Source organism: Silurus meridionalis, chromosome 4, assembly GCF_014805685.1.
Source record: "Silurus meridionalis isolate SWU-2019-XX chromosome 4, ASM1480568v1, whole genome shotgun sequence".
NCBI classification, from domain to species: domain Eukaryota; kingdom Metazoa; phylum Chordata; class Actinopteri; order Siluriformes; family Siluridae; genus Silurus; species Silurus meridionalis.
Genome location: NC_060887.1, coordinates 9,976,329 through 10,037,812, shown reverse-complemented (window position 1 = coordinate 10,037,812; position 61,484 = coordinate 9,976,329). Strand labels below are relative to the sequence as shown.

Below are 61,484 nucleotides of genomic sequence, written 5' to 3'. Positions count from 1 at the left end.
GTGCTAATTTAGGTATTTCAGGAAGAGGTAGGTCTTCAGTCGTCGCTTAAAAATAATCAGGGACTCTGCTGTACGGACATCTAGGGGAAGTTCATTCCACCACCTCGGTGCCAGGACAGAGAAGAGCCTTGAAGTGTACTTACCTCTCATTCTGAGAGAAGGTGGTACCAGTTGAGCAGTACTGGAGGATCTCAGACAGCGTGGTGCAGTGTGAGATGTGATGAGGTCACTGAAGTAAGATGGTGCTGGTCCATTTTTGGCCTTGTAGGCAAGCATCAGTGTTTTGAATCTGATACGTGCAGCTACTGGAAGCCAGTGAAGGGAGCACAGCAGTGGGGTGGGGTGGGAAAACTTGGGCTGATTGAACACAAGTCGTGCCGCTGCGTTTTGGATCATTTGCAGTGGACGAATAGCGTTCAGGGGAAGACCTGCCAGCAGAAAGTTGCAGTAGTCAAGTCTTGAAATGACAAGAGACTGAACAAGCACCTGGGCAGCCTGTATGGACAGAAATGGTTGAATCCTTCGGATGTTATAGAGAAGAAATCGACAAGAACGAGCAACATTAGCGACATGTGGGAAGAAAGACAGTTCATTGTCCATAGTTACCCCAAGGTTACGAGTAGTGGCTGAGGGAGAGCAGAGAGTCATGAAGTGATATTTGGAGATCTTGACCTGTAGATGAACCTAGGATGACCAGCAGTTCTGTTTTGCTGGGGTTGAGTTTTAGTTGGTGAGCACTCATGCATGAAGATATGTCTGACAAGCATGCCGAGATCCGAGCAGAAGCTGTGGTATCTGATAGAGGGAAGAAAAGATGAGTTGAGTGTCATCTGCATAGCAGTGATAAGAAAACCCATGTGAGGATATGACTTCACCAATGGAGTGGGTATAGAGGGAGAAAAGGAGGGGACCAAGTACAGAGCCTTGTGGGACACCAGTGGTAAATCTGCATGGGGCAGATGTGGATCCCCTCCATGTTACCTGGTATGAGTGACCTTCCAGGTAGGAAGCAAACCATTCCTATGCTGTTCTGCAGATGCCAATGCTCTTGAGGGTTGACAAAAGTGTCTTGTGGTTGACTGTGTCAAATGCTGCTGAAAGGTCCAGGAAAATAAGTACAGATGAGCGCTTGGCTGACCGAGCAGCATGCAGTTTCTCAGAAACAGCCAAAATGGCCGTCTCTGTGGAATGTGCCGCTTTGAACCCAGACTGGTTCGGATCATGGAGGTTGTTCTGTGAGAGATAGACAGACGTTTGGTTAAAAACCAAAAAAGTGCGTTCCAGAGATTTAGAAAGAAAGGAGAGAAGTGATACCGGTCTGTAGCTGTTGATGTCTGATGGATCCAGAGCAGGTTTTTGCAGGTGTTGTGTGGTCATTGTTGGAGAGGAAGTGAAGGTCTGGCAGATATGTCTGTCCAAACCATCTCAATCTCGCCTCCCTCACCTTGTCTCCAAAATGTCCTACATGTGCTGTCCCTCTAATAAACTAATTTCTAATCTTGTCCATCCTCGTCCCTCCCAATGAAAACCTTAACATCTTCAGCTCTACTACCTCCAGCTCCACCTCCTGCCTCCTACTCAATGCCACTGTCTCTAATCCATACAACATTGCAGGTCTCACCACAGTCCTATACATTTTCCTTTTCATTCTTGCAGATACCCTACTATCACAAATCACTCCTGTCACTCTTCTTCACCCACTCCACCCTGCCTGCACTCTTTTCTTCACTTCTCTAACACACTCTCAATTACTTTGCACTGTTGACCCCAGGTACCTGAACTCCTCCACCTTCTCCACCTCTTCTCCCTGCCACCGCACCCCTCCACTGCCCTCCCTCTCATTCACACACATGTACTCTGTCTTACTCCTACTGACTTTCATTCCCCTTCTCTCCAACATGTACCTCCACCTCTCCAGGCTCTTTTCAACCTGCTCACTACTCTCACCACAAATCACAATATCATCCACAAACATCATAGTCCATGGAGACTCCTGTCTGAACTTGTCTGTCAACCTGTCCATCACCACTGCAAACAGGAAAGGGCTCAGGGCCGATCCTTGATGCAATCCAACCTTCACCTTAAACCAGTCTGTCGTTCCTACTGCACACTTCACTGCTGTCACACTGTCCTCATACATGTCCTGCACCACCCTCACATACTTCTCTGACACACCTGACTTCCTTATACAATACCACAACTCCTCTCTTGGCACTCTGTCGTACGCTTTCTCTAAATCCAGAAATGCACAATGCAATTCCTTCTGTCCTTCTCTACTTCTCTAGCATACTTCTCTATAAACATTCTCTAAGCAAATAAGGCATCTGTGGTGCTCTTCCTCGGCATGAAACCATACTGTTGCTCACAGATGGTCACCTCTTCTCTTAGCCTGGCTTCCACTACTATTTCTCATAACTTCATGGTGTGACTGATCAACTTAATTCCCCTGTAGTTACTACTCTGAACATCTCCCTTATGCTTAAAGATCGGTACCAGCACACTCCTTCTCCATTCCTCAGGCATCTTCTCACCTTCCAGAATCTTGTTAAACAATCTGGTTAAAAACTCCACTGCCATCTCTCCCAAACATCTCCATGCTTCTACCGGTATGTCATCTGGTCCAACCGACTTTCCACTCTTCATCCTCTTAATCGCTGTTCTCACTTCCTCATTACTAATCCTATCCACTTCCTGCTTTACTAACTCCACATCATACAACTTTCTCTCTCTCTCATTTTCCTCGTTCATCAGCTGCTCAAAATATTACATCCACCTTCTCAACACACTTTCCTCATTTCACCACCATGTCTCTTTGTCTTCCTTTCTATTTCCAGATGTCACACCAAGTACTTTTCTAGCTGCCTCCCTCATCACTCCTGCAGTAGTTTCCCAATCATCCAGCACCTCTTTACCACCACCGAGCCCCTGTCTGTCCTCTTCCTCCTTCAGCTTCCACCATCTTATTCTTCTGTCAGTCCTACTCTTTTTCTTCACTTCCAAAACCATCCTACAGACCACCATCCGATGCTGTCTAGCTCCACTCTCCCCTGCCAACACTTTACAATCTCCAATCTCCTTCAGGTTGCATCTCCTACATAGAACATTGTCCACCTGTGTGCACCTTCCTCCACTCTTATAGGTCATCCTATGATCCTCCTTCTTCTTAAAATAAGTATTCACCACTGCCATTTCCATCCTTTTAGCAAAATCTACCACCATCTGCCCTTCCACATTCCTCTGCTTGAGGCCATACCTACCCATAACCTCTTCATCACCTCTGTTCCATTCACCTGCTTGGCATTTAAAGTCTGCCCCAATCACCAATCGTTCATTTCTAGGTACACCATCTACCACTTCATCTAATTCACTCCAGAATTTTTCCTTTTCCTCCATCTTACAGCCGACTTGTGGAGCATAGGCACTGGTGACATTTATCATCATCCCTTCAACTTCCAGCTTCACATTCATCACCCTATCAGAAACTTTCTTCACCTCCACTACGCTCTTACTGTACTCTTCCTTCAGAATCACCCTACACCATTTCTCCTTCCATCCACACCATAATATAACAGTTTAAACCCACATCCAATGTTCCTGGCCTTACTCCCTTTTCACTTGGTCTCCTGAACACACAACATATCTACCTTTCTCCTCTCCATCATATCAGCTATCTCTCTCCCTTTACCAGTCATAGTACCAACATTTAAAGTACCAACCCTAACCTCCACTCTCCTCCACTTCTCCTTTCCCTGTCGTCTCTGTAGACGTCTTCCTCCTCTCCTTCTCCTCCTTCGGCCAACAGTAGCCCAATTTCCACCGGTACCCTGTTGGCTAACGATACCTGTGGCGGTCGTTGGTAACCCGGGCCTCGACCGATCCGGTATGAATTTCTTAATCGTGACCCGCATATTTGATTTGCCACATGTTTTACACTGGATGCCCTTCCTAACGCAACCCTCCCCATTTATCCGGGCTTGGGACCGGCACTAAGAGTGCACTGGCTTGTGCCTCCATAATGGCTGGGTTAGTAAGAGCGCTGGAACAATAGGTTTTAAGGAGTGGGCAAGCTCCAGAGATAAAGAAGGTGAAATGGAACCAAGTAAAGAACGGGGACCACTGAGCTTGTTGTTTGTTTAATCTCTTAATAGTTAACTTTGAGGACAGTAAAAATCACAAAAGAAATGTATGCCACTTTATTTATTTAATTTTACTCATTTAAACTCTTTAACTAGGTACTATGTATCCTAGGTACTATTTAGTACCCAGTATATGAAACTAGGTACTATTTATCCACAAGTCCTAAATGATAGGTGAATACAGCCTTATTAGGGGCATTAATGGCCTGTGCAAACAGGTTAGCACCTACCCCTAAAACCTAACCCTAACCCTAGAACCTAACCCTAATCCCTGACCCTAACCCCAACCCTAAAACCTAACCCTAATCCCTATCCCTAACCCTAACCCTAATCCTAAATCCTAACCCTACCACCTAACCCTAAATCCTAACCCTGACCCCCTAACCCTAAATCCTAACACTAACCGCTAACCATAACCCAAATCCCTAAACTCAACCTTAAAACCTAACCCCAACCCTAAAACCTAACCCTAATCCCTAAACCCTATCCCTAACCCCAACCCTACCGTAAATCCTATCCCGGCCCGTGCCTCATGCCTGTTAAACGGTAACGGTGTTAATTTATTTAAAAAGTAATGTGTTACAGTATCAGTTACTGTCAAAACTAACTGCGTTACAGTAATGCGTTACTAGTAACTAGTAACGCGTTATTGCCCAACACTGGTGCCTACCTTGGTGCCTACTCAGCCAATGTGCCTACATTGGTGCCTACTCAGTAGGTTGCCCAGAACAGAAAATGTATCCATATGGAAGAAGGTGGTGAAGGTAAGAAACGTGCAGCCTGCCAGCTATCAAATAGGTGTCTAGTGATTGATAAATATTTGACGAATATTGTACCCTGATTGAAGTAGCTGTTTAGTAGGTTTGATTTTGCATACCATTTCATCAATGACTGCCTGACACATAATATAATATTATATTTCGGATTAAAATCATTATTATTAATTGATTAATTAGTTAGAACCTAGTTGTTGAATAAAGGTAAATAATTAAAGGTGCCATTAGTTGTCTTCTTATGAATGATTTGTTTGTCATTGATACAGTGTTGCTGATGCAAGGTAGCCCTTTGTTACCAAACAGAAAGTAACTAAATTAAGAAACAATTATGAGCCGTTCACAAACTGTTATTAACCTAACATAATTAACATTAAACTCTGGGAGGTGCTGTTCGAGGTGCTCCTGGAGGTAGTGACACTGGCTGTCACTAAGCTAGAGATAGCTTGGCCCGATAAGAAGGGGAAGCAATGCGTTTCCTGTGTCCCGCAGCACAGCCTCCGCCCCAGTGCCTACCGTTTTTTCCTGACCTACACACCTTGGTGTACCCCACATTCGCATATGGGAGGATTGTATGTGCATGTGGGCACCGAGACACCTCAGTGTGTAGGTCGGGAAAAAACGGTAGGCCCCGGGATGGAGGCTTTGCCGCGGGACGCAGGAAACGCTCATCCAGCTTTTTAGGAACGCGTTGCTTCTGCTTCTTATAGGGCCAAGCAATTTCTAGGCTGTGAGGAGTCCGTGGGCTCGCTAGCATCCGAAAAATCTCCCTCCTCGGAAGTAAAAATCCGAAGCACTGCATTACACATGCCAGAAGAAAGAACCATACCTCCCGTACCTTCCCCTGCAGGCGGTCCAGCATCAAGAGATCGTTGGGGTTAACCGCAGAGAAGCGTGTGCTTTCTCTGTTGCAAAGCCCCCCTTCTTGGGCGAGATATTTTAAAAGTTGATCTGTTGTAGCGTAATGATTAAATTTTACCCATGCCTGTATGTTATCTGTGCTTTTATTACATGACATACAGATGTTTATTGGCACACTACTTGAACCTCAGACTCTGTAGCAACCGATGATTCACTTAGGAAGTTATGATGTGGAGGGTTGTCAGCACTGCACTACCTCCTGGACTTTGAGTTTTCAATTCAACTCACACCTCTCTACAGTATATATACTGGCGACTAAGGCAGTCTTGCATACATACAGCTGGTGTTTTATAGAGCAGATAAGAAAAAAGCTTGTACTGACTGTAATTGTTGTTATACATTGATGTTAATGTCTACATATTTATTCAGTTTATTAACTGCAATATTTAATTAGCTTATTTGTTTTTTTCAGAATCAAAGCAAGAAACATGAAGGTCTTTTTGGTACTGGCTCTGGCTGTATTCACAGGTACGGTCATTTCAGTCCTTGTAAACTAATGTAGCCTGCAATGTTAATATCTCTACTGAAATTACACAATCCTACAGTCTTAAGAACTCATTGTAAAAACGTTGTACCTGTAAGTGTTTGGTTCTTTCAACAGGCTGCCAAGCCAACTTGTTCTATGCTGATGAGCCCAAACCACAGCTGGAACAATTGACTGATGCTTTCTGGGATTATGTTGCCAAGGCAACACACACTGCTGAGGACACACTGAAAACAATTAGAGAGTCTCAACTTGGCCAGGAAGTCAAGTAAGTTAAAAACTGTGTTTACTGTTTAGATTGTATCCAAAGTTATCTTATCTTATATAATCATGATTCTTGTTTGTACTTCATAGTGCTAGATTTACAGATGGCACTAATATGGCCAGTGAGTATGCTGTCACTCTTCAGAAACAAGTGAGCCCTATGGCCCAGGACATCATGACCAAGATCTTTCAGGAGGCTGAGGTTCTGAAGGAACGTCTTGAGCAGGACTTGACCACTGTGAAGGGCAAACTGGAGCCCTATTCTGATGATATGAAGACCCAAATTCAGCAGAAAATGGAGGAGCTGAGAGTAGCTGTAGCTCCCTATGCTGAGTCCATTGACACTGAAGCTCTGAAAACAACTGTGCTGCAGAAGACAGTCGAGCTCAGAGGAAGTTTGGAGGAGAAAGTGAAGGAGCTGCAGTCCCAGATGGAGCCCTTTGCCGAACAACTCAGACAGAAAGTAGATCAGCACATGCAAGAATTCCAAAACGCTATTGCCCCTCTTACTGACGATCTTCAGACCAAGGTTGCTGAGCGAGCTGCTTTGGTTCAGCAGGGTCTGGCTCCTTATTCTGAAGATCTGAGTGAGAAACTGGACCCTTACACGCAAAATCTGAAGGACCAACTCACCTCTCTGTATGAGTCCTTCAGCAAGACCAACTAAATACCCCATACACCATTGTGCTTACTGAACTGTTTTCTATACATGGAAACTCATACTAAAATATAAGACATAAAATATTTAATCATATATTACATGCATTATTATTCACCCAAACTGTAAGCTTTTTCAATATTGTACCATGAACCTGAGAATTTTCCTGTGTTAAAAACATTGCTATGTAAATGCATCTGGTATGCATTCATGTAAAGCTGCTAAGTTGTTTGTTGTAAATATTCATAATCTTAACAATTATAAAAGCTGAAAAACCAAAACCTATTTAATTTCTTGTTTTTTTCTATTGGAAAAATGTGGCATGCACATACTAATTTAAAATGAAACGGCCTTTAGACATTACATGGTTCTCAAAAATGACACCAAAAAGAGAGAGATTTAGATAGACCACTAGACAGATCTTTCATTTTAACAATGTTTAAACAAAAAAAGCCAATTATGAGGTTGATAAGAATCAGAATCAGAATCAGGTTTATTGACTAAGTGTGTTGACACACACAAGGAATTTGGTTCCAGCTGTCAGTGACTCTCAAAGTACAGACATAAATAAAAACTATACATTCAGCTTGGACTATACAAGACAAAACAGACAAGACAATACAGACAATGTGAGGCAATATAGACAGTATGAATAATAAATACAGATACAGATTATTTAACAGATCAGTAATGTACATAAAGTGTGAGTGCATGGTAGTGCAAATGACAGTATTGTGCATCAGGTATGATAGAGTTCTATTGTAAACTCTTTATCATACCTGATGCACAATACTGTCATTATATTAAAGACAGATTGCTTTCCGTGAGCAATCAACCTCATTAACAACTGACCATAATTGTTTTCCCTGCTTCATATCTATAATTATGGTTAGTTGTTAATGAGGCTGATTGCTTGAGAAAGGAAACTGTTCCTGTGTCTGGCAGTTTTGGTGAACAAAGTTCTGTAGCATCTGCCAAAGGGAGGAGCTGAAAGATGTTGTGTCTAGGGTGCGAAGGGTCAGTAGTGATTTTATCTGCCCGGTTACTGGTTCTTGTATGGTACAAGTCCTGGAGAGTGAGCAGGGGTGCACCAAGATCTTTTCTGCTGTTTTAACTGTTTTCTGCAGTCTGTTCCTGTCCTGTTTTGTTGCTGCACCAAACCAGATGGTTATTGATGTGCACAGGACAGATTTAATTACTGCAATGTAGAAATGTATCAACAGCTCCTGTGGCATATTTACACTGGCGATCAAAATTAGAGAACAATTTATAAACAATTGAACAATTCTGAAATAATGTCATCTTCACTGCTTAACAGTTGAGCGAGTTTTTGTCCTGTCTATACTATGCTACCAGAACACCTTTTCCACAAATTAACTAAGGCATTTCCAAAAAAAACATTATTTTCCAGAAAACACACTGATCAAAATTAGAGAACACTTTCAGATACCTCCCAGTTATTGGTGTTAATTTGGTACCTAGTGCTAATTTCCTTGATTATCTGTCAACCCCTATTTAACTGGCAGCCTAACTTCCAGTTTCACTGACTCTGCAAGATTGTGGGCCATTCTAAAGTGACTGAAAGCCTCCGGCCGCAGGTTGTCCAGATAAAGGCCAAAGGGATGACCCTATCAGCCATAGCAAGACAAGTTGGTCATTCCAAATCTGTGATTTCAAGAATATTGAATCTTTACAACATCACAAACTCATTCAAGTCCGCCAAGAAGGCTGGTCGTTCACGGAAGACAAATACAAGAGAGGACAGGATAATGGGCAATCGTTACCACACTGCAGCTGGAATTGCTCACCAGTTCAGCGCTGAACAGGGTAAGGATCTGTCTCGTCATACAGTGTCTCAACGTTTAAGAGCATTTGGACTCAAAGTCCACTCTGCAAAAGGAATCAAAAGGCTAGACTAAGCTTTGCTGAGGAACATGTTGTGTGGACAGAGGAGAACTGGTCCAAAGTTCACTTCAGTGATAAAAGCAAGTTTAATTTATTTGGGTCCAATGGGAAATATTATGTTCCCCTTCAGGAACTCGAGCTGCGTCAAAGCGCTATGGGAACGCCCCTGCGTGACCACGCTCTGAACCATGTGTTATCTGACCAATAGGCGTTTGGAACGTGACGTCATCAGCGGGCGACATTGCATAAACAGGAAACTACAAATGGCTGCGAGATGGATCAGATGCTAGCTTCAGCTCGTTCAGGTAAGTGCTGTTTCGCTATGTTTTTCTGATCGAGTGATGGCTGGCAGACAGATTTACCGCAAGTGTGTTCATCCATGTCCGTGTTTCATTACCGGTAAGGATTCACATGATCGGTGTGTTGTTTGCCTGCAGTGGAGCTTGCACAATCGGCTTTTGAGGGTGTCGATTGCTCGCATTGTAGCCGCATGGCTATGCTCACGCTTCGCTCCCGGAGAGCGCTTTCTCTGAGGCAAAGCGTGCCGGTGCTCGTGGGGCTCGCAGGCTGATTTAGCAGTGGGGTTGGAGTCGGATAGCATCGTCACTGAAGGCTCCGGTGTTCCCTACTAAGCCGCTACGTGCTATGTCGGCTTTAGTAGGGAAGGCTTACACGGCAGCAGGTCAGGGTGCGGGTTGTCTCCACAACATGGGTGTGTTACAGGCATACCAGGCTAACCTGCTATGTGAGTTGGATGAGGGACTTAGCTCCAGGGCCGATGATATTAAGGAGTTGCGTCGCGCTGCCGACTTAACCCTTCAGGCAACGAAGCACATGGCGTGGGTGGTTGAATGGTCCATGGTGGCCCTGGTGGCCACCGAGAGGCATCTGTTTGGTGAAGCTGTGAAGGCGGGTGTGAACAGGTTTTAGGAAGCAGTCGGCTGCATTTCAGCAGTACCTCTCTCGCTGATCTCGTGGGGCTGGTCAGCGGCAGCCCCAGCCTGGTCCTTCCGGGCACCGCGAAGCCCAGAAACAGAGCGTCGCCACCCAATCTCCACGGGCGGGGCCTAAGGGTCCGAGGCGTCGTTCTAGGCCCAAAAATGAGCAGAATGACCTGAGGGTCACCCCTCCTGACGATCTACGGTCGAGGAGCGGTGTACACCTCACGCTACGGTGTCCGTCCCTCCCCTGCACCACCAGGAGGCCGGGCCGTTCGCTCTGCCACAGGATGTGCTTCAGAGCACGGCCTCCCTCAAGCGGGCGTCTCCCTCCACTTCCGCCCAAAGTCTTGGTACGGATGGGGGAGAACCGCCGCCTCTCACGAGGTGTCATCAGCTGCAGGGCCCCGCCCCAGCTGCTCTGAGTGGGTCAGAGGCCAGCCCCGAGGGGCTGGTTCCTCTGAGGAACTTCCTGGCGGCTTGGGATGGGCTGCTAGAAGTCTCCCGGTGGGTCCTGCGGACTATAGAGGGCGGTTAGCGATTCAGTTCGCGTCCTCTCCTCCCCGTTTCAACGGGATGTGTCCCACCCTGGTGGGAACCAAGCAGGCTCTGTTCCTGGAACTCCTGTGGGGCCATCGAGGTGGTTCTCTTCTCGGTTTAAGAGTCAGGCTTCTACAGCCCGTCCTTCAACGTTCCGAAGAAGGATGGTGGGTTGCTTCCCATTCTAGATCTTCGTTACTTGAACCGCTCTCTCAGGAGGCTCAGGTTCAGGATGCTCACCCTCAAGGGGCCGTGACTCAGATCAGGTCCGGGGACTGGTTCGTCACTATAGATTTGTGTAAAGCTGCTTTGAGACAATGTCTGTTGTGAAAAGCGCTATACAAATAAACTTTACTTGACTTGACTTGATAGATCTGAAGGATGCATACTTTCACATCTCCATCCTTCCTGCACACAGGAGGTTCCTGAGGTTTGCTTTCGGGGGGGGTAGCCTACCAATATCAGGTCCTCCCGTTCGGCCTGGCACTCTTACCCCGCACCTTCACGAAATGCGTAGATGCCGCACTTACCCCGTTGCGGCTCCAGGGCATCCAAAATTTAGAATTACATTGACGATTGTTTGATCCTGGCTCATTAGGAGCACCAGGCGATTCGGCATCGAGATGTTGTCCTTGCCTGCATGAAGGTGCTTGGGTTTCGGCTAAACACCAGCAAAAGTGTGCTTTCTCCAGCACAGAGAACCACCTTTTTAGGCGTAGTGTGGGACTCGGCCAGGATGCAGGCACGGTTGTTGCCTGCTCGGGTCGAGGTCACCCTCACTACCGTCGGGAGAGTGCGGGAAGGCCAGCTGCTCACTGTGACTCAGTTCCAGAGGCTGCTGGGTCTCATGGGGGCAGCGTCCAGCATAGTTCCGCTCGGACTCCTGCACATGAGGCACCTCCAGTGGTGGCTCCGGAGCAAGGGGTTCTCCCTCAGGGGAAACCCGCATAGTACTATCAAGGTCTCACGGCATGCCCTTCGAGCCTTGGATGTCTGGAGAGAACGGACATTCTGTCCCGTGGCCCAGTGTTGGGGACTCCGTGTTGTTGCGTGATGCTAAGGACGGATGCTTCCCTCACAGGGTGGGGAGCGGTCATGAGTGGCCACTCCAACCAGGGTCTGTGGAGTGGCCCACGTCTCTCGTGGCACATACATTGCCTGGAGATGATGGCGGTGTTTTTGGGGTTAAAGCACTTCCTTCTGGACCTGAGAGATCGCCATGTTTTGGTCCGCATGGACAATACGGTGGTGGTCTCTTACATCAACCACCAGGTGGGTCTCCATTCTCGCCCCTTGTACAAGCTAGCGCGAGCGGTCCTCTTGTGGTCTTGGGACAGGCTCCTGTCCTTGAGGGCCATTTACATTCTGGGTCGGTTGAATGTCAGAGCAGACGCCCTGTCGAGGCAGGGGCTGAGGCCAGGGGAATGGCGTCTCCCCCCTGAGGTGGTGGAGCTCATATGGCGGAGGTTCTACAGAGCCCAGGTGGATCTTTTTGTGACCCAGGAGACCTCACACTGTCCCCCCTGGTTCTCTATCTCACCCGTTGGGGCTGGATGCCATGGTACAGTCGTGGCCGAGGCTACGTCTGTACGCCTTTCCCCCCGATCGCACTGCTCCCTGGAGTTCTGGAGAGAGTTTACCGGATGGAGTCTGTCTCCTCCTGGTCGCACCCGGAGGCTATGGCCCAGAATATGACCCAGAGTGCCTGTATGGGATCTTGCAGTTGTGTTGGCGGCTCTATCTGAGCCCCCCTTCGAGCCATTAGCCGATGTGGCCCTTAGGTTTCTGTCGATTAGGATTATCTTCCTCTTGGTGATTTTCTCCCTGAAGAGGATTGGGGATCTGCAGGCTCTGTCCGTGGCCCCATCTCACCTGGAGCCAGAGCGTTTCTCTATCCGAAACCTGGGTATGTACCTAAGGTGCTTTCGGCTCCCTCACGTCCTGTCGTGTTACAGGCATTCTGCCCTCCTCCATTTACAGCCCCCAATCAGGAGCGACAGCACAGACTGTGTCCACTGTGTCCACAGACTGTGGACACTTACCTCTGCAGGACGAGTCCATGGAGGAAGTGGGAGCAGCTGCTTGTCTGCTATGGCCCTAACAGGCATGGTTTCCCAGCCACTTTGAGCAGATGGGAAGGGGATGCGATTGTGTCAGCTAACTGGTCCTCTGGCCTCCCTGCACCACTCGGGGTTCGAGCTCACTCCACCCGGACGCTGCGGGTTGGTCTACCCCGCTGACCTTTGTCAGGTTCTATGGCCCCTGTGTCCTACGTGCTGGTGCTGAGGTCCTCACTCTCTAGGCAGGGTCTGGTTAGTGTGGCGTGATTGGACACTCGTTCCCATTGCGTTTCGATGCAGCTCGAGTTCCTGAAGGTGAATGTCTCTTGGTTACGAACGTAACCCTAGTTCCCAGAGGGAATGAGACACTGCGTCTCCGTGCCACACTCCCTGCATCTCTGCGGCACTTACCTTCTCTCACAGGAGCTAGCGTCCGGTCCATCTCGCAGCCATTTGTAGCTTTCTGTTTACGTTGCCCGCTGATGACGTCACGTTACAAACGCCTATTGGTCAGTTTACACACGTAGTTCAGAGCGCGGCCACACAGGGGCGTTTCCATGGCGTTTCGACGCAGCGTCCCGTTCCCTCGGGAAACTAGGGTTACGGTCGTAACCTAGAGATGTTCGGCGACAAACTGGAGAAAGACTGAACCCAAAGTGTGTAAAGAAGTCAGTGAAAAGTGGAGGAGGAAGTGTCATGGTTTGGGGCATGTTTTCTGCAGCAGGAGTTTGGCCTCTAATACAGCTACATGGCAAAGTGAATGCAAATGTTTATCAGAACCTTCTTCAACAACATATGGTTCCTTCCCTGCGTTCATCACCCAATCAGCCCACAGTGTTCATGCAGGACAACACTCCATGTCACACAGCAAAACGGCTAAACTGTATCTTGAAACTGAAAACATTGAAATAATGACATGGCCTGCCCAGAGTCCTGATCTCAACCCAATAGAGAACCTCTGAAAAATCCTTGGCGACAAAGTTATGGCCAAGAAACCCACTACAGTCACCGAACTGTGGAGGAGACTGGAAGAAGAGTGGACCAAAATCACACCAGAGCAGTGTGAGAGACTAGTGCTGTCCTGTGGCTGCAGCTGTGCTGAAGTCATTCAGAGCAGAGGCCTGTACACTTCTTACTAATTGCTGACTGTTGTAACCTTTAGAAAATTTTGTTCTAATCTTTTTCCATGCTACAGTCATTGTTGTTATCAAATTTTGATCAGTGTGTTACCAGTGTGGTATAGACAGGACAAAAACTCCTTCAACTGTTGAGCAGTGAAGATGACATTATTTCAGAATTGTTCAATTGTTTATAAATTGTTCTCTAATTTTGATCGCCAGTGTGTGTGTGTATATATATATATATATATATATATATATATATATATATATATATATATATATATATATATATATATATATATATATACAGACATAAATAACAAAACACATTTAGCTTGGACTATACCAGGCAAAGCAGACAAGACAAAACAAAACAGGCTATACAATACAATATAGCCAATGTAAGACAATATAGACAGTATGAGTATTAAATAGTACAGTATACAGTATTAACAGTATACAGTATGTAGAGCCCTGTTAAATTAGGGTCTAATAATTATTTGGTTTTTATTTTCTTTTACACTACAGAGTTCAAACTTGTTCATTTAAAAAAAAAATATATATATATAACTAAGGAAAAAAACTGTTATAAAAATTGTTGTTTAAAGAATAAGGTGTTTTCTGACTGACCTCTGAGGTCAGAGGTGAGAGGGGAGGGAGGAAGTGAATCAGTGAGAGGGCTACATTTGTGGGGGCTCGTCCGGGATTTCCGATCACTGTGTTTTTTTTCTTCTTTCTTGGTATATTATTTGAAGGGCAAAACCTGTAAAGTCATTGTTTGTTTGATGCATGTCATTTTCTTTTGTTGAATAAGTGGGCAAGACAGTGAAGGTTGAGCAGTTATTATTCATTTAAGTTTACCTAAAGATACAGATGAGCAATATGGATGTAAATAAAGTCATCGCGTGGTGTAGTGAAAAAACTGTTTAGCTTGAAAACGCCCTCATTTTGAGCAATGTACCTTTGGATTGTGAAGATATGATGGTGTACAATGTGCTTGATACAGTCGAAGGTATGGGTAAATGTAAAGTGCGCGGGCGTCGTCCTGATCCGACTGAGCAGCAGCATTTTGTTTTGATAGAAACTGCTAGGAAGGTTTCTGAGATACCTCTCCTGCTGAAATTGGAGGATCTGATGTAGGTACTTGGTATACCCAGATTGTAAATGTCACAACTCAGACACCTGAACAAAATAGGGGGGATGAGTTTCATACTAAACTGTTTTCTTTTCTAGAGAAAGAGGGTAAATCTTTAGCTGATGTTCAGAGTATGGTTTCTCCTTCACTTAGCCTGAGCACTAAGCTTGTTGGTGCCATTAACTCTTTGGTTCAGAAGTGTAATGTGGCTACACCTGCTGAGGGCCCAAGCTATAGGAAACTGCGTACGTTTTCCGGGATAACACCTACACCCAGTGGTGAGGATGAGTATGAAGCATGGGCTGAACAGACCACTCACATTCTTGAAGAGTGGCAGTGTTCTGACAACATTAAGAAACAACGACTTGTTGAGTGTCTTAGGGGTCCTGCAGCCGATATAGTGAGATTTGAAAAGATTACAAATCCAACAGCTTCTCCTGTGATTATCTCAGTGCATCAGAGACAGCCTTTGGTACCACAGAAAGTGCTGCAGATCTAATGGTGAGGTTTAGGAGTACTTTTCAGAATGAGGGTGAAAAACTCTTAGCATACATATTGAGGTAGGATAAATTGCTGCACAGTGTTTTACGCAAAAAAGGAAGTTAGGGGGTTAAAGAGTGAGATGTCTCGGTTATTGACTGCAACAACTGAAACTGTAACTCATGGTTCTTCTGAAAACCATAGTTCAGCAACTGTTGAGAGACGATCAACAAACAGATCAGGGGGTAGCACAAACTATTTCTGCTATGGGTGTGGCGAAGACGGGCACTTAAAGTGGAATTGCGTGAATGAGGAAAATTTCAGAAAAGTGAATGAACGCTTCATCAAACTCAAACGCCAGACGGGAAACTTCCCCGGGGCTCGGTAGAGGAATGGACTGATGCTCCGGGTAAGAAACATTCCAACAAGTGCAAGCAAGTAAAAATTGGAAAGGCTGTTCTCCCAGCAGGGCTAGTTGGTCCTAGCTCTATCCTTCCTATTCAGATAGAAGGAATTTATGCCAAAGCCTTGCTTGACAGTGGGTCGCAAGTCACTCTGCTATACAGATCCTTTTATAACAAGTATCTTAAGCACCTGCCCTTAACGCCAATTGAGAATTTGGAAATATGGGGTCTAAGTTCCCAGCAGTATCCATATGACGGCTGTGTGTCACTAAGGCTTGAATTTCCAGGGTCTGTAGCTGGAGTGGTTGAGACCATTGATGCGCTCGTGTTGGTTTGTCCTGATCTGGCTGTGAGAGGTGAAGTGACAGGTCAAGGTACTGTGTGGTTTCCGGGGTTTAAGCCTGTGAAAATCTGTCCAGGTGAAAGTAGGCGAATTAGAGGAATCTTAAGATACCCAGGAGAGCTTTCTGCTAAAACATTCTTGGTGGATCAGCCCAAAGAGTTCTGTTTTCCAGAAGAGCTACTGGTAAGAGCAGAAGTGCAACCTGCTACAGCTGCACACTCTAAAAGACTTGGGGTCACAGTCAGAAACGTCTCCAGTCGCCCTGTCACTTTGAAACGAGGTATGCGCATTGCCCATGTGTTTCCAGTTGATGTTGTACACTCTGTTTCTTCATCTAAAGGAAGTAGCGCTGAAAAAGAATTGACTCTGGACTCCTTTGAATTTGGTGATTCTCCAGTACCTGAGGAGTGGAAAAGAAAGCTGGCTAAAGAGATGCTAAAAAGGAAAGATGTTTTCTCCTGTAGTAAGTTCGATGTAGGTTGTTCGAAAAGCACCCAACACAACATTAGGGTTAACGATGATAGACCTTTTCGTGAAAGATCAAGACGACTTGCTCCAGCTGACATTGAAGATGTCAGACAACACTTGGAGAAGTTAAAGGAAGCTGGTATTATCTCCGAGTCCCGCAGTCCTTACGCCTCGCCGATTGTGGTAGTGAGGAAAAAGAACAGGCAGGTAAGGATGTGCGTGGACTACAAAACCCTGAATCGTCGCACCATCCCAGACCAATACACAGTCCCCAGAATTGAAGATGATCTAGCCTGTCTGAATGGAAGTCAGTGGTTCAGTGTATTAGATCTCAGAAGTGGATACTATCAGATTCTACTGTGTGAAGCTGACAAAGAAAAGACAGCTTAGGGTCTTTCTTAGGGTTCAGCGGTTATTACAGAAGGTTTGTAAAGGACTATTCTAAAGTATCTCACCCCTTGAACCAGTTGCTGCAGGGTTGTTTGCCAAACAAAAACCTGAAAAAGACCAGAATTAAAAATCCTGAAAAGGTATTTTACAAAGCATCAGACCCCTTTGGAACTAGGTAGAATGAAAGTTGTGAAACTGCGTTCAAGGAGTTAAAGGAAAGGCTTACCCAAGCTCCTGTGTTGGCGTTCGCAGATCCCAAGCTACCGTATGTGTTACATGTAGACGCATGTTGCGAAGGTTTGGGAGGGGTGTTGTATCAAGATCAGAATCAGGGACTGCGTCCTGTAGCATTTATCAGCAGAAGCCTTACACCTTCAGAAAAGAACTATCCTGTGCACAAACTTGAATTTTTGGCTCTAAAATGGACTGTGGTAGACAAACTACATGACTATCTCTATGGGCCAAAGTTTGAGGTACAGACTGATAATAATCAGGAGTTTAATATAATGTGTTTGACAGAAACGTGGATTAAATCGAATGAATATGTAGCATTAAATGAGGCGAGTCCTCCTGGGTATAGTTACATACACCAACCCCGTCTAAATGGCAGAGGAGGTGGAGTAGCAGCTATTTATAATAGTAATCTAAACGTCACACAAAAGACTAAACACAAATGTAAAACATTTGAAGTTCTTTACACCAACATAAAATATTCAGTGTCCGAAAGCAGGTCAAGTCAGTTAATTCCACTAATTATTATTTATAGACCCCCAGGGCCCTACTCTGATTTTCTGATAGAATTTGCAGATTTCATTACAAATCTAGCTACTTCTTTAGACAAAGCATTAATTGTTGGAGACTTTAATATTCATTTTGATAATCAGGAAGACTCCTTAAGAGCAGCAGTTGTGTCCATTCTAGATTCAGTCGGAATTAATCAGAATGTTATAGGACCCACTCATAGTGGTGGACACACTCGATTTGTTGTTAACATTTGGATTAAAAATAAAAACTTAGTCATAATTCCACAGTCTGAAGCTATTTCAGACCATTATCTAATCTCGTTTAAAATTTGCCTAAGTCATTGCATTTCTCGTCACTGCGTTACCGTGTTAAGCATACTTTCACGTCAGCTACAGCAGCGCGTTTTATTAATAATCTTCCCGAAATTACGATATTAGATAGATCTCCGTCAGACCCCGCAGAGCTCGACTGGGCCACTGAACATCTAGAAACAACGTTACGTTACACTCTAGATGATGTAGCTCCCTTAAGACCAAAATGATCAGGAGAAAAATTAGCACAGTGGTATAATGATCATACGCACCTTAAAACAGAACACTCGAAAATTAGAACGTAAATGGCGTCAAACAAAATTAACAGTATTTCAAATAGCATGGAAGGAGAGCCTCCTAAATTATAGAAAATCTCTTAGTGCTGCCAGATCAGCATATTTCTCCACCCTCATAGAAAATAACAAGCATAATCCTAGATTTTTATTCAGCACGGTAGCAAAATTAACAGGAATAAAAGCACTGCACTAACATGCACACCATCAATAGGTAGTAATGATTTCATGAACTTTTTTAATAATAAAATTGAAAACATCAGGCAAGAAATCCAGACGGTTAATATAAATCCAAATTATTTTACAAGTAACCCTGTAGACAGCAGTGTAATTATAGCAGACAATCAACTACAAAGCTTCACTCCTATTCATGAGAATGACTTAATTTCATTAATCTCCTCATCAAAATCATCAACCTGCATTCTCGATCCCTTGCCTACTAGTTTCTTTAAACAGATAGCTCCAGAGGTAATCAAACCTGTTTTAAAAATAATTAACTCTTCCATTAGCACTGGTTATGTACCTAAATCCTTCAAACTGGCAGTTATCCACCCCCTTATTAAGAAACCTGACCTTGACCCATGTCAGTTGTCCAACTACAGACCGATATCAAATCTCCCCTTTATATCCAAAATTTTAGAAAAGGTTGTAGCACAGCAGTTATGCTCACACCTACTTATGAATAACATTTTGAAATGTATCAGTCAGGATTTCGCCTCATCATAGCACAGAGACGGCGCTAGTTAAGGTGGTAAATGACCTGTTATTGGCCTCTGATCAGGGTTTTGTCTCCTTACTTGTTTTGCTCGACCTTAGTGCAGCTTTTGACACCATTGATCACACTATACTGCTTGCTAGACTTGAGAACGTTGTAGGAATAAAGGAACAGCTCTCTTGGCTCAGGTCTTATTTGACTGATCGCTATCAGTTTGTGGATGTAAATGGTGAGTTCTCCACACTCTATGAGGTAAAGTTTGGTGTTCCTCAAGGATCTGTCTTGGGCCCACTGCTTTTCTCTTTATATATGCTGCCTCTTGGTGAAATCATTCATAAACATGGGATTCGCTTCCATTGCTATGCTGATGACACACAGCTGTATATTTCAGCAAAGCCAGATGAGCTAGATCAGCTTAACAATGTTGAGAAGTGTGTAAAGGACATTAGACAGTGGATGCTTAATAACTTTCTTCTGCTCAACTCAGATAAGACGGAAGTACTTTTACTAGGACCACATGCAGCTAGAAATAAACTTTCCGATTATGTAGCATCTCTGGATGGTGTTTCTGTTTCAGCATGTACGGCTGTCAAAGACCTTGGTGTGATTATTGACCCGAGTCTTTCCTTTGAGTCTCACGTGAATAATATCACCAGGATCGCCTTCTTTCACCTTAGAAATATTGCTAAAATTAGAAATATGATGTCGTTACAGGATGCAGAAAAACTAGTTCATGCTTTTGTTACTTCTAGATTAGACTACTGTAACGCTTTACTGTCTGGGTGTGCGAGTAAGTGCATAAATAAGCTTCAGTTAGTCCAGAATGCAGCAGCAAGGGTCCTCACTAGATCTAGGAAATATGACCACATCACCCCTGTTTTAATTAGTCTACACTGGCTCCCAATCAAATCTCGCATTGATTATAAAATATTACTACTGACGTATAAAGCATTTAACGGTCTCGCACCGCAGTATCTGTACCAGTATGATCCTCCACGCCTACTTAGATCAAAAGGTGCTGGCTATCTGTTGGTTCCTCAAATAATGAAGACTACAGCAGGGGGCAGATCTTTCTCTTATAAAGCCCCACAGTTATGGAACAGCCTTCCAATCAGTGTTCGGGACTCGGACACAGTCTCAGTGTTCAAGTCGAGGTTGAAAACTTATTTATTTAGTCAAGCCTTTTATCAGTAGATTTTTCTTAGGTAAAGGCACAGATCCGGAGGGAGCATGGATATAGAGTGTTTGGTGAACTGGTATATTTGTATGCTGTCGTCCCCTCACATTCACACGTTCACTCAGGTTTGTTGACGGTGGTGTGGTGGGTCGTCTCTTATCCCAGAGATCCCTCATGTCTGTGTTACCTTCTGGTTCTCCCTTTTAGTTATGCTGCCATAGCGAGTCTTGCCGGAGTCCAAACTGCACAGTGACATTAACTTTCATACACCAATAGTTACACTTAATAATCCATATCCTTCTCTTCCCGTCACCCTCTCTCTCTCTCTCTCTCTCTCTCTCTCTCTCTCTCTCTCTCGGTCGAGTTAAACATGCTCCTGAGGCTCCAGTGACCACTGTTCCTGCCCCTCTCCCCTCCGTGGATCTTCACACTTCTGTGCAGCTTGGGACGGTCTCTCATCAACACCTTGGGTGGTTCCATATAATTCCGGAGTAGAACGGGTGCTTTTGAGGACGGATTGGACTGTAGTTGGTTTTGGCGGTCTCGGGAGTGCAGTTTGCTTCTGATCATCATCACTGTACCCCGCAACTTTGTATATATGCTTCAAATGGACATTTGGTGCAACCCAGATGAGGATGGGTTCCCTCTTGAGTCTGGTTCCTCTCAAGGTTTCTTCCTTATGCCATCTCGGGGAGTTTTTCCTTGCCACAGTTGCTCATCAGGGACAAACATACTTACAAAGAACATATTTACATTTAATCACCTGTGTAAAGCTGCTTTGAGACAATGTTCATTGTTAAAAGCGCTATACAAATAAAAATGAATTGAATTTAATTGAATTAATCCGTTAACATATGTGTTGACCACTGCTAAACTAGACGCTGCAGGGCATAGGTGGTTGGCAGCTTTGTCATCATATGATTTCAGTCTGAAATATAGGCCTGGAAACCAAAACATAGATGCTGATGCTTTATCCCGCCGTCTTCACCCCAGAATGGAAGAAGAGGATAGATGGGCAAAATCATCTTCTGGTGCTAAAGCCTTGTGCAACTTTCAAATGTTGGGTAATTCTGGTAAATTTGGGAACTGTAGCAGGGTTATTACTTTCTTGGGTGGGTCTCCAAAATCTGTCCCTGTAGTTTACTGTAATCCAGCTACCTTAGACCTTGCTCTTACTCCTAAAATGAGTTCCTCTGATCTGTCATGTGTTCAGCAGGATGATCCTTCTTTTGGTGCAGTGTGGAGGGCTTTTAAGAAAGGAGATCCAAGCAGGGTTAATAAGGGCATCCATAAGGACCTTCCCCTTGTCATGAGAGAGTGGGAAAGGTTAGAGATGGAGGATGGGGTGATGTTTCGTTGCACACAAGTTCCAAATAAACCCAGACGAAAACAGTTGCTACTGTCGAAGAAATTTCAAGTGACCGTTCTCAAGTCATTGCATGATGACTCTGGGCACTTAGGGTTTGATAAAACCTATGGGATCATTAGAGAGAGGTTTTATTGGCCTCGGATGAAGACCGGCGTGGAGCGGTATTGTCAGACATGTGCTCGGTGTGTCCAGAGGAAGACACTGCCTAAAACAGTTGCACCATTATCACACATGACTAGCAGTGGCCCAATGGACTTAGTGTGTATGGATTTTCTATCTATTGAACCTGACTCCAGTAACACCTGTAATGTTCTTGTCATCACTGATCATTACACCAGATATGCGCAGGCTTTTCCCACCAAGGACCAGAAGGCGTCCACTGTAGCGAAGGTATTGTGGGACAAGTATTTTATGCACTATGGACTGCCGAGACGCATGCACTCAGATCAAGGGAGAGATTTTGAGAGTCGGCTCATACATGAGTTGTTGAATATGTTGGGGATTCAGAAGTCCAGAACGACTCCATATCATCCCCAGGGGGACCCGCAACCAGAGCGGTTTAATCGAACGCTGCTGGACATGTTGGGGACCCTAGATCCAAAACAAAAGCAACATTGGAGCCGACACATTGCCCATCTTGTGCACGTTTATAACTGCAGCCAGAATGAAGCCACAGGGTTCTCTCCATACTTCCTAATGTTTGGACGGGAAGCCAGATTGCCTATTGATCTAAATTTTGGTGTTTCTAGCGATGGTACCTCTACTAAGTCTTACCTGCGGTATGTTAAGAACATGCAGAGAGAATTAAAAGCTGCCTTTCAACTGGCTGAGGCCGCTGCTGAAAAAAAGAATGATGGTAATAAGAGGAGGTATGACCAGAGAATTCACTACTCACACCTAACTCCAGGTGATCGAGTTCTAATAAGGAATTTGGGCCTGCAAGGGAAGCATAAATTGGCAGATAGATGGGGTTCTGTGCCATACATTGTCCAAAGTCAGATGCCAAACTTACCTGTGTTTCGGTTGAAGCCTGAATTCGGTGATGGGCCGGTCAAGATTCTCCATCGTAATCCTCTTCTTCCTATTGGTCAAAAACTGTGACAGCAGCCTACGGCTGATGATGTTCTGGAGCCCAAGAGAAGGGTTTTGAGAAACCGAAGGCAAACAGAGCAAAATACGAACTTGAGACCTGAGGCTGGTAGTGCAATTAAGATACAGGAAGAGCAAACCACTGATATTCAGAGTTCTGATTCAGATAGCGATGACTATGTTTATGAAACTCCGATTTATATGCCTGAAGAACCTTCTCTGTTTCCTGAGAAAGAACTTTTTCAGACAGATGTTGATGTTCATGATAGTGTTGAGCTTTCTGATGATATGGTTGAAGTTGCTGATGCATCTAGAGAGTCTGATCTAGGTCCTTTACCTGAGAAACCTACTGATGATTTGCAGAATGTAGTTAAAGTTCCAGATATCTGTAATGATGTTGATGTACAAGAGCTCTCAGAGGAGCAAGTGAGTGTAACAAATCCAGAGGTTACTATTGAAGTGGATGAAAAGAATAGAAGGCCGCAGAGGATAAGAACAGTTCCTAAGCGTTTTACTTATGATACTTTTGGGGAGCCAAAGTTTGAACCTAACCTTGCTCAAGTAAAAGCTTCAAGTCCTGTTAGATACTGTTCTACTGTATTTTTGTGGATGAATATGCCTTCATGTAGAAATACCTGTCCGGTTAGACAAACTGTACTATCTTAAATGTGGTCATTACCTGTGCAGATGGTTCTCTAGTGACAGTGTCTTATTTTATGTATGTGTTTCTTTTTTGAAAATGTTACGATGAATGTAAGCTGATGTCACAGTGTGTTATTTTAGTAATGTGATGTAACTTTTGTTTCGCTATTCCTTTCCCTCGTTATGAGGACATAACGAATTGTGGTGGGGGGAGAGTGTAGAGCCCTGTTAAATTAGGGTCTAATAATTATTTGGTTTTTATTTTCTTTTACACTACTGAGTTCAAACTTGTATATTCAAAAAAAAAAAAATATATATATATATATATATATATATATATATATATATATATATATATATATATATATATATATATAACTAAGGAAAAACTGTTATAAAATTGTTGTTTAAAGAATAAGGTGTTTTCTGACTGACCTCTGAGGTCAGAGGTGAGAGGGGAGGGAGGAAGTAAATCAGTGAGAGGGCTACAAGTATTAAAAACAATGTTATTATTGTTTGAAAGTTTCTCATGTAAGTGACCTTTCAAGATAGTTTAAGTAACTAAAGGTGCTTTAAAATTGCTAAAAAAGATGAATCTGAGATGATTGGTAATAATTTCATTTCTCTTTAGATGTGTTATACTTACCACAGGCTCCCTTTTGTAACAGCACCAATTTTAAGATGAGCTAAAGTATAGGTATGAAGGTAAACATTTATATATAGATATTTTTTAAAACAACGCTATTTGGTTGCCTTTGCTTTGCTTACAGTAACTAAATCAATTCCCTGGCATTACAAAATGAATTGAATTTCCTTTTTAATCAGCTTTAAATTTGCTTGCATTTATCCCATAGACACCTTTCTGGTCTGTTTAATTCAATTCAACTCATTTTGACCTCATCACATCTCGCACTGAGACCACGCTGTCTGAGATCCTCCAGCACTGCTCGACTGGTACCACCTTCTCTTAGAATGAGAGGTAAGTACACTTCAGGGCTCTTCTCTGTTCTGGCACCAAGGTGGTGGAATGAACTTTCCCTAGATGTCCATACAGCGGAGTCCCTGACTATCTTCAAGCGACGACTGAAGACCTACCTTTTCCTGAAACACTTAAATTAGCACTTTACAAGTTTGTAGAATTCTAGGGTTATTTTTTTATTACGTTTGTGATCTTGCGTACCAGTGTGGATTTATTCATTACTAGAGACTCAAAGCACTTTGTACTTCGCTCTGGATAAGGGCGTCTGCTAAATGCCGCAAATGTAAATGTAAATGTAAATGATTTTTATTTGTATAGCACTTTAATAAATGGCAGCTTCAAAGCAGCTTCAAACAGATAAGGCGGTTATGAAGTTATAATAAATAATGTATAAGGTTAGTGCTTATAAGTTTGCTCCTTATAATTGTAAGTTTATCACTAATGAGCGATCCAGTGGTGACTGTGACAAATTAAAGCTTTCTGACTGAAAACCAGACTGGTGCATAATGTTTGCTATGACGAATGCTTGTGCAGTGGTTCTGATTGGGGTTTTTTATTTGCCCTTGACTTATATTAATTTTTATCCTGTTTACTGACAAATTTACAGGCAAAACTCTGTTTTTAAACAAAAATTTGGAAAATTCTGAACTAACAATCAATGAAACAGAACACATTTGGGTATCAAGAAACATCTGTCAATCACATTTTGTGATTTTTATAACCTTCCTAGTGGTCAAAAACACAAGTAACTACAACAGAAGTATTTATATCTAACTGCAGGTATATGACTAAAACTAACTGGGTATTTAGGTTACTTGGGTTAATAACCATAGGCAAAGAATGAAAATGACAGTGTGGAATGGAGACTGGATTATATAGATGGATTGTATAGTCAAGTTAATTAATTAAAGTATGAGGACTGTGTGTATACAGATACAAATAGCCGTAATCTTCTGACTAAGGTATACACATTTAATTCAATTATATTTTGTTTCTGTTCCACCTTTAACAATGGATATTGTCACAAAGTGGCTTTACAGTAATAAAAATATTAAAACATACACAGTTCAATAGTAACACCACTACTCCAGCTCATAACACTCATATGGAATCCCACAGGACATATTTTAAAAGTTGCTCTGTTGAAGCATTATGATTACATTTTTCTTATGCCTGTATGTTATCTGTGCTTTTATTACATGACATTCAGATGTTTATTAGCACACTACATGAAGCTCAGACTGTGTGGTAACCGATGGTCCACTTAGGAAGTTATGATGTGGAGGGTTGTCAGCACTGCACTACCTTCTGGACTTTGAGTTTTCAATACAACTCACACCTCTCTACAGTATATATACTGATGACTAAGGCAGTCTTGCATACATACAGCTGGTGTTTTTATAGAGCAGGTAAGAAAAAACTTGTACTGACTGTAATTGTTGTTATACATTGTTGTTAATGTCTACATATTTATTCAGTTTATTAACTGCAATAGTTAATTTGCTTATTTGTTTTTTCAGAATCAAAGCAAGAAACATGAAGGTCTTTTTGGTACTGGCTCTGGCTGTATTCACAGGTACGATCATTTTAGTCCTTGTAAGCTAATGTAGCCTGCAATGTTAATATCCATATTGAAATAGACAATCCTACAGCCTCATTGTGAAAACTTTGTAAATAAAGTGTTTGGTTCTTTCAGCAGGCTGCCAAGCCAACTTGTTCTATGCTGATGAGCCCAAACCACAGATGGAACAATTGACTGATGCTTTCTGGGACTATGTTGCCAAGGCAACACACACTGCTGAGGACACACTGAAAACAATTAGAGAGTCTCAAGTTGGCCAGGAAGTCAAGTAAGTAAAAAACTGTGTTTACTGTTTAGATTGTATCTAAAGTTATTTTCTCTTATATAATCATGATTCTTGTTTTTACTTCATAGTGCTAGATTTACAGATGGCACTAATATGGCCAGTGAGTATGCTGTCACTCTTCAGAAACAAGTGAGCCCTATGGCCCAGGACATCATGACCAAGATCTTCAAGGAGGCTGAGGTTCTGAAGGAACGTCTTGAGCAGGACTTGACCACTGTAAAGGGCAAACTGGAGCCCTATGCTGATGATATGAAGACCCAAATTCAGCAGAAAATGGAGGAGCTGAGAGTAGCTGTGGCTCCCTATGCTGAGTCTATCGACACTGAAGCTCTGAAAACCACTGTGCTGCAGAAGACAGAGGAGCTCAGGGGAAATCTGGAGGAGAAAGTGAAGGAGCTGCAATCCCAGCTGGATCCCTACACTGAAGATATCAGACAGAAAGTAGATCAGCACCTGCAGGAATTCCAGAAGACCGTGGCCCCTCTGACTGAGGATCTTCAAGCCAAGTTAGCTGAGAGAGCTGCTTTGGTTCAGCAGGGTCTGGCTCCTTATTCTGAAGATCTGAGAGAGAAACTGGACCCTTACACCCAGAACCTGAAGGACCAACTCACCTCTCTGTATGAGTCCTTCACCAAGACCAACTAAATACTCCAAACACCATTTTGCTTACTGAACTGTTTTCTATACATGGAAACTCATACTAAAATATAAGACATCAAATATTTAATTGTATATTTTATGCATTATTAAACAGTAATTCCCCCAAAACTGTAAGCATTTTAATATTGTACCATGAACCTGAGATTTCTCCTGTGTTAAAAACATTGCAATTCAAATGCATCTGGTATGCATTCATGTAAAGCTGCTAAGTTGTTTGTTGTAAATGTTAATAAACTTTACAATTAAAAACACTGTAAAACCAAAACCTATATTATTTCTTGTTTTAGTATTGGCAAAACGTGCCATGCACATACTAATTTAAAGTGAAACTGCCTCTAGACATTACAAGATTCTCATAAATGACACCAAAAAGAGAGAGATTTAAATAGACCACTTGACAATCTATAATTTTAACAATGTTTAAACAAAAACAGCCAATTATGAGGTTAATATATCTGTCAGTACATGCAAAATAAAAGGCCAAACAGGAATCTGTCTTTAATATAAGAATCAGAATCAGATTTAGAATCAGGTTTATTGGCCAATTGTGTTGACACACACAAAAAATTTGGTTCCACCCATTTGTGACTCTCAAAAGTACAGACATAAATAACAAAACACATTTAGCTTGGACTATACCAGACAAAACAGACAAGACAAGATAAAACAGGCTATACAATACAATATAGAATTTAAGACAATATGGACAGTATGAGTATTAAATAGTACAGTATTAATAGTATACAGTATTAACAACAATATTATTATTGTTCTAAAGTTTCTCATGTAAGTGACCTTTCAAGACAGTTCAAGTAACTAAAGGTGCTTTAAAATTGCTGGAAAAATAAAGCCAATTTATTAGTATTTACTTTGCAATGAAGATATTTGGGTTTGAGCTCAGAAGATGAATCTGAAATGATTGGTCAGAATTTCACCTCTTATTTTCTAATATTTGTCTTTAGATGTGTTATACATATCACAGGCTCCCTTTCATAACAGCAGTCGATTTTAAGATGAGTTAAAGTATAGGTATGAAGGTATACATTCATGTATTAATTTTTTTTTTCAAAACAACACTTAGTATTTGGTTGCCTTTGCTTTGCTTACAGTAACTAAATCAATTCCTGGCATTACAAAATGAATAGAATTTCCTTTTAATCCGCTTTAAAATTGCTTGCATTTATCCCATAGACACCTTTCTGGTCTATTTAATTCAATTCAACTCATTTTTATTCGTATAGCACTTTAAGAAATGGACATTATCTCAAAGCAGCTTCATACAGATAAGTAGGTTATGAAGTTATAATAAACAATGTATAAGTTTAGTGCTTATAAGTTTGTTCCTTGTAATTGTAAGTTTTCACTAATGTGAGCCAGTGGTGACTGTGACAAATAAAAGCTTTCTGACTGAAAACCAGACTGGTGCATAATGTTTGCTATGACGAATGCTTGTGCAGTGGTTTTGATTGTCTTTCCATTTGCCCTTCACTTATATTTATTTTTATCCTGTTTATCGACAAATTTACAGGCAAAACTCTGGGTTTAAACCAATATTGGAAAATTCAGAACTAACAATCAATGTAACAGAGCACATTTGGGTATCAAGAAACATCTGTCAATCACATTTTGTGATTTTATAACCTTCCTGGTGGTCAAAACACAAGTATCTACAACAGAAGTATTTATATCTAACTGCAGGTATATGACTAAAACTAACAGGGTATTTAGGTTACTTGGGTTAATAACCATAGGCAAAGAATGAAAATGACAGTGTGGAATGGAGACTGGAATATATAGATGGATTGTATAGTCAAGTTGAATAATTGAAGTATGAAAACTGTGTGTATACAGATACAAATAGCTGTAAGCTTCTGGCTAAGGTATACTCATTTAATTCAATTCAATATATTTTGTTTCTGTTCCACCTTTAACAATGGATATTGTCACAAAGTGGCTTTACAGTAATAAAAATATTAAGACATACACAGTTCAATAGTAACACCACTACTCAAGTTCTTAAAACTCATTTGAAATCCCACAGGACATATTTTAAAAGTTGCTCTGCCCATGCCTGTATGTTATCTGTGCTTTTATTACATGACATTCAGATGTTTATTAGCACACTACTTGAAGCTCAGACTGTGTGGTAACCGATGGTCAACTTAGGAAGTTATGATGTGGAGGGTTGTCAGCACTGCACTACCTCCTGGACTTTGAGTTTTCAATACAACTCACACTCTCTACAGTATATATACTGGCGACTAAGGCAGTCTTGCATACATACAGCTGGTGTTTTATAGAGCAGGTAAGAAAAAGCTTGTACTGACTGTAATTGTTGTTATACATTGTTGTTTATGTCTACATATTTATTCAGTTTATCAACTGCAATAGTTAATTTGCTTCTTTGTTTTTCAGAATCAAAGCAAGAAACATGAAGGTCTTTTGGTACTGGCTCTGGCTGTATTCACAGGTACGATCATTTCAGTCCTTGTAAGCTAATGTAGCCTGCAATGTTAATATCCATATAAAAATACACAATCCTACAGTCTTAAGAACTCATTGTAAAAACTTTGTAACTAAATTGTTTGGTTCTTTCAACAGGCTGCCAAGCCAACTTGTTCTATGCTGATGAGCCCAAACCACAGCTGGAACAATTGACTGATGCTTTCTGGGACTATGTTGCAAAGGCAACACACACTGCTGAGGACACACTGAAAACAATTAGAGAGTCTCAAGTTGGCCAGGAAGTCAAGTAAGTAAAAACTGTGTTTACTGTTTAGATTGTATCTAAAGTTATTTTCTTATATAATCATGATTCTTGTTTTACTTCATAGTGCTAGATTTACAGATGGCACTAATATGGCCAGTGAGTATGCTGTCACTCTCCAGAAACAAGTGAGCCCTATGGCCCAGGACATCATGACCAAGATCTTCCAGGAGGCTGAGGTTCTGAAGGAACGTCTTGAGCAGGACTTGACCACTGTAAAGGGCAAACTGGAGCCCTATTCTGATGATATGAAGACCCAAATTCAGCAGAAAATGGAGGAGCTGAGAGTAGCTGTGGCTCCCTATGCTGAGTCTATTGACACTGAAGCTCTGAAAACCACTGTGCTGCAGAAGACAGAGGAGCTCAGGGGAAATCTGGAGGAGAAAGTGAAGGAGCTGCAATCCCAGCTGGATCCCTACACTGAAGATATCAGACAGAAAGTAGATCAGCACCTGCAGGAATTCCAGAAGACCGTGGCCCCTCTGACTGAGGATCTTCAAGCCAAGTTAGCTGAGAGAGCTGCTTTGGTTCAGCAGGGTCTGGCTCCTTATTCTGAAGATCTGAGAGAGAAACTGGACCCTTACACCCAGAACCTGAAGGACCAACTCACCTCTCTGTATGAATCCTTCACCAAGACCAACTAAATACTCCAAACACCATTTTGCTTACTGAACTGTTTTCTATACATGGAAACTCATACTAAAATATAAGACATCAAATATTTAATTGTATATTTTATGCATTATTAAACAGTAATTCCCCCAAAACTGTAAGCATTTTAATATTGTACCATGAACCTGAGATTTCTCCTGTATTAAAAACATTGCCATTCAAATGCATCTGGTATGCATTCATGTAAAGCTGCTAAGTTGTTTGTTGTAAATGTTAATAAACTTTACAATTAAAACGCTGTTAAACCAAAACCTATATTATTTCTTGTTTTAGTATTGGCAAAACGTGCCATGCACATACTAATTTAAAGTGAAACTGCCTCTAGACATTACATGATTCTCATAAATGACACCAAAAGAGAGAGATTTAGATAGACCACTTGACAATCTATAATTTTAACAATGTTTAAACAAAACAGCCAATTATGAGGTTAATATATCTGTCAGTACATGCAAAATAAATGGCCAAACAGGAAACTGTCTTTAATATAAGAATCAGATTTAGAATCAAGTTTATTAGCCAATTGTGTTGACACACACAAAAAATTTGGTTCCACCCATTTGTGACTCTCAAAAGTACAGACATAAATAACAAAACACATTTAGCTTGGACTATACCAGACAAGAGAGACAAGACAAGACAAAACAGGCTATACAATACAATATAGACAATGTAAGACAATATGGACAGTATGAGTATTAAATAGTACAGTATTAATAGTATACAGTATTAACAACAATATTATTATTGTTCTAAAGTTTCTGCTGTAAGTGACCTTTCAAGACAGTTCAAGCAACTAAAGGTGCTTTAAAATTGCTGGAAAAATAAAGCCAATTTATTAGTATTTACTTTGCAATGAAGATATTTGGGTTTGAGCTCAGAAGATGAATCTGAAATGATTGGTCAGAATTTCACCTCTTATTTTCTAATATTTGTCTTTAGATGTGTTATACATATCACAGGCTCCCTTTCATAACAGCAGTCGATTTTAAGATGAGTTAAAGTATAGGTATGAAGGTATACATTCATGTATTAATTTTTTTTTTTTCAAAACAACACTTAGTATTTGGTTGCCTTTGCTTTGCTTACAGTAACTAAATCAATTCCCTGGCATTACAAAATGAATAGAATTTCCTTTTTAATCCGCTTTAAAATTGCTTGCATTTATCCCATAGACACCTTTCTGGTCTATTTAATTCAATTCAACTCATTTTTATTCGTATAGCACTTTAAGAAATGGACATTATCTCAAAGCAGCTTCATACAGATAAGTAGGTTATGAAGTTATAATAAACAATGTATAAGTTTAGTGCTTATAAGTTTGTTCCTTGTAATTGTAAGTTTTTCACTAATGTGAGCCAGTGGTGACTGTGACAAATAAAAGCTTTCTGACTGAAAACCAGACTGGTGCATAATGTTTGCTATGACGAATGCTTGTGCAGTGGTTTTGATTGTCTTTCCATTTGCCCTTCACTTATATTTATTTTTATCCTGTTTATCGACAAATTTACAGGCAAAACTCTGGGTTTAAACCAATATTGGAAAATTCAGAACTAACAATCAATGTAACAGAGCACATTTGGGTATCAAGAAACATCTGTCAATCACATTTTGTGATTTTATAACCTTCCTGGTGGTCAAAAACACAAGTATCTACAACAGAAGTATTTAAATCTAACTGCAGGTATATGACTAAAACTAACAGGGTATTTAGGTTACTTGGGTTAATAACCATAGGCAAAGAATGAAAATGACAGTGTGGAATGGAGACTGGATTATATAGATGGATTGTATAGTCAAGTTCATTAATTAAAGTATGAAAACTGTGTGTATACAGATACAAATAGCTGTAAGCTTCTGGCTAAGGTATACTCATTTAATTCAATTCAATATATTTTGTTTCTGTTCCACCTTTAACAATGGATATTGTCACAAAGTGGCTTTACAGTAATAAAAATATTAAGACATACACAGTTCAATAGTAACACCACTACTCAAGTTCTTAACACTCATTTGAAATCCCACAGGACATATTTTAAAAGTTGCTCTGTTGAAACATAATGATTACATTTTCCCATTCCTGTATGTTATCTGTGCTTTTATTACATGACATTCAGATGTTTATTAGCACACTACATGAAGCTCAGACTGTGTGGTAACCGATGGTCAACTTAGGAAGTTATGATGTGGAGGGTTGTCAGCACTGCACTACCTCCTGGACTTTGAGTTTTCAATACAACTCACACCTCTCTACAGTATATATACTGGCGACTAAGGCAGTCTTGCATACATACAGCTGGTGTTTTATAGAGCAGGTAAGAAAAATCTTGTACTGACTGTAATTGTTGTTATACATTGTTGTTAATGTCTACATATTTATTCAGTTTATCAACTGCAATAGTTAATTTGCTTCTTTGTTTTTTCAGAATCAAAGCAAGAAACATGAAGGTCTTTTTGGTACTGGCTCTGGCTGTATTCACAGGTACGATCATTTCAGTCCTTGTAAGCTAATGTAGCCTGGAATGTTAATATCCATATAAAAAATACACAATCCTACAGTCTTAAGAACTCATTGTAAAAACTTTGTAACTAAATTGTTTGGTTCTTTCAACAGGCTGCCAAGCCAACTTGCTCTATGCTGATGAGCCCAAACCACAGCTGGAACAATTGACTGATGCTTTCTGGGACTATGTTGCCAAGGCAACACACACTGCTGAGGACACACTGAAAACAATTAGAGAGTCTCATCTTGGCCAGGAATTCAAGTAAGTAAAAAAACGATGCTTACTGTTTAGATTGTATCTAAAGTTATTTTCTCTTATATAATCATGATTCTTGTTTTTACTTCATAGTGCTAGATTTACAGATGGCACTAATATGGCCAGTGAGTATGCTGTCACTCTCCAGAAACAAGTAAGCCCCATGGCCCAGGACATCATGACCAAGATTTTCCAGAAGGCTGAGGTTCTGAAGGAACGTCTTGAGCAGGACTTGACCACTGTGAAGGGCAAACTGGAGCCCTATGCTGATGATATGAAGACCCAAATTCAGCAGAAAATGGAGGAGCTGAGAGTAGCTGTGGCTCCCTATGCTGAGTCCATTGACACTGAAGCTCTGAAAACCACTGTGCTGCAGAAGACAGAGGAGCTCAGGGGAAATCTGGAGGAGAAAGTGAAGGAGCTGCAGTCCCAGCTGGATCCCTACACTGAAGATATCAGACAGAAAGTAGATCAGCACCTGCAGGAATTCCAGAAGACCGTGGCCCCTCTGACTGAGGATCTTCAAGCCAAGTTAGCTGAGAGAGCTGCTTTGGTTCAACAGGGTCTGGCTCCTTATTCTGAAGATCTGAGAGAGAAACTGGACCCTTACACCCAGAACCTGAAGGACCAACTCACCTCTCTGTATGAGTCCTTCACCAAGACCAACTAAATACTCCAAACACCATTTTGCTTACTGAACTGTTTTCTATACATGGAAACTCATACTAAAATATAAGACATCAAATATTTAATTGTATATTTTATGCATTATTAAACAGTAATTCCCCCAAAACTGTAAGCATTTTAATATTGTACCATGAACCTGAGATTTCTCCTGTATTAAAAACATTGCATTCAAATGCATCTGGTATGCATTCATGTAAAGCTGCTAAGTTGTTTGTTGTAAATGTTAATAAACTTTACAATTAAAAACGCTGTTAAACCAAAACCTATATTATTTCTTGTTTTAGTATTGGCAAAACGTGCCATGCACATACTAATTTAAAGTGAAACTGCCTCTAGACATTACATGATTCTCATAAATGACAACTAAAAGAGAGAGAGATTTAGATAGACCACTTGACAATCTATAATTTTAACAATGTTTAAACAAAAACAGCCAATTATGAGGTTAATATATCTGTCAGTACATGCAAAATAAAAGGCCAAACAGGAATCTGTCTTTAATATAAGAATCAGAATCAGATTTAGAATCAGGTTTATTGGCCAATTGTGTTGACACACACAAAAAATTTGGTTCCACCCATTTGTGACTCTCAAAAGTACAGACATAAATAACAAAACACATTTAGCTTGGACTATACCAGACAAAACAGACAAGACAAGATAAAACAGGCTATACAATACAATATAGAATTTAAGACAATATGGACAGTATGAGTATTAAATAGTACAGTATTAACAGTATACAGTATTAACAACAATATTATTATTGTTCTAAAGTTTCTGCTGTAAGTGACCTTTCAAGACAGTTCAAGTAACTAAAGGTGCTTTAAAATTGCTGGAAAAATAAAGCCAATTTATTAGTATTTACTTTGCAATGAAGATATTTGGGTTTGAGCTCAGAAGATGAATCTGAAATGATTGGTCAGAATTTCACCTCTTATTTTCTAATATTTGTCTTTAGATGTGTTATACATATCACAGGCTCCCTTTCATAACAGCAGTCGATTTTAAGATGAGTTAAAGTATAGGTATGAAGGTATACATTCATGTATTAATTTTTTTTTTTTCAAAACAACACTTAGTATTTGGTTGCCTTTGCTTTGCTTACAGTAACTAAATCAATTCCCTGGCATTACAAAATGAATAGAATTTCCTTTTTAATCCGCTTTAAAATTGCTTGCATTTATCCCATAGACACCTTTCTGGTCTATTTAATTCAATTCAACTCATTTTATTTGTATAGCACTTTAAGAAATGGACATTATCTCAAAGCAGCTTCATACAGATAAGTAGGTTATGAAGTTATAATAAACAATGTATAAGTTTAGTGCTTATAAGTTTGTTCCTTGTAATTGTAAGTTTTTCACTAATGTGAGCCAGTGGTGACTGTGACAAATAAAAGCTTTCTGACTGAAAACCAGACTGGTGCATAATGTTTGCTATGACGAATGCTTGTGCAGTGGTTTTGATTGTCTTTCCATTTGCCCTTCACTTATATTTATTTTTATCCTGTTTATCGACAAATTTACAGGCAAAACTCTGGGTTTAAACCAATATTGGAAAATTCAGAACTAACAATCAATGTAACAGAGCACATTTGGGTATCAAGAAACATCTGTCAATCACATTTTGTGATTTTATAACCTTCCTGGTGGTCAAAAACACAAGTATCTACAACAGAAGTATTTATATCTAACTGCAGGTATATGACTAAAACTAACAGGGTATTTAGGTTACTTGGGTTAATAACCATAGGCAAAGAATGAAAATGACAGTGTGGAATGGAGACTGGATTATATAGATGGATTGTATAGTCAAGTTCATTAATTAAAGTATGAAAACTGTGTGTATACAGATACAAATAGCTGTAAGCTTCTGGCTAAGGTATACTCATTTAATTCAATTCAATATATTTTGTTTGGACTATACCAGACAAAACAGACAAGACAAGATAAAACAGGCTATACAATACAATATAGAATTTAAGACAATATGGACAGTATGAGTATTAAATAGTACAGTATTAACAGTATACAGTATTAACAACAATATTATTATTGTTCTAAAGTTTCTGCTGTAAGTGACCTTTCAAGACAGTTCAAGCAACTAAAGGTGCTTTAAAATTGCTGGAAAAATAAAGCCAATTTATTAGTATTTACTTTGCAATGAAGATATTTGGGTTTGAGCTCAGAAGATGAATCTGAAATGATTGGTCAGAATTTCACCTCTTATTTTCTAATATTTGTCTTTAGATGTGTTATACATATCACAGGCTCCCTTTCATAACAGCAGTCGATTTTAAGATGAGTTAAAGTATAGGTATGAAGGTATACATTCATGTATTAATTTTTTTTTTTTCAAAACAACACTTAGTATTTGGTTGCCTTTGCTTTGCTTACAGTAACTAAATCAATTCCTGGCATTACAAAATGAATAGAATTTCCTTTTAATCCGCTTTAAAATTGCTTGCATTTATCCCATAGACACCTTTCTGGTCTATTTAATTCAATTCAACTCATTTTTATTCGTATAGCACTTTAAGAAATGGACATTATCTCAAAGCAGCTTCATACAGATAAGTAGGTTATGAAGTTATAATAAACAATGTATAAGTTTAGTGCTTATAAGTTTGTTCCTTGTAATTGTAAGTTTTTCACTAATGTGAGCCAGTGGTGACTGTGACAAATAAAAGCTTTCTGACTGAAAACCAGACTGGTGCATAATGTTTGCTATGACGAATGCTTGTGCAGTGGTTTTGATTGTCTTTCCATTTGCCCTTCACTTATATTTATTTTTATCCTGTTTATCGACAAATTTACAGGCAAAACTCTGGGTTTAAACCAATATTGGAAAATTCAGAACTAACAATCAATGTAACAGAGCACATTTGGGTATCAAGAAACATCTGTCAATCACATTTTGTGATTTTATTACCCTATGGCCCAGGACATCATGACCAAGATCTTCCAGGAGGCTGAGGTTCTGAAGGAACGTCTTGAGCAGGACTTGACCACTGTGAAGGGCAAACTGGAGCCCTATTCTGATGATATGAAGACCCAAATTCAGCAGAAAATGGAGGAGCTGAGAGTAGCTGTGGCTCCCTATGCTGAGTCCATTGACACTGAAGCTCTGAAAACCACTGTGCTGCAGAAGACAGAGGAGCTCAGGGGAAATCTGGAGGAGAAAGTGAAGGAGCTGCAGTCCCAGCTGGATCCCTACACTGAAGATATCAGACAGAAAGTAGATCAGCACCTGCAGGAATTCCAGAAGACCGTGGCCCCTCTGACTGAGGATCTTCAAGCCAAGTTTGCTGAGAGAGCTGCTTTGGTTCAGCAGGGTCTGGCTCCTTATTCTGAAGATCTGAGAGAAACTGGACCCTTACACCCAGAACCTGAAGGACCAACTCACCTCTCTGTATGAGTCCTTCACCAAGACCAACTAAATACTCCAAACACCATTTTGCTTACTGAACTGTTTTCTATACATGGAAACTCATACTAAAATATAAGACATCAAATATTTAATTGTATATTTTATGCATTATTAAACAGTAATTCCCCCAAAACTGTAAGCATTTTAATATTGTACCATGAACCTGAGATTTCTCCTGTATTAAAAACATTGCCATTCAAATGCATCTGGTATGCATTCATGTAAAGCTGCTAAGTTGTTTGTTGTAAATGTTAATAAACTTTACAATTAAAAACGCTGTTAAACCAAAACCTATATTATTTCTTGTTTTAGTATTGGCAAAACGTGCCATGCACATACTAATTTAAAGTGAAACTGCCTCTAGACATTACATGATTCTCATAAATGACAACTAAAAGAGAGAGATTTAGATAGACCACTTGACAATCTATAATTTTAACAATGTTTAAACAAAAACAGCCAATTATGAGGTTAATATATCTGTCAGTACATGCAAAATAAAAGGCCAAACAGGAATCTGTCTTTAATATAAGAATCAGAATCAGATTTAGAATCAGGTTTATTGGCCAATTGTGTTGACACACACAAAAAATTTGGTTCCACCCATTTGTGACTCTCAAAAGTACAGACATAAATAACAAAACACATTTAGCTTGGACTATACCAGACAAAACAGACAAGACAAGATAAAACAGGCTATACAATACAATATAGAATTTAAGACAATATGGACAGTATGAGTATTAAATAGTACAGTATTAACAGTATACAGTATTAACAACAATATTATTATTGTTCTAAAGTTTCTGCTGTAAGTGACCTTTCAAGACAGTTCAAGCAACTAAAGGTGCTTTAAAATTGCTGGAAAAATAAAGCCAATTTATTAGTATTTACTTTGCAATGAAGATATTTGGGTTTGAGCTCAGAAGATGAATCTGAAATGATTGGTCAGAATTTCACCTCTTATTTTCTAATATTTGTCTTTAGATGTGTTATACATATCACAGGCTCCCTTTCATAACAGCAGTCGATTTTAAGATGAGTTAAAGTATAGGTATGAAGGTATACATTCATGTATTAATTTTTTTTCAAAACAACACTTAGTATTTGGTTGCCTTTGCTTTGCTTACAGTAACTAAATCAATTCCCTGGCATTACAAAATGAATAGAATTTCCTTTTTAATCCGCTTTAAAATTGCTTGCATTTATCCCATAGACACCTTTCTGGTCTATTTAATTCAATTCAACTCATTTTTATTCGTATAGCACTTTAAGAAATGGACATTATCTCAAAGCAGCTTCATACAGATAAGTAGGTTATGAAGTTATAATAAACAATGTATAAGTTTAGTGCTTATAAGTTTGTTCCTTGTAATTGTAAGTTTTTCACTAATGTGAGCCAGTGGTGACTGTGACAAATAAAAGCTTTCTGACTGAAAACCAGACTGGTGCATAATGTTTGCTATGACGAATGCTTGTGCAGTGGTTTTGATTGTCTTTCCATTTGCCCTTCACTTATATTTATTTTTATCCTGTTTATCGACAAATTTACAGGCAAAACTCTGGGTTTAAACCAATATTGGAAAATTCAGAACTAACAATCAATGTAACAGAGCACATTTGGGTATCAAGAAACATCTGTCAATCACATTTTGTGATTTTATTACCTTCCTGGTGGTCAAAACACAAGTATCTACAACAGAAGTATTTAAATCTAACTGCAGGTATATGACTAAAACTAACAGGGTATTTAGGTTACTTGGGTTAATAACCATAGGCAAAGAATGAAAATGACAGTGTGGAATGGAGACTGGATTATATAGATGGATTGTATAGTCAAGTTCATTAATTAAAGTATGAAAACTGTGTGTATACAGATACAAATAGCTGTAAGCTTCTGGCTAAGGTATACTCATTTAATTCAATTCAATATATTTTGTTTCTGTTCCACCTTTAACAATGGATATTGTCACAAAGTGGCTTTACAGTAATAAAAATATTAAGACATACACAGCTCAATAGAAACACCACTACTTCAACTCTTAACACTCACAAGGAATCCCACAGGACATATTTTAAAAGTTGCTCTGTTGAAACATAATGATTACATTTTCCCATTCCTGTATGTTATCTGTGCTTTTATTACATGACATTCAGATGTTTATTAGCACACTACTTGAAGCTCAGACTGTGTGGTAACCGATGGTCCACTTAGGAAGTTATGATGTGGAGGGTTGTCAACACTGCACTACCTCCTGGACTTTGAGTTTTCAATACAACTCACACCTCTCTACAGTATATATACTGGCGACTAAGGCAGTCTTGTATACATACAGCTGGTGTTTTATAGAGCAGGTAAGAAAAATCTTGTACTGACTGTAATTGTTGTTATACATTGTTGTTAATGTCTACATATTTTTTTCAGTTTATTAACTGCAACAGTTCATTTGCTTATTTGTTTTATTTTTAGAATCTAAGCAAGAAACATGAAGGTCATTTTGGTACTGGCTCTGGCTGTATTCACAGGTACGATCATTTCAGTCCTTGTAAGCTAATGTAACCTGCAATGTTAATATCCATATTGAAATACACAATCCTACAGTCTTAAGAAGTCATTGTAAACACTTTGTAAATAAAGTGTTTGGTTCTTTCAACAGGCTGCCAAGCCAACTTGCTCTATGCTGATGAGCCCAAACCACAGCTGGAACAATTGACTGATGCTTTCTGGGACTATGTTGCCATGGCAACACACACTGCTGAGGACACACTGAAAACAATTAGAGAGTCTCAACTTGGCCAGGAAGTCACGTAAGTAAAAAACTGTGTTTACTGTTTAGATTGTATCTAAAGTTATTTTCTCTTATATAATCATGATTCTTGTTTTTACTTCATAGTGCTAGATTTACAGATGGCACTAATATGGCCAGTGAGTATGCTGTCACTCTCCAGAAACAAGTGAGCCCTATGGCCCAGGACATCATGACCAAGATCTTCCAGGAGGCTGAGGTTCTGAAGGAACGTCTTGAGCAGGACTTGACCACTGTAAAGGGCAAACTGGAGCCCTATTCTGATGATATGAAGACCCAAATTCAGCAGAAAATGGAGGAGCTGAGAGTAGCTGTGGCTCCCTATGCTGAGTCCATTGACACTGAAGCTCTGAAAACCACTGTGCTGCAGAAGACAGAGGAGCTCAGGGGAAATCTGGAGGAGAAAGTGAAGGAGCTGCAGTCCCAGCTGGATCCCTACACTGAAGATATCAGACAGAAAGTAGATCAGCACCTGCAGGATATTCACAAAGTGGCTTTACAGTAATAAAAATATTAAGACATACACAGTTCAATAGTAACACCACTACTCAAGTTCTTAACACTCATATGAAATCCCACAGGACATATTTTAAAAGTTGCTCTGTTGAAACATAATGATTACATTTTCCCATTCCTGTATGTTATCTGTGCTTTTATTACATGACATTCAGATGTTTATTAGCACACTACATGAAGCTCAGACTGTGTGGTAACCGATGGTCAACTTAGGAAGTTATGATGTGGAGGGTTGTCAGCACTGCACTACCTCCTGGACTTTGAGTTTTCAATACAACTCACACCTCTCTACAGTATATATACTGGCGACTAAGGCAGTCTTGCATACATACAGCTGGTGTTTTATAGAGCAGGTAAGAAAAATCTTGTACTGACTGTAATTGTTGTTATACATTGTTGTTAATGTCTACATATTTATTCAGTTTATCAACTGCAATAGTTAATTTGCTTCTTTGTTTTTCAGAATCAAAGCAAGAAACATGAAGGTCTTTTAAAGTAATTCCATGATTCTCAAAATGACACCAAAAGAGAGAAATTTAGATAGACCACTAGACAGATCTTTCATGTTAACAATGTTTAAACAAAACAGCCAATTATGAGGTTGATAAGAATCAGAATCAGGTTTATTGACTAAGTGTGTTGACACACAGAAGGAATTTGGTTCCAGCTGTTAGTGACTCTCAAAAGTACAGACATAAATAAAAACTATACATTCAGCTTGGAATATACAAGACAAAACAGACAAGACAAGACAAAACAGACAAGACAAGACAAAACAGGCTATACAATACAATATAGACAATGTAAGACAATATGGACAATATGAGTATTAAATAGTACAGTATACAGTATTAACAGTATACAGTATTAACAGTATACAGTATTAACAGTATACAGTATTAACAGTATACAGTATTAACAGTATACAGTATTAACAGTATACAGTATTAACAGTATACAGTATTAACAGTATACAGTATTAACAGTATACAGTATTAACAGTATACAGTATTAACAGTATACAGTATTAACAGTATACAGTATTAACAGTATACAGTATTAACAGTATACAGTATTAACAGTATACAGTATTAACAGTATACAGTATTAACAACAATATTATTATTGTTCTAAAGTTTCTGCTGTAAGTGACCTTTCAAGACAGTTCAAGCAACTAAAGGTGCTTTAAAATTGCTGGAAAAATAAAGCCAATTTATTAGTATTTACTTTGCAATGAAGATATTTGGGTTTGAGCTCAGAAGATGAATCTGAAATGATTGGTCAGAATTTCACCTCTTATTTTCTAATATTTGTCTTTAGATGTGTTATACATATCACAGGCTCCCTTTCATAACAGCAGTCGATTTTAAGATGAGTTAAAGTATAGGTATGAAGGTATACATTCATGTATTAATTTTTTTTCAAAACAACACTTAGTATTTGGTTGCCTTTGCTTTGCTTACAGTAACTAAATCAATTCCCTGGCATTACAAAATGAATAGAATTTCCTTTTAATCCGCTTTAAAATTGCTGGAAAAATAAAGCCAATTTATTAGTATTTACTTTGCAATGAAGATATTTGGGTTTGAGCTCAGAAGATGAATCTGAAATGATTGGTCAGAATTTCACCTCTTATTTTCTAATATTTGTCTTTAGATGTGTTATACATATCACAGGCTCCCTTTCATAACAGCAGTCGATTTTAAGATGAGTTAAAGTATAGGTATGAAGGTATACATTCATGTATTAATTTTTTTTTCAAAACAACACTTAGTATTTGGTTGCCTTTGCTTTGCTTACAGTAACTAAATCAATTCCCTGGCATTACAAAATGAATAGAATTTCCTTTTAATCCGCTTTAAAATTGCTTGCATTTATCCCATAGACACCTTTCTGGTCTATTTAATTCAATTCAATATATTTTGTTTCTGTTCCACCTTTAACAATGGATATTGTCACAAAGTGGCTTTACAGTAATAAAAATATTAAGACATACACAGTTCAATAGTAACACCACTACTCAAGTTCTTAACACTCATATGTAATCCCACAGGACATATTTTAAAAGTTGCTCTGTTGAAACATAATGATTACATTTTCCCATTCCTGTATGTTATCTGTGCTTTTATTACATGACATTCAGATGTTTATTAGCACACTACATGAAGCTCAGACTGTGTGGTAACCGATGGTCCACTTAGGAAGTTATGATGTGGAGGGTTGTCAGCACTGCACTACCTCCTGGACTTTGAGTTTTCAATACAACTCACACCTCTCTACAGTATATATACTGGCGACTAAGGCAGTCTTGCATACATACAGCTGGTGTTTTATAGAGCAGGTAAGAAAAATCTTGTACTGACTGTAATTGTTGTTATACATTGTTGTTAATGTCTACATATTTATTCAGTTTATCAACTGCAATAGTTAATTTGCTTCTTTGTTTTTTCAGAATCAAAGCAAGAAACATGAAGGTCTTTTTGGTACTGGCTCTGGCTGTATTCACAGGTACGATCATTTCAGTCCTTGTAAGCTAATGTAACCTGCAATGTTAATATCCATATTGAAATACACAATCCTACAGTCTTAAGAAGTCATTGTAAAACTTTGTAAATAAAGTGTTTGGTTCTTTCAACAGGCTGCCAAGCCAACTTGCTCTATGCTGATGAGCCCAAACCACAGCTGGAACAATTGACTGATGCTTTCTGGGACTATGTTGCAAAGGCAACACACACTGCTGAGGACACACTGAAAACAATTAGAGAGTCTCAACTTGGCCAGGAAGTCAAGTAAGTAAAAACTGTGTTTACTGTTTAGATTGTATCTAAAGTTATTTTCTTATATAATCATGATTCTTGTTTTACTTCATAGTGCTAGATTTACAGATGGCACTAATATGGCCAGTGAGTATGCTGTCACTCTTCAGAAACAAGTGAGCCCTATGGCCCAGGACATCATGACCAAGATCTTCCAGGAGGCTGAGGTTCTGAAGGAACGTCTTGAGCAGGACTTGACCACTGTAAAGGGCAAACTGGAGCCCTATTCTGATGATATGAAGACCCAAATTCAGCAGAAAATGGAGGAGCTGAGAGTAGCTGTGGCTCCCTATGCTGAGTCCATTGACACTGAAGCTCTGAAAACCACTGTGCTGCAGAAGACAGAGGAGCTCAGGGGAAATCTGGAGGAGAAAGTGAAGGAGCTGCAGTCCCAGCTGGATCCCTACACTGAAGATATCAGACAGAAAGTAGATCAGCACCTGCAGGAATTCCAGAAGACCGTGGCCCCTCTGACTGAGGATCTTCAAGCCAAGTTTGCTGAGAGAGCTGCTTTGGTTCAGCAGGGTCTGGCTCCTTATTCTGAAGATCTGAGAGAGAAACTGGACCCTTACACCCAGAACCTGAAGGACCAACTCACCTCTCTGTATGAGTCCTTCACCAAGACCAACTAAATACTCCAAACACCATTTTGCTTACTGAACTGTTTTCTATACATGGAAACTCATACTAAAATATAAGACATTAAATATTTTATTGTATATTTCATGCATTATTGAAGAATGATTCGCCCAAACTGTAAGCTTTTTAATATTGTACCATGAACCTGAGAGTTTTCCTGTGTTAAAAACATTGCCATTCAAATGCATCTGGTATGCATTCATGTAAAGCTGCTAAGTTGTTTGTTGTAAATATTCATAATCTTAACAATTATAAAAGCTGTAAAACCAAAACCTTTTTCATTTCTTGTTTTTTGTATTGGAAAAATGTGGCATGCACATACTAATTTAAAGTAATTCCATGATTCTCAAAATGACACCAAAAAGAGAGAAATTTAGATAGACCACTAGACAGATCTTTCATGTTAACAATGTTTAAACAAAAACAGCCAATTATGAGGTTGATAAGAATCAGAATCAGGTTTATTGACTAAGTGTGTTGACACACAGAAGGAATTTGGTTCCAGCTGTTAGTGACTCTCAAAGTACAGACATAAATAAAAACTATACATTCAGCTTGGAATATACAAGACAAAACAGACAAGACAAGACAAAACAGACAAGACAAGACAAAACAGGCTATATGATACAATATAGACAATGTAAGACAATATGGACAGTATGAGTATTAAATAGTACAGTATTAACAGTATACAGTATTAACAGTATACAGTATTAACAGTATACAGTATTAACAGTATACAGTATTAACAGTATACAGTATTAACAGTATACAGTATTAAAAACAGTGTTATTATTGTTCTAAAGTTTCTCATGTAAGTGACCTTTCAAGACAGTTCAAGTAACTAAAGGTGCTTTAAAATTGCTGGAAAAATAAAGCCAATTTATTAGTATTTACTTTGCAATGAAGATATTTGGGTTTGAGCTCAGAAGATGAATCTGAAATGATTGGTCAGAATTTCACCTCTCATTTTCTAATATTTTCTTCAGATGTGTTATACTTATCACAGGCTCCCTTCGGTAACAGCACTCAATTTTAAGATTTTAAGATGAGCTAAAGGATAGGTACAATGATATACATATATTTATGTAAATGTATTTTAAAACAACACTTAGTATTTGGTTGCCTTTGCTTTGATTACAGTAACTAAATCAATTCCTGGCATTACAAAATGAATAGAATTTCCTTTTAATCCGCTTTAAAATTGCTGGAAAAATAAAGCCAATTTATTAGTATTTACTTTGCAATGAAGATATTTGGGTTTGAGCTCAGAAGATGAATCTGAAATGATTGGTCAGAATTTCACCTCTCATTTTCTAATATTTTCTTCAGATGTGTTATACATATCACAGGCTCCCTTTCATAACAGCAGTCGATTTTAAGATGAGCTAAAGGATAGGTACAATGATATACATATATTTATGTAAATGTATTTTAAAACAACACTTAGTATTTGGTTGCCTTTGCTTTGCTTACAGTAACTAAATCAATTCCTGGCATTACAAAATGAATAGAATTTCCTTTTAATCCGCTTTAAAATTGCTGGAAAAATAAAGCCAATTTATTAGTATTTACTTTGCAATGAAGATATTTGGGTTTGAGCTCAGAAGATGAATCTGAAATGATTGGTCAGAATTTCACCTCTTATTTTCTAATATTTTCTTCAGATGTGTTATACATATCACAGGCTCCCTTTCATAACAGCAGTCGATTTTAAGATGAGCTAAAGGATAGGTACAATGATATACATATATTTATGTAAATGTATTTTAAAACAACACTTAGTATTTGGTTGCCTTTGCTTTGCTTACAGTAACTAAATCAATTCCTGGCATTACAAAATGAATAGAATTTCCTTTTAATCCGCTTTAAAATTGCTGGAAAAATAAAGCCAATTTATTAGTATTTACTTTGCAATGAAGATATTTGGGTTTGATATCAGATGATGAATCTGAGATGATTGGTCAGAATTTCACCTCTCATTTTCTAATATTTGTCTTTAGATGTGTTATACATATCACAGGCTCCCTTTCATAACAGCAGTCGATTTTAAGATGAGCTAAAGGATAGGTACAATGATATACATATATTTATGTAAATGTATTTTAAAACAACACTTAGTATTTGGTTGCCTTTGCTTTGCTTACAGTAACTAAATCAATTCCTGGCATTACAAAATGAATAGAATTTCCTTTTAATCCGCTTTAAAATTGCTGGAAAAATAAAGCCAATTTATTAGTATTTACTTTGCAATGAAGATATTTGGGTTTGATATCAGATGATGAATCTGAGATGATTGGTCAGAATTTCACCTCTCATTTTCTAATATTTTCTTCAGATGTGTTATACATATCACAGGCTCCCTTTCATAACAGCAGTCGATTTTAAGATGAGCTAAAGGATAGGTACAATGATATACATATATTTATGTAAATGTATTTTAAAACAACACTTAGTATTTGGTTGCCTTTGCTTTGCTTACAGTAACTAAATCAATTCCTGGCATTACAAAATGAATAGAATTTCCTTTTAATCCGCTTTAAAATTGCTGGAAAAATAAAGCCAATTTATTAGTATTTACTTTGCAATAAAGATATTTGGGTTTGATATCAGATGATGAATCTGAGATGATTGGTCAGAATTTCACCTCTTATTTTCTAATATTTTCTTCAGATGTGTTATACATATCACAGGCTCCCTTTCATAACAGCAGTCGATTTTAAGATGAGCTAAAGGATAGGTACAATGATATACATATATTTATGTAAATGTATTTTAAAACAACACTTAGTATTTGGTTGCCTTTGCTTTGCTTACAGTAACTAAATCAATTCCTGGCATTACAAAATGAATAGAATTTCCTTTTAATCCGCTTTAAAATTGCTGGAAAAATAAAGCCAATTTATTAGTATTTACTTTGCAATGAAGATATTTGGGTTTGATATCAGATGATGAATCTGAGATGATTGGTCAGAATTTCACCTCTCATTTTCTAATATTTTTCTTCAGATGTGTTATACTTATCACAGGCTCCCTTCGGTAACAGCACTCAATTTTAAGATTTTAAGATGAGCTAAAGGATAGGTACAATGATATACATATATTTATGTAAATGTATTTTAAAACAACACTTAGTATTTGGTTGCCTTTGCTTTGATTACAGTAACTAAATCAATTCCTGGCATTACAAAATGAATAGAATTTCCTTTTAATCCGCTTTAAAATTGCTTGCATTTATTCCATAGACACCTCTCTGGTCTATTCAATTCAATTCAACTCATTTGTATAGCACTTTAAATAATGGACAAAGCCTGAAAGCAGCTTTATAGGGATAAGGTGGTTATAAAGTTTTATTAAATAATATAGGTTTAGTGCCTATAAGTTTGTTCCTTATAATTGTTAGGTTATTACTAATGAGCGATTCAGCGGTGACTGTGACAAATAAGAGTTTTCTGACTGAAAACCAGACTGGTGCATAATGTTTGCTATGACGAATGCTTTCCCTTCACTTATATTTATTTGACCTTGTTCACCAACAAATTTACAGGCAAAACTCCGGGTTTAAACCAATAATGGAAAATTCTGAACTAACAATCAATGTAACAGAGCACATTTGGGTATCAAGAAACATCTGTCAATCACATTTTGTGATTTTATAACCTTCCTGGTGGTCAAAAACACTAGTATCTACAACAGAAGTATTTATATCTAACTGCAGGTATATGAATAAAACTAACAAGGTATTTGTGTTACTTTGGTTAATAACCATAGGCAAAGAATGAAAATGACAGTGTGGAATGGAGAATGGATTATATAGATGGATTGTATAGTCAAGTTGACTAATTGAAAAATGAGGATTGTGTGTATACAGATGCAAATAGTTGAAAGCTAATGAATAGGGTATACACATTTCATTGAATTATATTATATTTCCGTTCCACTTTAAACAATGGATATTGCCACAGTTGCTTTACAGTAATAAAAATATTAAGACATACACAGCTCAATAGAAACACCACTACTTCAACTCTTAACACTCATATGGAATCCCACAGGACATATTTTAAAAGTTGCTCTGTTGAAGCATTATGATTAAAATTTTCCCATGCCTGTATGTTATCTGTGCTTTTATTACATGACATTCAGATGTTTATTAGCACACTACTTGAAGCTCAGACTGTGTGGTAACCGATGGTCCACTTAGGAAGTTATGATGTGGAGGGTTGTCAACACTGCACTACCCCCTGGACTTTGAGTTTTCAATACAACTCACACCTCTCTACAGTATATATACTGGCGACTAAGGCAGTCTTGTATACATACAGCTGGTGTTTTATAGAGCAGGTAAGAAAAATCTTGTACTGATTGTAATGTTTGTTATACATTGTTGTTAATGTCTACATATTTATTCAGTTTATTAACTGCAACAGTTAATTTGCTTATTTGTTTTATTTTTAGAATCTAAGCAAGAAACATGAAGGTCATTTTGGTACTGGTTCTGGCTGTATTCACAGGTACGATCATTTCAGTCCTTGTAAGCTAATGTAACCTGCAATGTTAATATCCATATTGAAATACACAATCCTACAGTCTTAAGAAGTCATTGTAAAAACTTTGTAAATAAAGTGTTTGGTTCTTTCAACAGGCTGCCAAGCCAACTTGCTCTATGCTGATGAGCCCAAACCACAGCTGGAACAATTGACTGATGCTTTCTGGGACTATGTTGCAAAGGCAACACACACTGCTGAGGACACACTGAAAACAATTAGAGAGTCTCAAGTTGGCCAGGAAGTCAAGTAAGTAAAAAACTGTGTTTACTGTTTAGATTGTATCTAAAGTTATTTTCTCTTATATAATCATGATTCTTGTTTTTACTTCATAGTGCTAGATTTACAGATGGCACTAATATGGCCAGTGAGTATGCTGTCACTCTCCAGAAACAAGTGAGCCCTATGGCCCAGGACATCATGACCAAGATTTTCCAGAAGGCTGAGGTTCTGAAGGAACGTCTTGAGCAGGACTTGACCACTGTAAAGGGCAAACTGGAGCCCTATTCTGATGATATGAAGACCCAAATTCAGCAGAAAATGGAGGAGCTGAGAGTAGCTGTGGCTCCCTATGCTGAGTCCATTGACACTGAAGCTCTGAAAACCACTGTGCTGCAGAAGACAGAGGAGCTCAGGGGAAATCTGGAGGAGAAAGTGAAGGAGCTGCAGTCCCAGCTGGATCCCTACACTGAAGATATCAGACAGAAAGTAGATCAGCACCTGCAGGAATTCCAGAAGACCGTGGCCCCTCTGACTGAGGATCTTCAAGCCAAGTTAGCTGAGAGAGCTGCTTTGGTTCAACAGGGTCTGGCTCCTTATTCTGAAGATCTGAGAGAGAAACTGGACCCTTACACCCAGAACCTGAAGGACCAACTCACCTCTCTGTATGAGTCCTTCACCAAGACCAACTAAATACTCCAAACACCATTTTGCTTACTGAACTGTTTTCTATACATGGAAACTCATACTAAAATATAAGACATCAAATATTTAATTGTATATTTTATGCATTATTAAACAGTAATTCCCCCAAAACTGTAAGCATTTTAATATTGTACCATGAACCTGAGATTTCTCCTGTATTAAAAACATTGCATTCAAATGCATCTGGTATGCATTCATGTAAAGCTGCTAAGTTGTTTGTTGTAAATGTTAATAAACTTTACAATTAAAAACACTGTAAAACCAAAACCTATATTATTTCTTGTTTTAGTATTGGCAAACGTGCCATGCACATACTAATTTAAAGTGAAACTGCCTCTAGACATTACATGATTCTCATAAATGACACCAAAAAGAGAGAGATTTAAATAGACCACTTGACAATCTATAATTTTAACAATGTTTAAACAAAAACAGCCAATTATGAGGTTAATATATCTGTCAGTACATGCAAAATAAAAGGCCAAACAGGAATCTGTCTTTAATATAAGAATCAGAATCAGATTTAGAATCAGGTTTATTGGCCAATTGTGTTGACACACACAAAAAATTTGGTTCCACCCATTTGTGACTCTCAAAAGTACAGACATAAATAACAAAACACATTTAGCTTGGACTATACCAGACAAAACAGACAAGACAAGATAAAACAGGCTATACAATACAATATAGAATTTAAGACAATATGGACAGTATGAGTATTAAATAGTACAGTATTAACAGTATACAGTATTAACAACAATATTATTATTGTTCTAAAGTTTCTGCTGTAAGTGACCTTTCAAGACAGTTCAAGCAACTAAAGGTGCTTTAAAATTGCTGGAAAAATAAAGCCAATTTATTAGTATTTACTTTGCAATGAAGATATTTGGGTTTGAGCTCAGAAGATGAATCTGAAATGATTGGTCAGAATTTCACCTCTTATTTTCTAATATTTGTCTTTAGATGTGTTATACATATCACAGGCTCCCTTTCATAACAGCAGTCGATTTTAAGATGAGTTAAAGTATAGGTATGAAGGTATACATTCATGTATTAATTTTTTTTTTTTCAAAACAACACTTAGTATTTGGTTGCCTTTGCTTTGCTTACAGTAACTAAATCAATTCCTGGCATTACAAAATGAATAGAATTTCCTTTTAATCCGCTTTAAAATTGCTTGCATTTATCCCATAGACACCTTTCTGGTCTATTTAATTCAATTCAACTAATTTTTATTCGTATAGCACTTTAAGAAATGGACATTATCTCAAAGCAGCTTCATACAGATAAGTAGGTTATGAAGTTATAATAAACAATGTATAAGTTTAGTGCTTATAAGTTTGTTCCTTGTAATTGTAAGTTTTTCACTAATGTGAGCCAGTGGTGACTGTGACAAATAAAAGCTTTCTGACTGAAAACCAGACTGGTGCATAATGTTTGCTATGACGAATGCTTGTGCAGTGGTTTTGATTGTCTTTCCATTTGCCCTTCACTTATATTTATTTTTATCCTGTTTATCGACAAATTTACAGGCAAAACTCTGGGTTTAAACCAATATTGGAAAATTCAGAACTAACAATCAATGTAACAGAGCACATTTGGGTATCAAGAAACATCTGTCAATCACATTTTGTGATTTTATTACCTTCCTGGTGGTCAAAAACACAAGTATCTACAACAGAAGTATTTAAATCTAACTGCAGGTATATGACTAAAACTAACAGGGTATTTAGGTTACTTGGGTTAATAACCATGGGCAAATAATGAAAATGACAGTGTGGAATGGAGACTGGAATATATAGATGGATTGTATAGTCAAGTTCATTAATTAAAGTATGAAAACTGTGTGTATACAGATACAAATAGCTGTAAGCTTCTGGCTAAGGTATACTCATTTAATTCAATTCAATATATTTTGTTTCTGTTCCACCTTTAACAATGGATATTGTCACAAAGTGGCTTTACAGTAATAAAAATATTAAGACATACACAGTTCAATAGTAACACCACTACTCAAGTTCTTAAAACTCATTTGAAATCCCACAGGACATATTTTAAAAGTTGCTCTGTTGAAACATAATGATTACATTTTTCCCATTCCTGTATGTTATCTGTGCTTTTATTACATGACATTCAGATGTTTATTAGCACACTACATGAAGCTCAGACTGTGTGGTAACCGATGGTCAACTTAGGAAGTTATGATGTGGAGGGTTGTCAGCACTGCACTACCTCCTGGACTTTGAGTTTTCAATACAACTCACACCTCTCTACAGTATATATACTGGCGACTAAGGCAGTCTTGCATACATACAGCTGGTGTTTTATAGAGCAGGTAAGAAAAATCTTGTACTGACTGTAATTGTTGTTATACATTGTTGTTAATGTCTACATATTTATTCAGTTTATCAACTGCAATAGTTAATTTGCTTCTTTGTTTTTTCAGAATCAAAGCAAGAAACATGAAGGTCTTTTTGGTACTGGCTCTGGCTGTATTCACAGGTACGATCATTTCAGTCCTTGTAAGCTAATGTAGCCTGGAATGTTAATATCCATATAAAAAATACACAATCCTACAGTCTTAAGAACTCATTGTAAAAACTTTGTAACTAAATTGTTTGGTTCTTTCAACAGGCTGCCAAGCCAACTTGCTCTATGCTGATGAGCCCAAACCACAGCTGGAACAATTGACTGATGCTTTTGGGACTATGTTGCCAAGGCAACACACACTGCTGAGGACACACTGAAAACAATTAGAGAGTCTCATCTTGGCCAGGAATTCAAGTAAGTAAAAAAACGATGCTTACTGTTTAGATTGTATCTAAAGTTATTTTCTTATATAATCATGATTCTTGTTTTTACTTCATAGTGCTAGATTTACAGATGGCACTAATATGGCCAGTGAGTATGCTGTCACTCTCCAGAAACAAGTAAGCCCCATGGCCCAGGACATCATGACCAAGATTTTCCAGAAGGCTGAGGTTCTGAAGGAACGTCTTGAGCAGGACTTGACCACTGTGAAGGGCAAACTGGAGCCCTATGCTGATGATATGAAGACCCAAATTCAGCAGAAAATGGAGGAGCTGAGAGTAGCTGTGGCTCCCTATGCTGAGTCCATTGACACTGAAGCTCTGAAAACCACTGTGCTGCAGAAGACAGAGGAGCTCAGGGGAAATCTGGAGGAGAAAGTGAAGGAGCTGCAGTCCCAGCTGGATCCCTACACTGAAGATATCAGACAGAAAGTAGATCAGCACCTGCAGGAATTCCAGAAGACCGTGGCCCCTCTGACTGAGGATCTTCAAGCCAAGTTAGCTGAGAGAGCTGCTTTGGTTCAACAGGGTCTGGCTCCTTATTCTGAAGATCTGAGAGAGAAACTGGACCCTTACACCCAGAACCTGAAGGACCAACTCACCTCTCTGTATGAGTCCTTCACCAAGACCAACTAAATACTCCAAACACCATTTTGCTTACTGAACTGTTTTCTATACATGGAAACTCATACTAAAATATAAGACATCAAATATTTAATTGTATATTTTATGCATTATTAAACAGTAATTCCCCCAAAACTGTAAGCATTTTAATATTGTACCATGAACCTGAGATTTCTCCTGTATTAAAAACATTGCGATTCAAATGCATCTGGTATGCATTCATGTAAAGCTGCTAAGTTGTTTGTTGTAAATGTTAATAAACTTTACAATTAAAAACGCTGTTAAACCAAAACCTATATTATTTCTTGTTTTAGTATTGGCAAAACGTGCCATGCACATACTAATTTAAAGTGAAACTGCCTCTAGACATTACATGATTCTCATAAATGACAACTAAAAGAGAGAGAGATTTAGATAGACCACTTGACAATCTATAATTTTAACAATGTTTAAACAAAAACAGCCAATTATGAGGTTAATATATCTGTCAGTACATGCAAAATAAAAGGCCAAACAGGAATCTGTCTTTAATATAAGAATCAGAATCAGATTTAGAATCAGGTTTATTGGCCAATTGTGTTGACACACACAAAGAATTTGGTTCCACCCATTTGTTACTCTCAAAAGTACAGACATAAATAACAAAACACATATAGCTTGGACTATACCAGACAAAACAGACAAGACAAGCCAAAACAGGCTATACAATACAATATAGAATGTAAGACAATATGGACAATATGAGTATTAAATAGTACAGTATTAACAGTATACAGTATTAACAACAATATTATTATTGTTCTATAGTTTCTGCTGTAAGTGACCTTTCAAGACAGTTCAAGTAACTAAAGGTGCCTTAAAATTGCTGGAAAATGAAGCCATTTTATTAGTATTTACTTTGCAATGAAGATATTTGGGTTTGAGATCAGAAGATGAATCTGAGATGATTGGTCAGAATTTCACCTCTTATTTTCTAATATTTCTCTTTAGATCTGTTATACATATCACAGGCTCCCTTTCATAACAGCACCCGATTTTAAGATGAGCTAAAGTATAGGTATGAAGGTATACATTCATGTATTAATTTTTTTTAAAAACAGCACTCAGTATTTGGTTGCCTTTGCTTTGCTTACAGTAACTAAATCAATTCCCTGGCATTACAAAATGAATAGAATTTCCTTTTTAATCCGCTTTAAAATTGCTTGCATTTATCCCATAGACACCTTTCTGATCTGTTTAATTCAATTCAACTCATTTTTATTTGTATAGCACTTTAAGAAATAGACATTGTCTCAAAGCAGCTTTATAGAGATAAGGCGGTTATGAAGTTATAATAAATAATGTATAAGTTTAGTGCTTATAAGTTTGTTCCTTATAATTGTAAGTTTATCACTAATGAGCGATCCAGTGGTGACTGTGACAAAAGCTTTCTGACTGAAAACCAGACTGGTGCATAATGTTTGCTATGACGAATGCTTGTGCAGTGGTTCTGATTGGCTTTCCATTTGCCCTTCGCTTATATTTATTTTTATCCTGTTTATCGACAAATTTACAGGTAAAACTCAGGGTTTAAACCAATATTGGAAAATTCAGAACTAACAATCAATGTAACAGAGCACATTTGGGTATCAAGAAACATCTGTCAATCACATTTTGTGATTTTATTACCTTCCTGGTGGTCAAAAACACAAGTATCTACAACAGAAGTATTTATATGTAACTGCAGGTATATGACTAAAACTAACAGGGTATTTAGGTTACTTGGGTTAATTACCATAGGCAAAGAATGAAAATGACAGTGTGGAATGGAGACTGGATTATATAGATGGATTGTATAGTAAGGTTAATTAATTAAAGTATGAAAACTGTGTGTATACAGATACACATAGCTGTACGCTTCTGGCTAAGGTATACACATTTAATTCAATTTAATATATTTTGTTTCTGTTCCACCTTTAACAATGGATATTGTCACAAAGTGGCTATACAGTAATAAAAATATTAAGACATACACAGTTCAATAGTAACACCACTACTCAAGTTCTTAACACTCATATGGAATCCCACAGGACATATTTTAAAAGTTGCTCTGTTGAAACATAATGGTTACATTTTCCCCATGCCTGTATGTTATCTGTGCTTTTATTACATGACATTCAGATGTTTATTAGCACACTACATGAGGCTCAGACTGTGTGGTAACCGATGGTCCACTTAGAACTTATGATGTGGAGGGTTGTCAACACTGCACTACCTCCTGGACTTTGAGTTTTCAATACAACTCACACCTCTCTACAGTATATATACTGGCGACTAAGGCAGGCTTGCATACATACAGCTGGTGTTTTATAGAGCAGGTAAGAAAAATCTTGTACTGACTGTAATTGTTGTTATACATTGTTGTTAATGTCTACATATTTATTCAGTTTATTAACTGCAATAGTTAATTTGCTTCTTTGTTTTTTCAGAATCAAAGCAAGAAACATGAAGGTCTTTTTGGTACTGGCTCTGGCTGTATTCACAGGTACGATCATTTCAGTCCTTGTAAGCTAATGTAGCCTGCAATGTTAATATCCATATTAAAAAAAAACACAATCCTACAGTCTTAAGAACTCATTGTAAAAACACTGTAACTAAATTGTTTGGTTCTTTCAGCAGGCTGCCAAGCCAACTTGCTCTATGCTGATGAGCCCAAACCACAGCTGGAACAATTGACTGATGCTTTCTGGGACTATGTTGCCAAGGCAACACACACTGCTGAGGACACACTGAAAACAATTAGAGAGTCTCAACTTGGCCAGGAAGTCAAGTAAGTAAAAAACTGTGTTTACTGTTTAGATTGTATCTAAAGTTATTTTCTCTTATATAATCATGATTCTTGTTTTTACTTCATAGTGCTAGATTTACAGATGGCACTAATACGGCCAGTGAGTATGCTGTCACTCTCCAGAAACAAGTAAGCCCCATGGCCCAGGACATCATGACCAAGATTTTCCAGGAGGCTGAGGTTCTGAAGGAACGTCTTGAGCAGGACTTGACCACTGTGAAGGGCAAACTGGAGCCCTATGCTGATGATATGAAGACCCAAATTCAGCAGAAAATGGAGGAGCTGAGAGTAGCTGTAGCTCCCTATGCTGAGTCCATTGACACTGAAGCTCTGAAAGCCACCATGCTGCAGAAGACAGACGAGCTCAGAGGAAGTTTGGAGGAGAAAGTGAAGGAGCTGCAGTCCCAGATGGAGCCCTATGCCGATCAACTCAGACAGAAAGTAGATCAGCACATGCAAGAATTCCAAAACGCTGTGGCCCCTCTGGCTGACGATCTTCAGACCAAGGTTGCTGAGCAAGCTGCTTTGGTTCAGCAGGGTCTTGCTCCTTATTCTGAAGATCTGAGAGAGAAACTGGACCCTTACACCCAGAACCTGAAGGACCAACTCACCTCTCTGTATGAGTCCTTCACCAAGACCAACTAAATACTCCAAACACCATTTTGCTTACTGAAGTGTTTTCTATGCATGGAAACTCATACTAAAATATAAAACATCAAATATTTAATTGTATATTTTATGAATTATTGAACATTATTTCCCCCAAAACTGTAAGCTTTTTAATATTGTACCATGAACTTGGGATTTCTCCTGTATTAAAAACATTGTCATTTAAATGCATCTGGTATGCATTCATGCAAAACTGCTAAGTTGTTTGTTGTAAATGCTGATAATCTTTACAATTAAAAATGCTGTTAAACCAAAACCTATTTTATTTCTTGTTTTTGTATTGAAAAACGTGGCATGCACATACTAATTTAAAGTAAAACTGCCTCTAGACATTACATGATTCTCACAAATGACACCAAAAAGAGAGATTTCGATAGACCATTAGACAGATCTTTAAATTTAACAATGTTTAAACAAAAACAGCCAATTATAAGGTTGATGTATCTGTCAGTACATGCAAAAAAATGGCCAAAATGGTTAATAATAAATGGTTATACTATACACAGGCTCCCTTTGGTAACAGCACTCAATTTTAAGGTGAGCTAAAGTATAGGTATGTAGGTATACATATATTAAATAAAATTTATTTATTTATTATTTAAAACAACACTCAGTTGCCTTTGCTTTGCTCACAGTAACCCTTCCATTTGCCCTTCATCTATATTTATTTTAACCTGTTTACCAACAAATTTACATGCAAAATTTCGGGTTCAAACCAAGAGTGAAAAATTCTGAACTAACAATCAATGTAACAGAGCACATCTGGGTTTCAAGAAACACCTGTCAATCACATTTTGTTATTTCATAACCTTCCTGGTAGTCCAAAACACAAGTATCTACAACAGAAGTATTTATATCTAACTGCAGATATATGACGAAAACCAGTGGTGGGCTGTCGGGGACAGCAAGGCCTTCTCTGTTTCCCTAAACTCTTTTAGAAGCACTGACCTACATTTACAACCTAAATTCTAATATTTGTTTCATGAAAGTGTATCAATATATTTCCAACAGTTTATTCTCTTCATTTTATAGCGTTTCTCTTGGCTGCACTGTTTTTAGTATGTGTATTTGGATGTTAGATTTTTTGTCCGAATAGATTTTAGCCTCTATGTGCTTGCATGTCAGTCTAATCTGCCCAGGCCTTCACAATTAGTAGTGCTGGCCAATGTAACTTAAACTATATTAGCAATTGGTCTGTTTGCTAGTCAGATTTCAAATTCGCCTCACAGAATTGCACCAGCATTTTTCCGTCCTCTGATTGGTTGGTCAGATGGAAACTGTTACAGCTAAGTTCAACTAGCAAAACACATATGTAGCGATCTGCAGACATTAATACATCAGATTTACACTTTTTTACGCCCACAACGGTTAATGGAGGAAGCAAAATTTATTTGGTCTCGGACATACTTAAAAATATATTTTCAAGAAAAGCTACACATCATGAGCGGTCGGCCAACCCCGAAGCTAGCTAGCTTGTCTCAGCCTGGGAAAGGGTTTGTTCTCCACTTCCAGATCAGTGCCTACGAGCCGTTCCACTGGATTACAGCCTCTGAGGAGTATTGCAAATTATGCATTTTGACGATGCATCTCTGGTGACTAGGTTATATTTTATTGACAATGTTTATGTTATTGTCATGTTATTAGACAAATATTGATTCTGAACTGCTCCAGATGATGTAGGTGGCACAGTTGCAGTTGTAGTGTAGAGGTTTGGAGCTTGGTATAGTAAAATGGTATTTACCCTGCATATGCAAAATGCCTCTCACTCTCTGTAATGTCACGCATTGTCATATTGCCTTTTTGTACAGTATTGATGGTTTCTATAATTGCGACATGATAGTGGTGATATTAAGAGGTGGATTAAGTCGGGGAAGTCCCCACTGAAGGCCCAGGTACCAAATGCATGGCCCACCACTGACTAAAACTAACAGGGTATGTGGGTTACTTGGGTTAATAACAATAGGCAAAGAATGAATATGACAGTGTGAAATGGAGACTGGATTATATAGATGGATTGTATAGACAAGCTGATCCATTTAAATTATATTATATTTCTGTTCCACTTTTAATTAAATTCAATTCATTTTTATTTGTATAGCGCTTTTAACAATGAACATTGTCTCAAAGCAGCTTTACACAGATAATGTGGTGATTAAAAGTAAATATGTTCTTTGTAAGTACGTTTGTCCCTGATGAGCAACTGTGGCAAGGAAAAACTCCCCGAGATGGCATAAGGAAGAAACCTTGAGAGGAACCAGACTCAAGAGGGAACCCATCCTCATCTGGGTTGCACCGAATGTCCATTTGAAGCAGATATACAATGTTGCAGGGTACAGTGATAATGATCAGAAGCAAACTGTATCCTGAGTCAGTGTAGCAGACTGTTGACATTAACTACAGTCCAATCTATCCTCAAAGCGCCCGTTCTTACTCCGGAATTTCATGAAACCACCCAAGGTGTTGATGAGAAACCATCCCAAGCTGCACAGAGTGACCTCCAGTCAAAGAGAACACTATCCAGAGGCAGGCCTGGACGAGGTGGGAAGATCCACGGAGGGGAGAGGGGCAGAAACAGTGGTCACTGGAGCCTCAGGAGCAAGTTTAACTCGACCGAGAGAGAGAGAGAGAGAGAGAGAGAGAGAGAGAGAGAGAGAGAGAGAGAGAGAGAGAGAAGAGGGGTGACGGGAAGAGAAGGATATGGATTATTAAGTGTCCTTATTGTTGTATGAAAGTTAATGTCACTGTGCAGTTTGGACTCCGGCAAGACTTGCTATTGCAGCATAACTAAAAGGGAGAACCAGAAGGTAACACAGACATAAGGGAATCTCTGGGATAAGAGACGACCCACCACACCACCGTCAACAAACCTGAGTGAATGTGTGAATGTGAGGGGACGACAGCATACAAATATACCAGTTCACCAAACACTCTATATCCATGAACCCTTCAGATCTGCGCCTTTACCTAAGAAAAAAATCTACTGATCGAAGGCTTGACTAAATAAATGTGATTTCAGCCTCGACTTGAACACTGAGACTGTGTTTTAACAATAGATATTGTCACAAAGTGGCTTTACATGTATAACATTTTAAGACATATACAGTTCAATAGTAACACCACTACTCCAGCTCATAACACTCATGTGGAATTCCACAGGACATATTTTAAAAGTTGCTTTGTTGAAACATAATGATTGAACTTTTACCCATGCCTATGTATGTTATCTGTGCTTTTATTACATGAGATTTAGATGTTTATTGGCACATTACTTGAACCTCAGACTCTTTGAAGTTATGACGTGGAGGGTTGTCAACACTGCACTACCTTCTGGACTTTGGGTTTTCAATACAACTCACACCTCTCTACAGTATATATACTGACGACTTAGACTGATTTGCATACATACAGCTGGTGTTTTACAGAGCAGGTAAGAAAAAACTTGTACTGACTGTAATGTTTGGTATATATTGTTGTTCATGTCTACATATTTATTCAGTTTGTTAACTGCAATGATTTGCTCATTTGTTTTTTTCAGAATCAAAGCAAGAAACATGAGGGTCTTTTTGGTACTGGCTCTGGCTGTATTCACAGGTATGACTTTCTGTCCTTGTAAGCTAATGTAGCCTGCAATGTTAATATCCATATTGAAATACACAATCCTACAGCCTTAAGAACTCACTGTAAAAACTTTGTAACTAAAGTGTTTGATTTTTTTGGCAGGCTGCCAAGCCAACTTGTTCTATGCTGATGAGCCCAAACCACAGCTGGAACAATTGACTGATGCTTTCTGGGACTATGTTGCCAAAGCAACACACACTGCTGAGGACACACTGAAAACAATTAGAGAGTCTCAACTTGGCCAGGAAGTCAAGTAAGTTAAAAAATGGTGCTTACTGTTTAGATTGTATCTAAAGTTATCTTTCCTTATGTAATCATGATTCTTGTTTTTACTACATAGTGCTAGATTTACAGATGGCACTAATATGGCCAGTGAGTATGCTGTCACTCTCCAGAAACAAGTGAGCCCTATGGCCCAGGACATCATGACCAAGATCTTCCAGGAGGTTGAGGTTCTGAAGGAGCGTCTTGAGCAGGATTTGACCACTGTAAAGGGCAAACTGGAGCCCTATGCTGATGAAATGAAGACCCAAATTAATCAGAAAGTGGAGGAGCTGAGAGTAGCTGTGGCTCCCTATGTTGAGTCTATTGACACTGAAGCTCTGAAAACTACTGTGCTGCAGAAGACAGAGGAGCTCAGGGGAAATCTGGAGGAGAAAGTGAAGGAGCTGCAGTCCAAGATGGAGCCTTATGCTGAAGATCTCAGACAGAGAGTAGATCAGCACATGCAGGAATTCCAGAAGACCGTGGCCCCTCTGACTGAGGATCTTCAAGCCAAGTTTGCCGAAAGAGCCGCTTTGGTTCAGCAGAGTCTGGCTCCTTATTCTGAAGATCTGAGACAGAAACTGGATCCTTATGCTCAGAACCTGAAGGACCAACTCACCTCTCTGTATGAGTCCTTCACCAAGACCAACTAAATACTCCAAACACCATTTTCCTTACTGAACTGTTTTTTATTAATGGAAAGTCATACTCAAATATTTGACATCAAATATTCTATTGCATTTTGTGTATGTATTATGCAATTAATTCTTCAAACTGTAAGCTGTATCAATTTGATACCATGAACCTTAGAATTCTAGCCTGTTTAGAACATTGCCATAAAAATGCAACTGTTATGCATTCATGTAAAGCTGCTATGTTGTTTGCTTATTGTAAATCTTTGTTATCGTTTGTAATCTTTAACATTATAAATGTTGAAAAAAAAAGATTTAAATTTCTTGTTTTTTGTATTGGAAAATAAAACGGCATACACATAGTAATTTAAAGTAAAATGGCCTCTGTACACTGCATGGCACTCATGAATTATACCACATAGCTACTAGTTAGGGCTTTGATTTTCACAATGTTTAACAAAAACAGCCAATTGTGAGTTACCTTGGTTTGTGTTTTCATACTTAACACATAACAGCATAAACATTTTATTTTTTTATTTTTTTAAAGTGAAATTCATCTCAGATCACCACCAAAGAATACTGTATATTTTGTCACTATAAAGGAGCA

General features: G+C 38.8%; 9 protein-coding genes and 1 pseudogene across 11 annotated transcripts; all 10 read left to right on the top strand.

Annotated features, from left to right (window-relative positions):
• Positions 1-6,031: 6,031 nt before the first annotated feature.
• On the top strand, positions 6,032-7,441 carry LOC124384232 (apolipoprotein A-IV-like). Of its 2 annotated transcripts, none has more exons than XM_046846921.1 (4): positions 6,032-6,153; positions 6,243-6,298; positions 6,432-6,582; positions 6,669-7,441. In XM_046846921.1, exons 2-4 carry the CDS (start codon positions 6,259-6,261, stop codon positions 7,243-7,245), a joined length of 768 nt encoding a protein of 255 aa, XP_046702877.1. In that variant the 5' UTR covers positions 6,032-6,153; positions 6,243-6,258; the 3' UTR covers positions 7,246-7,441. The 2 variants fall into 2 exon arrangements, with proteins under 2 accessions (XP_046702877.1, XP_046702878.1); XM_046846922.1 differs by having other exon boundaries at positions 6,033-6,144.
• A 16,559-nt stretch (positions 7,442-24,000) lies between these two features.
• Positions 24,001-27,034, top strand: LOC124384934 (apolipoprotein A-I-like). Its single transcript, XM_046847944.1, has 6 exons — positions 24,001-24,057; positions 24,215-24,339; positions 25,550-25,748; positions 25,860-25,915; positions 26,039-26,189; positions 26,276-27,034. Exons 4-6 carry the CDS (start codon positions 25,876-25,878, stop codon positions 26,850-26,852), a joined length of 768 nt encoding a protein of 255 aa, XP_046703900.1. The 5' UTR covers positions 24,001-24,057; positions 24,215-24,339; positions 25,550-25,748; positions 25,860-25,875; the 3' UTR covers positions 26,853-27,034.
• Positions 27,035-27,898: 864 nt separating this feature from the next.
• LOC124385010 (apolipoprotein A-I-like) lies at positions 27,899-30,436 on the top strand. The gene is made up of 4 exons (XM_046848057.1): positions 27,899-27,904; positions 29,283-29,337; positions 29,469-29,619; positions 29,702-30,436. Exons 1-4 carry the CDS (start codon positions 27,899-27,901, stop codon positions 30,276-30,278), a joined length of 789 nt encoding a protein of 262 aa, XP_046704013.1. The 3' UTR covers positions 30,279-30,436.
• Positions 30,437-32,581: 2,145 nt separating this feature from the next.
• LOC124384821 (apolipoprotein A-IV-like) lies at positions 32,582-33,893 on the top strand. Its single transcript, XM_046847748.1, has 4 exons — positions 32,582-32,621; positions 32,733-32,788; positions 32,921-33,071; positions 33,159-33,893. The coding sequence occupies exons 2-4, from the start codon at positions 32,749-32,751 to the stop codon at positions 33,733-33,735; spliced, it is 768 nt and encodes a 255-aa protein (XP_046703704.1). The 5' UTR covers positions 32,582-32,621; positions 32,733-32,748; the 3' UTR covers positions 33,736-33,893.
• Positions 33,894-39,510: 5,617 nt separating this feature from the next.
• On the top strand, positions 39,511-40,496 carry LOC124385008 (apolipoprotein Eb-like). Its single transcript, XM_046848054.1, has 4 exons — positions 39,511-39,539; positions 39,655-39,710; positions 39,842-39,992; positions 40,079-40,496. The coding sequence occupies exons 2-4, from the start codon at positions 39,671-39,673 to the stop codon at positions 40,494-40,496; spliced, it is 609 nt and encodes a 202-aa protein (XP_046704010.1). The 5' UTR covers positions 39,511-39,539; positions 39,655-39,670.
• Positions 40,497-42,808: 2,312 nt separating this feature from the next.
• LOC124383826 (apolipoprotein A-IV-like) lies at positions 42,809-44,234 on the top strand. Its single transcript, XM_046846153.1, has 4 exons — positions 42,809-42,848; positions 42,960-43,015; positions 43,146-43,296; positions 43,379-44,234. The coding sequence occupies exons 2-4, from the start codon at positions 42,976-42,978 to the stop codon at positions 43,953-43,955; spliced, it is 768 nt and encodes a 255-aa protein (XP_046702109.1). The 5' UTR covers positions 42,809-42,848; positions 42,960-42,975; the 3' UTR covers positions 43,956-44,234.
• Positions 44,235-48,431: 4,197 nt separating this feature from the next.
• On the top strand, positions 48,432-49,579 carry LOC124383827 (apolipoprotein A-IV-like). The gene is made up of 3 exons (XM_046846154.1): positions 48,432-48,476; positions 48,608-48,758; positions 48,845-49,579. The coding sequence occupies exons 1-3, from the start codon at positions 48,437-48,439 to the stop codon at positions 49,419-49,421; spliced, it is 768 nt and encodes a 255-aa protein (XP_046702110.1). The 5' UTR covers positions 48,432-48,436; the 3' UTR covers positions 49,422-49,579.
• A 2,149-nt stretch (positions 49,580-51,728) lies between these two features.
• On the top strand, positions 51,729-53,145 carry LOC124383828 (annotated as a pseudogene).
• A 2,035-nt stretch (positions 53,146-55,180) lies between these two features.
• LOC124384924 (apolipoprotein A-IV-like) lies at positions 55,181-56,619 on the top strand. Of its 2 annotated transcripts, none has more exons than XM_046847926.1 (4): positions 55,181-55,224; positions 55,336-55,391; positions 55,526-55,676; positions 55,763-56,619. In XM_046847926.1, the coding sequence occupies exons 2-4, from the start codon at positions 55,352-55,354 to the stop codon at positions 56,337-56,339; spliced, it is 768 nt and encodes a 255-aa protein (XP_046703882.1). In that variant the 5' UTR covers positions 55,181-55,224; positions 55,336-55,351; the 3' UTR covers positions 56,340-56,619. The 2 variants fall into 2 exon arrangements, with proteins under 2 accessions (XP_046703882.1, XP_046703881.1); XM_046847925.1 differs by having other exon boundaries at positions 55,198-55,224; positions 55,523-55,676.
• A 3,058-nt stretch (positions 56,620-59,677) lies between these two features.
• On the top strand, positions 59,678-61,243 carry LOC124384876 (apolipoprotein A-I-like). The gene is made up of 4 exons (XM_046847857.1): positions 59,678-59,790; positions 59,899-59,954; positions 60,084-60,234; positions 60,322-61,243. Exons 2-4 carry the CDS (start codon positions 59,915-59,917, stop codon positions 60,896-60,898), a joined length of 768 nt encoding a protein of 255 aa, XP_046703813.1. The 5' UTR covers positions 59,678-59,790; positions 59,899-59,914; the 3' UTR covers positions 60,899-61,243.
• Positions 61,244-61,484: the final 241 nt, after the last annotated feature.

Excerpts from the sequence above, each read along its gene's own strand:
- LOC124384232 (XM_046846921.1), top strand. The coding sequence starts at position 6,259 with ATGAAGGTCTTTTTGGTACTGGCTCTGGCTGTATTCACAG. Across the intron at positions 6,299-6,431 it reads GGCTCTGGCTGTATTCACAG|GCTGCCAAGCCAACTTGTTC; the intron begins GTACGGTCATTT and ends TTCTTTCAACAG. Across the intron at positions 6,583-6,668 it reads CAACTTGGCCAGGAAGTCAA|TGCTAGATTTACAGATGGCA; the intron begins GTAAGTTAAAAA and ends TGTACTTCATAG.
- LOC124384934 (XM_046847944.1), top strand. The coding sequence starts at position 25,876 with ATGAAGGTCTTTTTGGTACTGGCTCTGGCTGTATTCACAG. Across the intron at positions 25,916-26,038 it reads GGCTCTGGCTGTATTCACAG|GCTGCCAAGCCAACTTGTTC; the intron begins GTACGATCATTT and ends TTCTTTCAGCAG. Across the intron at positions 26,190-26,275 it reads CAAGTTGGCCAGGAAGTCAA|TGCTAGATTTACAGATGGCA; the intron begins GTAAGTAAAAAA and ends TTTACTTCATAG.
- LOC124385010 (XM_046848057.1), top strand. Across the intron at positions 29,338-29,468 it reads GGCTCTGGCTGTATTCACAG|GCTGCCAAGCCAACTTGTTC; the intron begins GTACGATCATTT and ends TTCTTTCAACAG. Across the intron at positions 29,620-29,701 it reads CAAGTTGGCCAGGAAGTCAA|TGCTAGATTTACAGATGGCA; the intron begins GTAAGTAAAAAC and ends TTTACTTCATAG.
- LOC124384821 (XM_046847748.1), top strand. The coding sequence starts at position 32,749 with ATGAAGGTCTTTTTGGTACTGGCTCTGGCTGTATTCACAG. Across the intron at positions 32,789-32,920 it reads GGCTCTGGCTGTATTCACAG|GCTGCCAAGCCAACTTGCTC; the intron begins GTACGATCATTT and ends TTCTTTCAACAG. Across the intron at positions 33,072-33,158 it reads CATCTTGGCCAGGAATTCAA|TGCTAGATTTACAGATGGCA; the intron begins GTAAGTAAAAAA and ends TTTACTTCATAG.
- LOC124385008 (XM_046848054.1), top strand. The coding sequence starts at position 39,671 with ATGAAGGTCATTTTGGTACTGGCTCTGGCTGTATTCACAG. Across the intron at positions 39,711-39,841 it reads GGCTCTGGCTGTATTCACAG|GCTGCCAAGCCAACTTGCTC; the intron begins GTACGATCATTT and ends TTCTTTCAACAG. Across the intron at positions 39,993-40,078 it reads CAACTTGGCCAGGAAGTCAC|TGCTAGATTTACAGATGGCA; the intron begins GTAAGTAAAAAA and ends TTTACTTCATAG.
- LOC124383826 (XM_046846153.1), top strand. The coding sequence starts at position 42,976 with ATGAAGGTCTTTTTGGTACTGGCTCTGGCTGTATTCACAG. Across the intron at positions 43,016-43,145 it reads GGCTCTGGCTGTATTCACAG|GCTGCCAAGCCAACTTGCTC; the intron begins GTACGATCATTT and ends TTCTTTCAACAG. Across the intron at positions 43,297-43,378 it reads CAACTTGGCCAGGAAGTCAA|TGCTAGATTTACAGATGGCA; the intron begins GTAAGTAAAAAC and ends TTTACTTCATAG.
- LOC124383827 (XM_046846154.1), top strand. The coding sequence starts at position 48,437 with ATGAAGGTCATTTTGGTACTGGTTCTGGCTGTATTCACAG. Across the intron at positions 48,477-48,607 it reads GGTTCTGGCTGTATTCACAG|GCTGCCAAGCCAACTTGCTC; the intron begins GTACGATCATTT and ends TTCTTTCAACAG. Across the intron at positions 48,759-48,844 it reads CAAGTTGGCCAGGAAGTCAA|TGCTAGATTTACAGATGGCA; the intron begins GTAAGTAAAAAA and ends TTTACTTCATAG.
- LOC124384924 (XM_046847925.1), top strand. The coding sequence starts at position 55,352 with ATGAAGGTCTTTTTGGTACTGGCTCTGGCTGTATTCACAG. Across the intron at positions 55,392-55,522 it reads GGCTCTGGCTGTATTCACAG|CAGGCTGCCAAGCCAACTTG; the intron begins GTACGATCATTT and ends TGGTTCTTTCAG. Across the intron at positions 55,677-55,762 it reads CAACTTGGCCAGGAAGTCAA|TGCTAGATTTACAGATGGCA; the intron begins GTAAGTAAAAAA and ends TTTACTTCATAG.
- LOC124384876 (XM_046847857.1), top strand. The coding sequence starts at position 59,915 with ATGAGGGTCTTTTTGGTACTGGCTCTGGCTGTATTCACAG. Across the intron at positions 59,955-60,083 it reads GGCTCTGGCTGTATTCACAG|GCTGCCAAGCCAACTTGTTC; the intron begins GTATGACTTTCT and ends TTTTTTTGGCAG. Across the intron at positions 60,235-60,321 it reads CAACTTGGCCAGGAAGTCAA|TGCTAGATTTACAGATGGCA; the intron begins GTAAGTTAAAAA and ends TTTACTACATAG.